This window comes from Cuculus canorus, chromosome W, assembly GCF_017976375.1.
Source record: "Cuculus canorus isolate bCucCan1 chromosome W, bCucCan1.pri, whole genome shotgun sequence".
Classification (NCBI taxonomy): domain Eukaryota; kingdom Metazoa; phylum Chordata; class Aves; order Cuculiformes; family Cuculidae; genus Cuculus; species Cuculus canorus.
The window spans coordinates 19,727,414-19,793,152 of record NC_071440.1 but is presented as its reverse complement, the minus strand read 5'-3'; the positions used below and the strand labels follow the sequence as shown (position 1 = coordinate 19,793,152).

The following is a 65,739-nucleotide window of genomic DNA, read 5'->3' as shown; positions in this document are numbered from 1 at the left end:
AAATTGGTACCCATAACACAGCATTCAGTGGTAGGGCCCATAAGAGGAGATCCTGACAGGGAATTGGATCAGTGCTTGAGCAAGTTACAGGAGTTAAAACTGCAGCGGCTAGGAACAGTAAGAGTTAAAAGGAATAAGAAGAGAAGGAAGCAGGAAGAAAAATGAGGCTTAACTGTATTGTATTGCTTAGTGCTGTAATAGCCAGTGTAGCAGGAGTTACACACTTTAATCAGCCAAGAGATAACATCTGGGTAACATTAGCAAACCAAACTAATCAATCCTCGCTTTGCCTTAGCTTAGGAGGGGTTACTAATCCTTTTCGAACTTGCCTGATAGGTTTGCCTGTTTGGTCCCCAGGGGAATTTTGTGGTTTTGTGAACAAAAGCAGCCTGTGCAAAAACTTATCGAGCACTGAGGGCTGTAGCCAGCTGCGCCAGTGGGGAGGTAACCCTCAGATTGAGGATGGCTGCCAACAATGTAAGATCATACTGTCCTTGAACATCACCCTGCACTCTCCCCCAGAGGAATTAGATCTCTTTGGAAGTGCAAATGCCAGTTTATCCAATGTCAAACAAGGGGGTTGGTTCGGTTTTGAGCCACTGAACCTAAATGACTTTAACAAGAATCGCAAATATTGGGACAGCCTAGACTCATCCCTGGAATCAGGAACAGTGAATAGCCAGCTTTACTCCCGATGTAACGGTGCCAACATTATGGCCCCGAAGAAATTGCCCCCCGGGATATTTTTAATTTGTGGAGACAGAGCTTGGAATGGTATACCGGCAAAGCCACAGGGAGGACCTTGCTACTTGGGGAAATTATCATTGTTCCACCCTAATGTATCCTTATTAATGCAATGGAGTCAGAGAAAAACGCAGTGTGCACGAGCTAGACAGCGGTCAGATAGGGGAACCCACGTTTTGGAGTCAGACGAACCTTCTTGCTCAGAAAGAAAGCGGGGGAAATGTGGAGAGTTTTGTAGAGATGTGGCTTGAGGAGAAGGGACATGAGAAAATACAGCTGGTGAAGCAATAGCAGCCTCGTACAAGGACACAGTCTCCTTGAGCAAGAAGTTAGGCGATAACAGGATGTAAAAACAAGATCTAGAAAAACCACAAACATCCTAGGAATGTAGCAGTAGAGGCAGGGCTGACATTCTGTATCGGACCAATGATGAGCCTTACTTTTGCAATATGTATGAGCCTTATTACTGCTATTATAAAAGCATGCCTATCGTATCAATAAATTGAGACTTGTTGATCATCATCGGATGTGCTTGTCTTCCGTCGACTCCGTCACTTATGTATGTTCAGGTTCCTCAGGTGGTCACAAACGTGATCCTCCCCTACAGTAGGAGAGGCTTTACCCATCTGGTCACCATCTTGTTCTCCCTTGACCCAGGAGGGGTGAGGAGAGGGGCTGTCAGTGAAGACTGAGGCAAAAAAGTTGTTGAGTACCTCAGCCTTCTCCTCATCTCTTGATACAAGGTCACCATTTCCATTCATCAGTTGGGGTACGCTTTCTTTGACCTCCCTTTTCTGGTTGACGTAACTGTAGAAGTCCTTGCTATTCTTCACTTCCCTTGCCAAGTTCAGCTCCAAATGCGCCTTGGCCTTCCTGACCCCATCCCTACACAACTGGGCAGCATCCCTATACTCTTCCCAGGTTCCCTGTCCCTGCTTGCACTGCCTGTGCAGTTCCCTCTTCCTCTTCAGTCTGACCAACAGGTCTTGACTCAGCCACGCTGGTCTCTTCCCTTCCCTGCCCGATTCCCTGCATCTGGGGACTGAGCACTCTTGTGCTTCATGAAAGCATCCTTAAATATCTGCATCCTCTCAGTAGGGATGTCTATTATCTGGGTTAAGAAATTATCTCCAATGCACTCTAGGAGTCCCCTGGATTGCCTACAGCTCATCGTGTGCTTTTCCAGCATATGTCAGGATGGTTGAAGTACCCCAGTGGGATGAGAGGTTGCAAGCTTGAAGCCTTCTGTAGCTGGAGGAAGAATGTTTCATCAGTAGGCTGTCCTTGATCATGTGGCCTGTACTAGACACCACCCACAAGGTTCCTTTTGTTGCCTCGGTCTTTTATTCTGACCCACAAGCTTTCAACCTGTTTGTGGCTATTCTTCAAAGACAGCTCCTCACACTCTATCCCTTTCCTGACATAGAGGGCAATGCCTCCACTTCTCCTTCCTGGTCTGTCCCTTCTGAACAGCCTGTAACCATCAATAGCCACACTCCAGTCATGGGATTCATCCCACCAAGTTTCAGTAATGACAACCAGATCATAGTTTTCTAGTAGCATGGTAGCTTCCAGCTCCTCCTGTTTGTTGCCCAGGCTGTGTGCATTTGTGTAGAGGCACTTCATCTGGGCTGTTGGCCGTGTCACCTTCTTAGTGGGAGACCCTTTATTTCCCTTAAGGTGTTCTGCAGAAGTTCCCTTCCTCACACCTACTACCTCAGGAGACTCCTGCTCATCTCCAGAAGACTTCAACTGTGCCACAGCATCCCCAGCATACCCCAGGGCAGCAGGTGGAGGGCCCATACCAGCACCCCATCCCTCCAACCATCATGTGTCCTCCCGCAGCTTGTCACAAGCAAGCCTGATGTTATCCCCCTCCCCCTTCACATCTAGTTTAAAGCTCTGTCAATGAGCCCTGCAAGCTTCTGAGCGAAGACTCTCCTCCCCCTTTGAGAAAGTTGGCTCCCATTTGATGCCTGTAAGTCAGATGTCATGTAGGCCATCCCGTTGTCAAAAAAACTAAAATTATTATGGTGACACCAGCCACGAAGCTGTGTATTAATAGACTGGACCCATCTGATCCTTCCTGTGTCACTGCCCATAAATGGAAGGAGGGAGGAAAAAATCACCTGGGCCCCAGATGCCTTCACTAGCTGTCACAAGGGCCTAAAATCTCTTTCGATCACCCTTGGGCTCCGTACTGCAGCTTCATCACCTCACATGTGGAAGAACAGTAACATGTAGTAGTCTGATGGCCATACCATACTGGGGAGTTTCCTAGCGATATCCCTAACTCGGGCTCCTGGGAGGCAGCAGACTTCCCTATGAGTAGGGTCTGCTCAACATGTTGGACCCTCTGTTCCCCTCAGCAGGGAGTCTCCTACAACTATGACTCACAGCGTTGGGTCCAGTTATGTTCAATATCTTTATCAATGATCTGCATGAAGGGATTGAAAGTACCCTTAGTAAGTTCATGGATGACACTAAACTGGGAGGAAGTGTTGATCTGCTTGAGAGTTGGAATGTTCTAGAAAGGGATCTGAACAGGCTGAATGGATGGGCTGAGACCAAATGGATGAGGTTTAAGAAGGCCAAGTGCCAAGTCCTGCACTTGGGCCACAAAAACCTTTTGCAGCGCTACAGGCTTGGGGGATAGTGGCTGGAAAGCTGCCTGGCAGAGAAGGACCTGGGAGTGTCGGTCGACAGCCAACTGAATGTGAGTCACCAGTGTGCCCCAGGTGGCCAAGACGGCCAATGGCATCTTGGCCTGTATTGGAAACAGCGTGGCCAGCAGGACCAGGGAAGTGATTGTGCCCCTGTACTCAGCACTGGAGAGGCCACACCTCTAATACTGTGTTCAGTTTTGGCCCCTCACTACAAGAAAGACATTGAGGTCCTGGAGCACGTCCAGAGAAGAGTGATGAAGCTGGTGAAGGAGCTGGAGAACAAGTCTTATGAGGAGCAGCTGAGGGAACTGGGGTTGTTCAGCCTAGAGTAGAGGAGGCTGAGGGGAGACCTTATCAGTGTCTACAACTACATGAAAGGAGGTTGTAGAGAGGTGGATGTTGGTCTCTTCTCCCAAGTGATAGGTGATAGGACAAGAGGGAATGGCCTAAAGTTGCATCAGGGGAGGTTCAGATTGGACATCAGGAAAAATTTCTTCCCAGAAGGGGTTATCAAGCACTGGAATGGGCTGCGCAGGGAGGTAGTTGAGTCACCATCCCTGGAGGTATTTAAAAGACGGGTAGATTAAGTGCTTAGAGATGTGATTTAGTAGTGGACAGGTACAGTTGGGCTTCATAATCTCAAAGGTCTTTTCCAGCCTAGTGATTCTATGATTCTATATTTTTATGATATGACCGAGATCTGCTGTTCCCTGTGGTTTCCCGCTCTTCATGTCAACCATGTCCACTTCCAGGCCCGTTTTAGACATTCTTTGAATTCTGCCTTATCATGATCCTGTGCCCCTTATTGCTTCAGCTGAAGTTGTTTTACTGGGCTATCCACCTGCATTGGAAGGAGGTGAATGTATTTGAAGTTTCTGAGCTCTGAACACCAAAATCGCCCTGTCTTCATCTTCCTGGAGTTTCCCAAGGCACAAGCGGGTCTGTATCTGGAGACTGTTTTCCTGTAACAAAGCAGGTCCCTATCTGGAGGTCTGTTTTCCTGCGACAAAAATATGCCCCAGGTGAGAAATTTGCCTCCTGAACTCAGCACAACCTCCAAGAGCTAAAAGGCTTTGGATTAGGATCTCTCAGGCCAGAGGTCTCCAAGGGATGATCCCAATTCAACTCACATTGAAGCCCCACTGTCCCTCTCTCCACTGGCAGCAGACAGAGCCGGCAGCGCCTCCAGAGGTTGGCTCTAAACCAAACTAATGAGCTTCAGTAGGTGTGGTACTGGGGGTCAGTTACATACCTTCACTGGTTGAATGATGGGACCCTGAGCTGTCCTACTCTTTTCTTTGCAGGATGCCTTGTGCAAAACAGATACCTTTAGGGTTAGAATGTGATTTTTCCTAATTTTTAGCATATTCAGATTGACATTCTCATCTGGGCAGCTGTAAGGAATAACAGGGACCCCTCCCTAAACTCTCATACAGCAACTCCCCAGAGGTCTCTGTTGGCCCAGCTCCAGGTATGCACATGCCTCAAAATAACTTACATATTTTCTACAGGGCAGAGGTTATAAATACATCCATGGTAATGCCAGTCCTAAGTATTGCCACTACTGAAAAATTAATAATTAGTTTCTTGCAATATATGAGATTTTTTTTCCTTTTTCCCATGCGTGTTTTAACCTTGATAACTGACAGCGCCCATATCATCTCTTACTTCTGCTGCTTTGTTCCCATCTGATATGAAGACTGCAAACATTTCACTGTTGCTGAAAGCTAATTAAACCAGCCAGATTTTACTCTCAGAGCTTCTCTAACACCCAGTGGGCCTCAATCTCCTTTCCTTTAGCACTAACTCTGCACAGACACAAAACTGTAAGTGATGGGGCCAAGAGCTTTGAGCATCTGCCCACAACATTGGGCTCAACACCTCTTGGCTGAAGGAGCTCAGAGCCTCCACTTCCCGATGGTGCCTACAGACTGAGCTATGGGTGGTTGAGTGGATGGAGGGTGTAAGGACACCCCCTCTTGTTTCAGTTCAAATGGCTTCCTATCCTCTGCAGTAAATATCTCACTATTGCATATGGCACCAGACACATGCCAGAGCTGCGATGGGGACATCAACATCCCTTTGCACAGAGTGTCTTAAACGTTGAGGTAGAGTCCTGCTCCTGCTCAGTCCTGCTTTTCCTTGCTCACTGACCCAATGAGCATCTCAAAGGCCTGGCCACCAAAAGACCACTACCCCAACCTGGACGGCAAAGCACACCCTTGTTCTCACCACAGAGTCCTTCAGGAAGTACAAGTCATGGCACAGCTCAACCTGCCTCTGCTCCAGGACAGCTGCTAATTCATGTCTTCGCCCCCACACAACCTTTTGCATGTCTGAAAGCAGGAACTGAATTCACCCTCAGATTTCCATCACACTTTCAGACTTGATTGACATTGTCACAAGGTTCAGGAGTTATTTAGTGGGCAGCTGACAGCCAGATGGATGTATGAGTATTGGAACCTCTTGGCTTTCAGATTCATCATCAGGAGCAATTTGGCAGTTTATGATGCTGGTCCAGTCAGCATGCTGAAGAGAAAATTTCCCAGGCTTTTTCACCAAGCTGATGATAGAGACCTTTGGCTGGTAAATGTGACACAGCAGTGACTTCCCTGTTAACCACAAGACCTACCTGACCCTCTCAAGTGTTTCAGATTTTGGTTTGTTTCATCTTTAAACCATCCAAAAATTTGTACAATGACTCACTGGAATGCCCAGCGATGACCCTCTGGCTCCACTGTGCAAATGTGCAAAGACTGGGCAAGTACATCCTCCTTGTCAAAGCCTGGTGACACAATGGGGTCAGAGGGGATAGACCTCTCCCACCATGGGCTGGAATTTCAGGTCCAGTCCAGGCCTTGCTGTCATACCCAGCACAACACCTCTCATTGTTGCTTGTGCATAGGCTGCTTGGGCCAAGGTCTTTATAATGTCTGTCCCGAAAAGGCTCCATATGAGTCCATACTACTGTACAAATAAACGGCACAGGAGAAGCTCTATCCATCACCTCTTGCTGTGAACATTTCTTCTAATCAGTTGTCCCAGAACCACCAAAGCTGTATCCCCACCTTGACATCTTGTCTCCAACCATGTGCCCAGTAAACCAGGTTGTATTTTTAAACACATGTAGACAATATAAAGCAAATACTGTTTCCATGTACGGATGTTTTTTTATTAATTCATCTTAAGCTAGTACTTCACCACTTTGCCTCCAGAAGCTCTTGCAGACCAGGATGTGCATATACACACATAGATCTAACTGAGCTACCATTTGCAGACTGAATTAAGCTCTGCTGGGGCAACTTTATACGAGTAAACGGTGAAAGCGAAGTACAACCAGCATAAAGCAAATGCTTTTCCAAGGACTCACTCTTTGAACTGTCTGGAGCTGCCAACCCATAACCACCACATAGTCCTGAGGGCTGCATGGATAAAAGGGTCCATTCACCTAATGGGCTTGCAAACAACCTGCAAGACAAGACCCCACAGATGCCTTGGGGAGGATGAGGAACAAGTCAGAATCTGAGCATCACCTAAGTGAGGACTGGGATCATGGCTCTGCACCATGAGCCCAGTGGAAATCTGTTTGCAAATGGTTTCCCATGTGGAAACCATGATTTCAAGATGGTGGAGTTTTACCACCTTCCCTTGCATCAGCCATTACAGACACTATCTTTCATCAATAGTTGACACTTGGAGCATATTTCGTATATGATTTAGCAGTAAAAAGTTACATTGTTTGACTCTTCTTTATTGCAGTCTTCTGTAGAAAATATATTGGAACAAACTGGACATGCTGCAATCTGAGAAGCCTGCTTGCACAACCCTGCCTATGACGATCAGTAGAAAGGAATGTGCTAAAGTATCAATGTTTAGACACAAAGGCCTATAGCCAGTTCTTAGATACAAAGCCTTAGTATAAGGCTTCAAGGTTGTGATGTTTTCTGAGAGCTTCGCTATCTCATGAGAATGAGGAGGCTGGCTTGATAAAGTCAGAACCAGGCATGGGAACCAGGTGCATAGTTCAACAGTGTGACTTTACGATTAGAATATGTTGTAAATATTCTGATTCCATGGAAACATGCACTCTGATTATCTGTATAAATAGACCCTCAGATGTTACAATAAACAAGCAATGATTCACACCTCTGGGAGGACTCGTTCATTGACTCTGGGTCCGCCTCCCACTCCGACATCTGGTAGCAGAGGATGGTTACAGGACGCCTTTGACTTCTCCGAGACTGCGGTAAGCAGCTAGAGGAGGGGAGTGGGAAACCGCGGCTAAGGGAAGCGCTGCCTGTGCATAGTCAAGGTAGACAGCTGGTTGTGAGGTCGCTCCTCGCCCCTTAGGGATAATTATGGAAACAGAAGCTGCGGCAACGCTACTTGCGGGGATCCTCTCTAAGAGAGGGCATGAACTGCCCGCAAAACTGCTGATAAAACTTCTACAGTTAGGTAGAAAATGGGGACACTTTACTGATCCGCACACGATGTTTTCCGTTACGGAGTGGCAAGATTATGGAGAAACGTTGTGGCAAAAGACTATATCAGGAACCGACAAGGATGAAAAGGAAGTTAAAGCTGTTCGGGGGGACTGGAATTTGGTGTTGGACACTTTGAAGGAGATAAAAGCGGAAAGGGTTAAAAGCAGAGACCCTTTGCTTGCAGACATGGAATCTGCATATGCTGCAGCACAAAAACTGCTATTAGGTATTCTCACTAAGCGAGGTGAAGCAGTTGCCGAAAAGGTGTTAGTGAAGCTCATTCAATGGGCTAGGGAGAAAGGATTTCTTGCAAATCCTTCTCATCTTTTTGACTGGCTGCGTGGCGCGCCGTGGGGGATGAATTATGGAACTGCACGATCACGAAAAAGGGCAAAGAGCCTCTTGGGGGCTGTGGGGAAACTTGGCGGACTGTTGTTAATGCTTTACAAGCGCTGAAGGCGGAGTCAAAAGTTGCCGCTGCCGCTGTGCGCTCCATAGCCTCCCCCAATCCCCCGTCTGAAACTCATCGCACCACGACGAGTCGTATGAGTGCTTTCTTTGGGGTGAGCCAGAATTGCCCAATGAAAGGAATGGCTGGGAAAGTTTGTACCAGTGTCCGCGAGGTCTTAAATCCGGCTGTGAAGGGGGGAAATGCGTCTGAGGACACAGACGGCCCCAGTGCGCCGGAGGCGCCCGATGTTCACCCATCAGAGGGCGGAAGTGCAATGACACAGAAACCGGAAGTGCCCACAGTAGCCGGCTGCACTGATAAAGTGCGGGGTGGACAAAGCTGTCGGGCTAGCGAGGAATCAGAGGAGGAAGAAGATGGCGTGGCAGAGGAAACACCAGATCTTCGCTGGGAATCAGTTAGTTATGAAGCGATAAAAGAAATTCGAAAAGCTGTAAAAAGAGAAAGTACTGACTGTTTCATCGCCAAGCTGCCCCCACCCCGGTGCTCGAAGCAGCCACCGGCTCCATCATGTGCATGAGTAATTCACAGCTGCCATAGGATAGTCCTTTGCCACGAAAATGCTGTAACGACCAAAGACTATTACCTGTTAAACAATTGATAAAAACCTTATTTTACAATATATGTGCATATTTTAAGTGTTGTATGTGTTCGGTACCGTGTATAGTTTAAATATCCATACCATCGTGTTATTCTTATTGACTGGTCGTAAACAATATTGTATAGGTATATTAAGCCAGCTCTCAAAAGAGTGGTTCTGTGTGTGTATGCGTGTGTGTGTTTAAAGCACTTTAAACGTTTGTAAGATTTGCAAATTGGGCTTTGGTTATAGGAGTTTGAGCCTCTGTTTGTTTTGATTAATCTTAAAAATGCAACTCTGAGACCTTTAAATCTCAAACGTCCACTAAGCCGGCAAACAGGTAGATTTACCTGGGACCTTTGAAGTGAAAGGCTGCAGAGGACACAATTTTAAAATACCTTAAAAAAATTGAAAAAATTGAAAAAAGAAAGAAAAAATAGGAAAATACAAAAAGAACGTAGAAAACAGAAAAAGAAAATGGAAAAAACCCCAGCCCTGTGGCTGTGTGTGAGTTCCCCCCCCCCAATTCCTCCCCCACTCACTCCTGATTTTGTTTGAAGGTGAAGGTTTTTTGTTTTCATAGAATCATAGAATCACCAGGTTGGAAAGGACCCACTGGATCATCAAGTCCAACCATTCCAACACTCCCTTAAACCATGTCCCTAAGCACTTCATCAACCCATTCCTTAAACACCTCCAGGGAAGGTGACTCGACCACCTCCCTGGGCAGCCTGTTCCAGTACCCAATGACTCTTTCTGTGAAGAATTTTTTTCTGATATCCAGCCTAAACCTCCCCTGGCGGAGCTTCAGGCCATTCCCCCTTGTCCTGTCCTCAGTCACTTGGGAGAAGAGGCCAGCTCCCTCCTCTCCACAACCTCCTTTCAGGTAGTTGTAGAGAGCAATAAGGTCTCCCCTCAGCCTCCTCTTCTCTAGGCTAATCAACCCCAGCTGTCTCAGCTGCTCCTCATAAGACTTGTTCTCCAGCCCCCTCACCAGCTTTGTTGCTCTTCTCTGGACACATTCCAGAGCCTCAACATCCTTCTTGTGGTGAGGGGTCCAGAACTGAACACAGTACTCAAGGTGCAGTCTCACCAGTGCCGAGTACAGAGACAGAATCACCTCCCTGGACCTGCTGGTCACACCATTTCTGATACAAGCCAAGATGCCATTGGCCTTCTTGGCCACCTGGGCACACTGCTGGCTCATGTTCAGTCAGCTGTCAACCAGCACCCCCAGGTCCTTCTCCTCTAGGCACTTTCTAGACAGACTTCTCCTAGTCAGTAGCACTGCATAGGGTTGTTGTGCCCCAAGTGCAGGACCCGGCATTTGGCCTTATTAATGCCAATTAATGCCATTGGTCTCAGCCCAGCGGTCCAGCCTGTTCAGATCCCTTTGCAGAGCCTCCCTACCCTCCAGCAGATCCACACTTCCTCCCAGCTTAGTGTCATCTGCAAACTTGCTGAGGGTGCACTCAATGCCTTCATCCAGGTCATTGATAAAGACATTGAACAGAGCTGGACCCAGTACTGAGCCCTGAGGAACCCCACTTGTGACTGGCCTCCAGCTGGAGTTAACTCCATTTACCACCACTCTCTGGGCCCGGCCATCCAACCAGTTTTCAACCCAGGAGAGTGTGCGCCTGTCCAGGCCAGAGGCTGACAGTTTCTGAAGCAGAATGCTGTGAGAAACTGTGTCAAAGGCTTTACTGAAGTCCAAGAAGACTACATCCACAGCCTTTCTCTCATCCAGTAGTCTAATCATTTTGTCATGCAAGGTGATCAGGTTAGTTTGTCAAGATCTGCCTTTTGTAAACCCATGTTGACTGGCCCTGATCACCCGGTTCTCTTGCATGTGCTTCATGATAGCACTCAAGATGACCTGTTCCATGACTTTCCCCAGCACTGAGGTCAGACTGACAGGCCTGTAGTTCCCCGGATCCTCCTTGCAACCCTTCTTGTAGATGGGCACAACATCAGCCAGCCTCCAGTCCAGTGGAACTTCCCCAGTCAGCCAGGACTGCTGGAAGATGATGGAAAGGGGTTTGGAAAGGACATCCACCAGCTCCGTCAATACTCTTGGGTGGATCCCATCCGGTCCCATAGACTTGTGGGTGTCTAGCTGGGCAAGCAAACCTCTCACCTCCTCCTCTTGGATCATGGAAGCCTCATTCTGCTCCTCTAACTCCTGGGTTTGTATACGGAGGGAAGAACTTTCCTTGCTATTAAAGACTGAGGCAAAGAAGGTATTAAGTACCTCAGCCTTGTCCTTATCCCCTGTCACTGTTGTTCCTTCTGCATCCAATAGGGGCTGAATATTCTCCCCAGTCCTCCTTTTCTTGTTGATTTATTTGTAGAAAGATTTTTTATTATCTTTCACAGACTCAGCCAATTTGATGTCTAGTTGGGCCTTAGCCCTCCTGATTTTTTCCCTGCACGATCTCACTTCCTCCCTGTAGTCCACCCAAGATGCCTGCCCTTTCCTCCAAAGCTCATAGACCTTCTTCTTCTTTTTGATGCATCCCAAAATCTCCCTGCTCCACCAAGCTGGCTTTTTCCCCCGCTGGCTCCTTTTTTGGAACATGGGATGGCTTGCTCCTGAGCTGCTAGGATTTCATTTTTGAAGAGCGCCCAGCCCTCGTGGGCTCCCTTGCCCTGAAGGACCGTCTCCCATGGGACTTTGCCAACCAACCTTCTGAACAGTCCAAAGTCTTCCCTCTGGAAGTTTAATGTGACTGTTTTGCTACTCCCCTTCTTTATCCCACCAAGAACTGAAAACCCTATTATCTCATGATCGCTTAGTCCCAGGCATCCCCCAACCATCACATCCACCACAAGACCTTCCCTATTCTCAAACAGCAGGTCCAGGAGGGCACCCTCCCTTGTTGGTTCACTAACCAGTTGTGTGAGGAAGTTGTCTTCCACGCACTGCAGGAACCTCCTAGACTGCTTCCTTTCTGCTGTATTGTACTCCCAGCAGATATCCAGAAGATTGAAGTCACCCACGAGGACAAGAGGTAGAGATCTAGAGACCATCCCCAGCTGTTTATAGAAGAGCTCATCAGCTGCCTCCTCTTGGCTGGGTGGTCTGTAGCAGACTCCCATCATAATGTCTGCCTTCTTGTGGGCTCCTCTGATTTTAACCCATAAGCTCTCAGTCCCTTCCTTACCATAATCCAGATCAAGGGTATCGAAGCACTCTTTAACATAGAGGGCTACCCCACCTCCTTTTCTACCCTTCCTGTCCCGTCTGAAGAGTTTATACCCCCCTATAGCTGTACTCCAGTTATATGAGTCATCCCACCACGTTTCGGTGATAGCAACAACATCGCAGTCACCTTGCCCTACAACAGCTTCCAACTCCTCCTTCTTATTGCCCATGCTGTGTGCATTGGTGTAAATGCACTTCAGCTGAGCTGATGAACCTTCAGCCCTCATAAAGGGCATAGAGTTCATTCCCAATTGATTGGTCCTTGGAATAACTAACTCCACAGCTCCAGTTTCATTCTTGCGGTCCCCAGCTGTACTCGCCCCCTCTTGCTCTGTGGTGGTGTGCTGGTGGTCCACCCCAGCACACCATATCTCAGTCGCTGGACTCCCACTACCGGGCTCATTCCCAACTAGCCTGGTCTCCTCTCCCTCTCTCTTCACATCTAGTTTAAAGCTTTATTTAAGAGCCTAACTAGATTTTTAGAAAGTACTTTAGTTCCTCTTGGAGACAAGCGTGTCCCATCCCTAGTTAGAAAGCCTGGGGGTGCGTGGGTCACTCCATGATCAAAGAATCCAAAGCCTCTCTCCTCACACCACGCTCGGAGCCAGGCATTAATCAGCTGTTTGTCTTTGACCTCCTGTTCTTTATTCCTTAGTGTTGGGATGGAACTAAACACCACTCCAGAGCCCTCCATCATTCTCCCTAGAGCCCTGAAGTCTCTTTTGATGGCTTTCAGCTTTCTGCGCTCTAAGTCATCATGGCCTATTTGAAATACTAGCAGGGGGTAATAATCCGTTTCCTTCACCAAGGAAGGAAGTTTTCTAGTGACATCCTTTACTGATGCCCAGTTTTGTTTCAGCTTGGGAGTCCTTATCTCTCTCTAGGGGAGTAACAGTTTATGAAGAACACTCTGCATTCCAGTGTCCCTTATCAGATCAGCAACTGCTGGGTCCTAGTGCAGACAACTGTAATGGGGATTTTAGCCAGACACTAATGAAAGCATGATTTAAGAGTCCAAAGGGAGTATCCTCTGAGAGTAAAAAACTGCAAAGGAATAGAAAAGTTAATGTATTTGCAGCCTTGAGAATTCCCATAGAGGTAAAAACAGACAAAAGAAGCCAGAGGGTAAACCATTAACATTAAAGAACCAAGGAAACCAGCAACCCAGCATGTAGGGGAGACGTGACAACAGTAAAAGCTCCTGCTTGGATCTTCTCCACATTCACCAACAGGTCCAGCAATTGTAGAACATTCTCATTCAACCTTAAAGTCACTTTTGCAAAAACAAAAGGGGGGAGAAATGTTACCTCCTAGTGAAGGAATTGCAAAGGCGACTTATGTGTTGAACTTTTTACGTTTAACTGGAAATAGAACTAGTCCTCCTATTGTAATCCATCACCGATCGCTAGAGTCAGGACTGAATAACCAGCACCAGCAAGGTTCCAGCGAAATAGGTCAGTAATAATGGATGCTTGTGTAATGTATAATTGTACCTATAACGTCACTCAAAAAGGTCAGAATGTAAATGCTACTTTACCTGTGTATAGAAACACTACAGCCTTGTATTATTATATGTCTCTTAAAGTATCATGTTCTTTTTCTTTTCCAGTTGCTTTGCCTGTAGAATTTTTTTCTCTGATTAGTGGAGGTAAAGTGTGAGGAGGAATATTATCAAAATTTAATGGCAGGCTATGTAGCCTTGGATGGCTTACGTTACTAACTCCCAATCTCACTATGATTTATAACAAGAAACAAAGTAAACAAAATAAACGATCTATCCATCAATTTGGGGCTGTGAGAGTACAGTCACCTTTCTGGGAACCTGGAGAAATTGTAGCTGCCTCAGCATTAGCTCCTGGGGTAGCAACTGCAGCAGCCTTGACAAAGCTGACAAATTTGGGATGTTGGTTGAGTAAGCAGACTAATGCTACTTCAATGGCTTTGAGTGGCTTGTTAGCTGATGTTAATAGTGTTCGGCATGTTACATTACAAAATAGAGCTGCAATAGATTTTTAGTATTAGCATGAGGACATGGCTGTGAAGAGTTTGAAGGAATGTGTTGTTTTAATCTTAGTGATCACTCTGAGAGCATTCATAGAAAACTCTGAGAGCTGAATGAAGTCATTAATGATGTCGTTTTTACCGTTGATTTTAATGTTGCTCTTTGGTTGTTGTTTGCATGTTTAAGAAGAATAGCAACTCATCTAGTCAGTCAGGCTTGGGTTGTGCAGAAAGAAAAAGGGGGAATTGTAGAAAATATATTGGAACAAACTGGACATGCTGCAATCCGAGAAGCCTGCTTGCACAACCCTGCCTATGACGATCAGTAGAAAGGAATGTGCTAAAGTATCAATGTTTAGACACAAAGGCCTATAGTCAGTTCTTAGATACAAAGCCTTAGTATAAGGCTTCAAGGTTGTGATGTTTTCTGAGAGCTTTGCTATCTCATGAGAATGAGGAGGCTGGCTTGATAAAGTCAGAACCAGGCATGGGAACTGGGTGTGTAGTTTAACAGTGTGACTTTACGATTAGAATATGTTGTAAATATTCTGATTCCATGGAAACATGCTCTTTGATTATCTGTATAAATAGACCCTCAGATGTTACAATAAACAAGCAATGATTCACACCTCTGGGAGGACTTGTTCATTGACTCCAGGTCCACCTCCCACTCCGACAGTCTTCAATTACCGCTCAGCAACATTGGGGAAAAAAAGGCCTGACTGTACTGTAATTTACTGTGTTGCAGTATATCATTAGAAAATTTAGCATTGATTATGCTGGAGCTGTGGTCCAAAGCAAAAGTATAGTTAACTGGAACAGATTGATTTCAGTAATCTTTAATTTCCAGATAAATCCTTTTGTAAGGAAGAAAGGAGGGAGGCATGTCCCATGGGCCACTGGGAAATCAGGACTTCAGACTGTCTCAGCCAGCTAATGTCTGAGCCTCTTAAATTAATGAGATTTCTGTAAGGTGATTTCCAAGGAGGGAAGAGTGGAAACCATAGCTAAACCATACAGAGCACGATGATATGTGAGGTCCCAGGGCCACCACTGCTCTGTTGGAAGATGTCCATGGATGTCCATGGAGCTGGAGGTGCTCATACCTGAGGAGGTGCCTTAATTTAGGTGCTATGGGCATGGAGCAAGAAGGACATCATGTTGCTGGCCAAGAGCGACCTTGATGCTGGACATCAGTGTTTTCATTTGGGAAGGAGCTGGCTCTACCCTCACCCACAGATCCTCCATCCAAGGGCAAGTTGATTCTGCTCCTTAATCTGGGCATTACTGATCATCCAAATGTGAACAGATCAAGAGTGGCCACATAACTGCATTTCTGACACATTACCTCCAGCACTTGGAGTTCATGCAAGCACATGTGTTTAAGTCTGGCTTTGTGCCAGCTGCACAGGGACTCATGTAAAGTGAGAGTGGTACAACCAGATGAACAACGCCAGCAGGACCACATTGAAACAGGTTTATACTAGGTCAGCACTTTGCTTTATGTGGCTGCAGCTTTTCTGAGCCCAAAAGATGGATTTACAGCATCAGCAAACCCCAGTCAAGGGGGAAATTCTTTGTCACTTTAACCTCTAATCTCTATTTTAACTTTTAGACTACTCCCCACTCTGCATCTACCACCCTAGAGCTCTGGGCGAATGGGGACATATATGACAGCATCCTTCTGTTGTGTTTTTTCTTGTTTTGTTTTTTTTGTGGGTTTTTTTTTTTTTGCATTGAATGAGGGCTAAAGTTACCTCAGCAGGAGGTGAAGACTAAAACATTTAAGCTAAAGCTGCTGTAGTATTGAAAAGTCATAGTTCTGCTGATTATTTCCCAGCTTTCTTGTTGTGAGCATCATTGCTTGGTCTTTTATTTTGACAGATGAATGCAAGTCAAGATCTCATAAAATAAAGTGCTCCATGAGGTGTTTCAGTTCGTTCTCCAGACAATCACTGTAACATTTGACCTGGAAAGGCATGTCTAGCTGAAGGTCCAGCAAGTTCAACATGTCTTCAGCCATGGCCAGGGCTAGTCACATAAGACAAGGTGTAAAATGGGGTGTGTGGAGGATAGTCCAGGCCCAGCAGACACTTGCTGCACCTAGCAAGTGATAGAACAGTCCACCAGCACTGCCACCTATCATGGGGACATCTCCACAGTCAGCCTCTGGGCTTTGCTGTATCATTTTTCCTCTTTGCATTATCATAGAATTATAGAATTATTTGGATTGGAAGGGACCTTAAAGGCCATCTAGTCCAACCCCCCTGCAATAAGCAGGGACATCTTCAACGACATCAGGTTGCTCAGAGCCCTGTCCAACCTGACCTCAAATGTTTCCAGGGAAGGTGCTTCTACCACCTCTCTGGGCAGCCTGTGCCAGTGTTATATGTGGCACGATATTGTGCCACATCATAAAACATTTCTTCCTGCTATCTACCCTGTTTTAGTGTAAAACCATGACCCTTTGCCCTATTGCAATAGGCCCTGCTAAAAAGTCTGTCCCCATCTTTCTTATAAGCCCCCTTTAAGTATTGAAGGGCTGCTATAAGGTCTTCCTGGAGCCTTCTCTTCTCCAGGCTGAACAACCCCAAATCTCTTATCCTATCCACACAGGAGAGATGTTCCAGCCCTCTGATAATTTTTGTGACCCTTATGTATTTCGGAAAGTTGCTGTGAAGAGTGCTCATTTAGGGGTACAGTATTTCCATCTTCTGCTTTCAGCTCTCAGGAGGAGCAACGATTTGTAACCTCTGTATCTCGCAAGTGGAAATTCTGAGAAACAGCAAGGTTAAATGATTTGGTCATATCTCATGGACCAATGAGCAGGGACAAGAACCCATATCTCAATTCAAGGGACAACATAATTTATGCTACAATTTGGCTTCAGAGCTTTAACCACTAGGATATGATATGTACCTCACAGAACAAGGTGAAAACATCTCTTAAATGCAGAGTGCTCTGGTGTGCTGTCACGGTCCACTCATAAGCGGACGCGTGGTGGTTCTTTTCAGCTATGATCTTGGAGTACAAAAAGAAAGCAAAGCAATAATTCAACAAGTCAAGGGAGTTAAATTTCAATCCAAACAGGAACTTTATTAATTGTGCCCATAAAGCGGCTTGCGATAGAGAGAGACAATAAGGAAAAGGATGGGGAGAAAAGGGAAGGAAAAAGAGGTTTATAGCTACCACCACGGGTCCACAGATGTCCGGCGTCTCTGGGAGTCCCAATCCAGAAAACATTCCTCTGCCTCTGTCTTCAATCGATGTGACCTCATGGTGGGGAAGATCTTCAAAGTTCAGCTGCTCCAGAGCTGTCTTTTATGCTAGTCAATACACCTGGTTCCTCCTTGTGACCCGCCTTTGGTCCACCTCAACCCTGTGGAGATATGCCAAACTCCACCTGGCAGGCCACACATGCCAAGAGAGGAGTGTCTGAGGCATGGTCGGCTTTGGAGACAGGTTTTCTTCCCTTGAGCATGCGCTCCTTCTGGCGGCGGTGGTCAACTTGGGGTCCCTGATGAAGGCTAGCAGTCATCATCACCTTGAACCCTGGATGAACTTGTCCCTGCGCATGCTCTGGTGGGGTATGGGTCTGTGGTAAGTCCCATCATTAATTTTCCTGTTTCGCTTCATGGTTCTTTCACAATAGTGGTTAGCAGGGAGTCTATGGGTCTGTGGTCCTGTCTTGCTTCATGGATCTTTCACAATAGTAAGGACTTGGAGACAGGTACAAAGCATTCGTTCTGTACTAACTTTGGCAGGTGCAAAGCATACCAGCTTTGACTGTTATCGTAAGGCCTGCATCTGTGATTTCTGAGGCTTAGCACCTGATGAGAAATGTTGAGACTGAAATCGATCCTTTGACGGACCCTTACATGTGCCTATGTTGCTCATTGCTACTTTGGTGTCATATATCAGGGACAAAACTATGATCTCATCTCTTCTGGGTAAAGACCCATGTCTAGTTGCCAGTACAACAGCGGAGGTGGGAGAAGTATGAGTGAACCCAATATTCCCTATATTTTGGTTAATCCAGAGTAAAAGTCAACTTCTCAGCCAGCTGACCGTAACCCTAGTGTGGCCATTGACCTGATGGCTCCTAGACTTGGAGGGATCTTTCTAACTGCAAGTCTCTACTGCTTGCACAGCCCTGCTCCTGCAGGTGAATGCTACGAAGGCTTGGAAGACTTGACAGTTGGTTTTGCAATGAAGTTGTCTGCTTCATCCTTCATCTGCAGGGCCTTTGATGGAGTGTTGCCTGAGTGGGTGTCGAAGACATGAGCAGGTGCACTCTTCCTTGAGCTTCTGATGCAAGCCATCAATGCTAGCTTGGCTGCTGGACCATAAAGGTATGATGTGATTATTGGATATTTCAAGGCTGCTGGCACAGAATGGAATGGAAAGGTAATGAGCCAAATTGTAGCATAGATGACATTGTCCCAACATCTGGTCCACGGGTGTCTCTTAGTGCATGTCAAACAAGACAGGGTGGGTGGGTGCATCCATCATGCCCTCAGCCTTCGATGCGACTTCCACCTGAAGGATGAGGTGAGAGCCTGGAAATTAAAACTCCCATGCAAATCTCACACATGATCAAAAGCCATTTGGAATCCAACCGAAGGCAAAGTCCATTCAGAGCATATCAAATACTGTATCTCAATCTGGATTGGGCACATTGTTGAACAAAAAGGCACAGCGTTAAGTGAACCTGGTCCAGAGGCTCACAGAGCCTGATCTGCTATGGTCATCAACCACATAAAGGTCAGCAGAAGCTAGAAGTCACATTCCTGAGGTCCAGGCGCTTTGACAGGAAGGGAACTTACAAGTCCATCTGGACATCATACTTCTGCAAATCCTTCAGTCTCCACGACTCTGATAGTTTCCACTCAAGGTCCCTCTCAATAAAAGGCAGGAACCAGCTGTAGTAACCTCCCTGGTAGAGGACACGTGCAAACAGGATGTGGCACAGTGGAGCAGTGAACACCTGAAGGCAGGGTGAGAGGGGCAAAAGGAAAAATAACCTTTATTTCTAGAGGCATGGGGAGATGAAGGAAGTAGGTAAATGTTGAGGAAAACCCACTGAGGACTGTTTTTCCTTCGCCTGGTAGCATGGGCCACCCGTATGTCCCAGGCATAAAGCAGAAGCTTGACTTCCCCTGGTATTTCAGGGCCTGGGAGAGTGTCAAATGGGAGTTTGGTCCCTAGCATGGGGGCTGTTTCAAGTTGAAAATATGAGAAATAGGAATAACAAAAATAACACAGAAGATTTTGGGCTAGTGAGCCAGGGACACCTGTGCAACCCACCCAGATCTGGCCACCTCCTTCAGACTTGGGCTGATTGGATGCATCCAAGCGAGGGAGCCCAGAGCCACTTAGAATCATGGAATCATAGAATCACTAGGTTGGAAGGGACCCACTGGGTCATCGAGTCCAACCATTCCTAACAATCCCTAAACCATGCCCCTCAGCACCTCGTCCATCTGTCCCTTAAACACCTCCAGGGAATGTGACTCAACCACCTCCCTGGGCAGCCTGTTCCAGTGCCCAATGACCCTTTCCATGAAAATTTTTTTCCTGATGTCCAGCCTGAACATCCCCTGGCAGAGCTTCAGGCCATTCCCTCTTTTCCTGTCCCCTGTCACTTGGGAGAAGAGGCCAGCTCCCTCCTCTCCACAACCTCCTTTCAGGTAGTTGTAGAGAGCAATAAGGTCTCCCCTCAGCCTCCTCTTCTCCAGGCTAAACAACCCCAGCTCTCTCAGCTGCTCCTCAGAAGACTTGTTCTCCAGCCCCCTCACCAGCTTCATTGCTCTTCTCTGGACACATTCCAGAGCCTCAACATCCTTCTTGTGGTGAGGGGCCCAGAACTGAACAAAGTACTCAAGGTGCAGTCTCACCAGTGTGCTGAGTACAGAGAACAGAATCACCTCCCTGGACCTGCTGGTCACACCATTCTGATACAAGCCAATATGCCATTTTTGGCCTTCTTGGCCACCTGGGCACACTGCTGGCTCATGTTCAGTCGGCTGTCAACCAGCACCCCCAGGTCCTTCTCCTCCAGGCAGCTTTCTAGCCAGACTTCTCCTAGTCTGTAGCACTGCATAGGGTTGTTGTGCCCCAAGTGCAGGACCCGGCATTTGGTCTTGTTAAACCTCATGCGATTGGTCTCAGCCCAGCGGTCCAGCCTGTTCAGATCCCTTTGCAGAGCCTCCCTACCCTCCAGCAGATCCACACTTCCTCCCAGCTTAGTGTCATCTGCAAACTTGCTAAGGGTGCACTCAATGTCTTCATCCAGGTCATTAATAAAGACTTTGAACAGAGCTGGACCCAGTACTGAGCCCTGAGGAACCCCACTTGTGACTGGCCTCCAGCTGGAGTTAACTCCATTTACACCACACTCTCTGTGGGGCCCGGCCATCCAAACCAGTTTTTCAACCCAGGAGAGTGTGCGCCTGTCCAGGCCAGAGGCTGACAGTTTTCTGAAGCAGAATGCTGTGAGAAACTGTGTCAAAGGCTTTACCGAAGTCCAAGAAGACTACATCCACACCTTTCCCCCATCTAGTATTCTAATCATTTTGTCATTGCAAGGCAATCAGGTTAGTTTGGCAAGATCTGCCTTTTGTAAACCCATGTTGACTGGGCCTGATCACCCGGTTCTCTTGCATGTGCTTCATGATAGCACTCAAGATCACCTGTTCCATGACTCCACCCTGGAACCTGAGGGTCAGACGACAGGCCTGTAGTTCCCCGGATGCTCCTTGCAACCCTTCTTGTAGAGGGGCACAACATCAGCCAGCCTCCAGTCAAGTGGGACTTCCCCAGTCAGCCAGGACTGCTGGAAGATGATGGAAAGAGGTTAAACTTGCAACGATTCAGACCAACAGAGCCAATAGCTCACAAGTGCCCCTTATCTGGGTGCTACCCACTACCATGTGGTCCCACATGGGGATGGATGGGGTGGGTCTCCCCATTGCCTACCCCACACAGTACCTGCTTAGAGCAGCATCTCTCTTGCTGCCTCATCCCTGCCACTAAAAAAAGCCAGCACCAGCACAGCCTGGATCGTGTGTATTTTTTATGTTTTTAATAGAACATAATGCCTTTAGAAAAAAAGATATTCAACTTGGATGATAACATCCATAGAAAAAAACACCGATCTCGTTTTCTTTTTTTTTCTTTTTTTAACTTGGCATTTGTTATTTGCAGTTATATTAAAGCAAAGTGCATCTTTCTTATTTTTCTTGTTTATACACATTGCACAATACATAAATATGATGCTTATAAAACATCTTTATATTTACAAAGTAATAATATAGATATAACATAAAATACATTTTTTCTTTAATAAATCTCAAGGTTTTTTTAAGGAGTCTTTTATGTATGCTTTTTAATTTCCAAAGCACTAAAATGCTAAAGCTCTGATGAAATGCTCTCATTCATTTAGACTTTTATATTTAGAAAAAATAGCTTATGTTAAGGTCTAAACATGCTCATTGAGCTAAGAACAGTGTAAAAGTATCATACTCGTGTATAGAAATTGAAGAAAAAATGAAAACACAAGTCGCATTTTCCCAGATAAGGATGGTACCAAGGAATAACTGGTCTCTAAGCAGGTTACAACAGACCCCCTATCATAAAACACCCTTTTTCTTTTGTTTTTTGCCAATTTGTTTTTTCAATTTGTTTTTTTTAGGGTGGGTTTGTTTTGCTTTCGTTTTCGTTTTTAGGCCTTAGGCTTTCGTTGCTTCGCATCTCAAGCCTCAAATTATAAAAGCACAAGGGCCACACACAGCATGCTTTCACTATCTGCTGTTGCTATTTCTCCTATTGCATCCAATCCCATGACCATAAAAAAAGCAGTGGAAGCTAATTGAGTTAGTCGACAAGACGGTGAACCCCAACAAACACAACGAAAAATAAAATAGAAATTAACAAAGGGTGCATAAAAGACCTTAGTTCGGTGCAAAGGGTTTTAATGCACCATCCTTTGGACAGAAACATGGGGTTAGCACTGCTGGGGACAAGGGTCCTCCAGTGTTCCACCATCACACAGGATGGCTGACGGCAGAGAAGAAAAGGTGGTGTGTATAAAAACATACAGGTATCTTGTCCATTTATCCCAAGGGAAGGAGTTGTATACATATAGCAAGTGGAGTTCCAAATCCATTGATCACATAGGATAATCCTTTCAGGAGGGCATGAAATAATTATCATATGAGATTCCATCCCCTCTGCACTCTTTTCTCATCTGAGTTATTGGTCAATTCACACTTTTAAAAAAATCGATGCATTCATCAAATAGCCAAGGCAAAAAAAAATCTTTCCAATGAGCTATTTCTCAGACCTGGAGGGATGGGACAGACGACAAAACAAAAAACAACCACAAAACCATTTGCATGAAAAGCAAGCACTCAGAAGGAAATAATAGCAGCAAAGTAGTATAAATGTCGTGAGTCCACTCTGTCCTTGAGTCATCAGTTATTAAAAAATAACCTCCAACCAGCAAGGGCAACTGCTGATGAAACTGTCTCGTGGTAGCACTGGCCCAGCCTTTCACACAAGCTGATCTGATACAGTAAATCCGGTCCATGGTTGCTGCATGAACTCATGGTCGTTGGGTCTCTGCAAGCTGTATGCCTTCTCGTAGTCAAAAGCCTTGATGGAAAAATCCCTGGAAAACACTTTGTGAACATCAACGTCCTGGAGTCAGGGTTGTCCAGTGTGGCTGACTTGATGAGATGGGGTAAATGCTGCGGTGTACACCCACACGCCGTCCACTTTCCTTGGTAAGCTGGGATGCCATAGCCCGATTCTTGCTGCGGACCTTCTGCACCAGTTGGCTTTTGTTGTTCGAGTTGAGCTGTCCGAGGCAGAAACCAATTCCCCTGAGGTAGATCATAGAAGGATATCCAGGAGGGCTTCCTGGACAGAGTACAGCCGACCCACACGTGTTTTTCTCTTCCAGTATGCCACCGTATGCACCAGTGTAACCGACTCCCCTGGCTCCTGAAGAACTTGGGAATCTACAGAATAGGAGAAAAAAAGGGAAGAAAAGGAGAAATTGAGCACCACAGGGGTAATATGTATGCAACGCTACCAGGTCCTGCCTGCTCATATCTTCATGATGCCATCCACACACACACACCAATGCCCATCATTACCATCATTACCAAATCCATCATTACCAAAAGCCATGTGCTCAAGGCCACATTAATACCATTTAAGTTGACCCAGGTTTAGGTCAACTATGTTGCTTCACTGCCTAGCTCTAGTAGCGATGTAGCAATTGTGGGTCCTCCTAAATTGCCAGGTCCACCTTCGGAAGTGGCTTGAGGACCCACCAGCGGCAACCTGTGGCACAGTCACTTTTTCACCCAAACCATCACTAGGACCACCTTCAGTTGCCAACAGGAGAGATGAGGATTGTTCCAGCCAGCTGCATCCAGCGAGACCAAAGGCCCTAAAACCCCTTATTTGCACTCAGCAGACAATAGGAACCATTTCCATATAACTACTACTGTTACAGATGCCAAAAGAAAAGAGGTGCTGCTAATAAAAGCACATTGAAGGTCACCCCATGGACCAGAGGGACAAGGACTCATCTGCTCTAGTTCATAGGGCTTTTCCCTGCCTATAGGCAGAGCCTGGGTGATTGAGAGGATGGAGAAGATGGATGAAGCCCTGACCCACAGGAAGCACCATCAGACAGCAGCAGTGTGGGCACCAGAAATCCGTGCTCATTGACACAAACAGACTAAAAGAAAAAAACACACAAAACTAATTTGCATAGCCCTTCTTTTGACTCCCTCATCTGTAGCTACTCCCTACAAGCAGCAAGGATACTATGTGTGAGGAAAAAGCAAAGTGGGGACTGAGAAATGTGAAAAGCCCCTTTTCCTGACAGAGGACCCCTAGCAGCCTGGCACTGTTCAAGCAGGTAATTTCCTTCCAGCCTCAGTAGGCATGTTAAGACCTAGGAACCATTCATCTCTATAATCACATTAAATAATACATTAAAACAAAAATCAAGTTGGAAATGCAAGTTAGTGAATACTACCAAAATAATCAACCTGTACCATGGGAGCAGCTATGGGACCGGGGATGGTGGGTGACCCAGACCCCAAGACCCCCCTAGCATGAGCAATGGCAGCGACCACACTGGCTGCTCTGTTTTCTATAATTTTTGCTATTAATAAGCCTGTTACCTCAGCATAGGAGTTTTTCCTCCTTTCTCTGAGTTGTACTTCAAGCCCTTCACTGTGCTTTTGTAAGAAAAAGAAGCCCAGACACTCACTTTTAATTTCTTCGTTTCTATGCCAGCAATGAAAATATTTCTCCAGTTGCTGAAGGCAGCTACTAAAATTGGGCCTGACTGCATATGCCCCAAAATTAGAGATGCTCACTTCCTGGGTGAATTCGGGGATGGGAGTCCTGGCAGTGTGGAGTGGTCCCCAGGGAAAGCATCTGTTGAGGTGTGTCCACCTCCCCTTTTTGGTGCCTTCCAAGACTTTGTTGCAGGTAACTTTATATCCTGCTGAAACCTGGCACCGCGTGATGAGACCAAGGGGGAATGGTGGTGGGAAGCTTGGGTTACCTCACCCCAACCTAAATGGGGTGTCCCCCACCCAAGGGTGCATCCAGCAGGGCAAGAAACACCTCCGGGATGGTGTTTCCCCCACCTGCCCTGAGAGATAAAGGAATTTGGGGAGAGATGCTTGGGAGGACAGAGGGATTTGGGAGGGATGCTCCTGGATCGAGGGAGATGATGCTCCTGGATCCGTCCCCATCTGACCATTTCACCATCCCCTCCACCACACCCTCCTCATTGACTGTCTGCCAGCAAAGTTGGCAGGCAGTCAATATCAAAATAATGATAATGTTTAATGCTATAAATGTCCGCATTATATTTCACTATTAAGCATTCCTCCATTTGCTGCTATCATCTGGGGAAGGATGCTGCAGAAAATGCAACATCTATACAGAAATCCTGGAGGATGGGATGCCAGAGCAATAACCCCCCAAAATTAAAAACTGCTTCTGAACCAAGGAGGTTCAGGTGAAGGTGGGTATGGGATATTCACAGCATGGAAACACCCAAATTTATCAATAACAGCCTCATGCATGGTTCTCCCAAGCTGTGGCAGGAGGACTCAAATCTCACATTCACTTGGATAGTGGCAGAAAAATTCTGTTTGTGGCTTTCTCCTTGATGCACCAACATTTTTACATTTTTAAGATAATGAAACCACGTCATCTGTATGTTTATTTTCTGAGCTCCGGCAGTTTTATTAGGAGCATGGGAAGAAAAGTTCTTTCTTTTTTTCATTCAGGAAGAAACCAAAACACTTCAGCAAAAACTGAATTTGAAACAAAAAACCACCCCAAAAACCCAATGCAGCTCCTGGCCAGCTTTCAGTTGTCAGCTTTGTCCCAATGCCAAGTTCATGAACATAGGAGGGGAGGGTGGGCTGGGGATCTTCTGTTTTGTTTTGTTTTGTTTTGTTTTGACATAGATAAAGGCTTTCCTGTAATCAACCAATCTCTAAAAAAAAAAGCAAGTTTTAGCACACACTGAGTAATCTCACTCCAGTACTGGGACTACTCCCATCTGATCAAGTCAAGAGCTATCTAAATTGTCACTGATATCTGCAATAATAACTCATCACTGAAAATGGGAATTACAACTGCATCCCTGATTAGGTTTTAAATGCCCGTAATTTGAAACTTTCCTCAATGATATTAAGACTAGATGCAAATTAAATTATCCAACTGCAGAAGTGTTTCAAACTACATATCTATACTCTTTTTTATATAAATATATTTATAGTTTGGGTTTTTTTCAAGAGCAGATTTGACCCAAAGCATCTTCTCATGCTCTTCTCACCATCACACTCCCTCCTCTCCCTCATTCCTCTGTGATCCCTGGGGCTGGATTTCCCACCAAACATCAACCCAAAACAATACTCACCATGGCATCATCTACCTTGAACTGCTAACAAAAGTCTCCTTGTTTTCACAGAATCATAGAATGGTTTGGGTTGGAAGGACCTTTAAAGGTCATCTAGTCTAACCCTCTTGCAATGACTAGGGACATCTTCAACTAGATCAGATTGCTTGGTTTTGTGGTTCCCTCACCTGGGCCACTTGTGGAGGTGACACTGCACACATGATTGATAAGCCAACACGAATGGGTAAAGGCAATGGATAAATTAATGTATATGTCCACCAAGAAATCAGCACCAGAAGGAGACTGGTCTTACAGATCTTTCCTAAAAGGACCATGCCCCAGATGTGGGCTCCTGGGGCAGCAAAGAGACACAGAGAGTTGGTGAGATCCCTGCTTGGCTTCCCAGGAGGCAGCTTTCTGCTGGAAAACAAACAATGTGGACACTGCCAATGAGTAGATGAACCTATGGGTCCTTCCTACTTTATCCATCAACACACATGGAGGGCATCTGTGCTAAAAAAAAATTGGCCTGGACAATCTGTCAGCACATGTCATCTGGCTGAGGCCAAGGCTTAGATCAACCTCAGTGTGTTCTCGTGCCCAGTAATCTCTCTCGTCCTGACCTTAAAATGGCATTTGCAGCCCGGGGCAGAGGCCATGCCCCTCATCTTCTCCTCCTCATGGAGATGGAAGAGATGAAGACACAAACCCTGGAGTTTTTTTAAGGGTTTTTTGCACGCTCTTCTTGAGGGTCCTCAGGGCAGCTCAGGGTACTCCAGTTGCAGTTTTGCCCCTTGTGTTACTGGCAAGGATCTCAGGAAAAGTACACCCCCTGAACTCTTACTCAAGAGGTCAACAGGCATTACATGAAGGTTAAGAGAATACCAAGCACAACGTGCAACCACACAGCTCATCAAAGCAAAGAAAAAACAGGCATCAAAAAGGCAAAACTTTACTTCCTTTCTAGTCTCTCAGGTAATTTACAGGCTACTTGGGTGAGGGAATAAACAAACAAAAAAAAAAAAAAAAAAAAACCAAGAAAATCCTGCAAAGCCAGATTTTCCAGGTATGCTTTTCAGAAAAGGGTCTTTGTACCTTGAATAGAGTTGTGTGACAGTCCTGGAGACACCACCCACAGCAGTTTGCCCCAAAACCTTTTATATCTCCCTGCCCACAAGGGCTAGACAGCTTCAGATTCCTCAACACCCAACCCCCCACCCCCCACCCCCACTTTAAATGGCTGGGATAATTTCTGAAAGGCTAATTTAGAGGATGGTCATGTGTTAAGCTCCTGTTGTTTGCAGAGAAAATAAACCCTTACCTACTGCAGGGATGCCACCACCCAAGGTAGCCCATGAGGTCCTCCACTGCGCCAACACAAGAGCCCCTAAAGAGCTGTGACAGTCAGTTCTATGTCAACACATACTTAGGGAGACCTTAATCTGTGGATTATTAACACAATAGACCATAACATCTCTTTAGAAGCCATTACAGCCCATCATGCCAGTAGGTACTTACAGAGTCCTTAATCCATGGGTTGAACAGGCTAGACCATAAATTTGTGTCTATCTGATTAGGCAGATCTTATTACTCAACATATACAGTAGTCATGCAGGCTAAAGAGCCTTATGATTATTTCTTCAATTTATTAACAAGTTGTCCACCCAATCACTTAAATGGCTCCTTGCTCCTAGCAAAATAAAGCCAACCTTGCATGAAAATAAATGTCCACCTGAGATTTCCCTCCAAGACTTCAGTTTGCTGAAGGTTTTTTAAGGGCTAGTATCCAGAAGCTGAGATGTTGCCAACAGATGTGAAACCTTGCAAGTCTGCTGGGGACACAGAGGATAAAATTTGGCAGAAGTCATCAGGGGAAAGAGTCTGGAATTTCCCAGTACTTGTAACTAGGGCTTTGGTTCAGACTCTTGTTTAGCAGCGACCTATGAGCTTGGGAATGCTCTGCTTGGGACCCAACCAAGAAACTTCCATCACCTTCACCATGGCTAGGAAAGTCTCTGGTGAAATCAGGACAAAAATGAGGTCAGGTTAGATGGTGAGTAGAGATGATTGATCCCTGAGGACATCCCCTATGGTTCCCAGCCCAACTTGGTGGCGCCTTGAGTCAACCTTCTCCCAACCTGGAACCCACCCCTGACCTTTGAGGGTTAACTCAGAGATGGGACACAAAAGAAAAAAAAACAAACCAAGAAAGGGTCCCTACAAGCATGTTGTTGCAGACCTACAAAGCCTCAAGAGCAGGCACCAGTATGGCAGATGTCAAAGCTGCCCCAGGAAGGATATCCAAGCTTGAAAAATACAGGGCAATTGATATATACCGTGTGAAGGAAGTCCCAGCTCTCCAATGTCCCCTGCATCAAAGCATGGCAAAGAAAGAACCAAAGTGAAACTGCCAAGTTCATGAAGTCCACCAAAACAGAAATTTGATTTATAAACATCCTATTAGTCACTGCTGCTGTCTAATTACAGTGATTAATCAATTACCACAGCTAAAAAAGACTTGAGAAGATAAGAACCTTTTTTGTACCTATTTTCTTTAATAGTTAAGCAAGGCTGCAGCTACAAGAGGGAAGGAATATGCAGGCACACATCAAAAGTGCCTGTCTGCCTGTCTCAGCGGTTAGAGAGGAGCCAGCTGACCTCCAGTTTCCTCCATACCAGGCTTCGGGCTTCACCAGCCATGCAAATTATAGAGTACTGTGCTTGCCTGAAGGCTGAATTTCAACTCAACTCAGAGAAAAGCCTTAGAGAAGGGTGGGGGCTGAGAAGCCAGCCAAATCCATTCATAATATTTACAAATAAATTGGCCTCTTTGTGGTTGTTTACAGTCAATCTAATTGGTTTGAATTTTAATTTAGAGACTCTTCCTTATCTGCTCTCCTACTACACCCCCTCAAAGGTGTGGGAAACTTTTCCCTTGTTTCAAACAAAGCAGTAGGATGGGAATCTCTTCCCTAAGCTCCAATCTGCAGTTGGGTGGCGAAGAAGGGATGCTTCAAGAGGGGAGACTCTTCCAGAGGGGTGCTACCAACATCACGGGTTTTTAAAACCCCATGGATAGATGCAAGCGTCATGTGGGTCCAGGTGGAAAATGTCCAGAAATCCTTTTTTGCTGCATGTATCACCATTGCTGTTCTCCAGCAACTTGGTAGGATGTCCTGGGAAGACTTGCTGTTTTAGGAGGTGTTGCAGGATGCTCTGCCAGCCCCATTGCACTCTCCAGTCTCCTCTCCTGCCTATGATAGCAATCCAGAATAATCACATTTTAATGACAATCAGCCAGAAGCTCCTCTAGAAAATGCAGGAAGCCCAAGCCAGTATTCATGAGATGCTGCTGAGCCAGCGCAAGTGACTCAGGGCTAGTACCAGCCCCAGCTCCTAGAGATGAGCAAACACCTCCATGCTTCATCCTCAGCAGATACCAAGACACACCTCTTCTCCACTGATACCCAACCAACATCTCACCCAGAAACCTTATGAGAAGGAGAAACACGCACACAAGGCCTCCTGACTTACAATGACGCAAATCAGACCTGAGGATGAGCTTGCTAAAATATTTCTTTTAACTTGGGTTGTGCTGAGTACTACTGTGGACAGCCCCTCCTGCCCATCACTCTTCCAGCGCAGGGATAAATCACTGACACGGATGTTGAAGCCACAGAAGAGCACTGGGTTGTGTCAGCCCTGGGATTCACAAACCTCTGAATGGAGGCCACCGAGTAAGTTTTTGAGGATGAAGACCTTAAAAAATCTTTTGCAATTAAAATATAAAGCTCCAACTGTTGCATAGGGAGGAAGGTCACCGGGTACCCGGCATGCCCTAGGGGAGGGCAGGGGAATATGGCCCCAGGAAAGCCACAGCTCTCACTGACAACATGTAGCTATGTGGGTTACACATTAAAAACCTTGTAAAGACTTTAATAAAAACTGAAGCAGAGCAGTCCAGGATTTCTAAACAGATACCTAATACAGCATTGCTGTTCGCTCTCATTTCAGTAAGAAAAAAAAAAAAGGCCTCTCCTCACAGAACACTAACCTAGAATTCTCCCCAAAAAACTGAAAACAGACATAAATGTGTTAAACACACACACACACACCCCGGTCAAAAAGAAAAAAGACCACCCTCAGCTTCCTTTTCCAGAGCAGCATCTCTTGCAGAGATATAAACCATGGAAAAAGCAGGGTTTGAACAAAAGTCCTTTTCACACCCATTGTGCCCTGCTCCATAACAATTAATAAAACTGTTAGCAGGGCTGGCATTTGGAGCATTTACTGCATTCTACCAATAAATTCCAGTCCCGGATCTGATGGAAAAGGCTCTCCCCCCCTTTCCCCTTCCTCCCTTGCCTTCATTCTCCTTGGCTTTCTTTACAACCTAATACCTGTCAACATGAGGCCAGGGCCTACTTAGGGGGGAAAATAAAACACCCAGCGTCAGACTTTAGACAGCATGCAGACTGAAAAAGTTAATCATTACTTCTGGTCTGCCTTCATAATCTAATCACACCTATTCCTAACAGCAGGCGATGAAGCACACTCGTGTACAGGCAGGATTGCTGCCCAGGAATGGATGGGACCAACAGATGGATAGCATCAGCCCCTACCGGGTAAGGGGCAAGTGAGGGATGGACAGGACAGACGCATTTGAGGCAGAGTTCATAAGCCTGGTCACGCACACACCCCCTCCCTCTCACTTTGCTCTGGATTAATAACACTTAGCAACTATAGAGAATATTACATTCATTAAGTAATTAACCCTCTCTGGTGCTCTGGCAGAGTTGGCACCCCTTCGCGGGATGGAGGCTGGCAGAGGTTTGCCCCAGGCTATAAAATGGGGCAGTTTGGCAGCACCCAGATTTAAAAAACAAACCCCAAAAAAGCCCTTGTGCTCATCCCACCCTGCTTACGGTGGCAGCAGCAAAGCCATGTCCAGGCAGGGACTATGCCACAGCCAGGGAGGCATCACCAACAACCAGCCAGCGTTCCTCCCCATGGGGGACAAAGCCCAGGGGATTTGGGGCACCATCGAGCCCCAGCAGCATCACTCCACAGGGCAAAGCCCAGGAAATTTGGGGGCTCGGCACCACCACTCAGCAATACACAGTAGCATACCAGGTGCTCGCTATAAATAACCTCAGGTGTATCAAGGCTTCATGCTCCTGACACCGGGATACATTCTTCCATGCTCGGCTGTAAACAAGAACAGGAAAACTACAGGCTTACACGTATGAAGATTCCTTATAATGAGCTAGAAGTCTCAGCCCAGCTTCCAAAGAAAATGGAAATTAATCAGTTCAAATGCAGTGATGTACCTTCAAGCTCCTAAATCTTTTTTCAAATAAAACTGTTATTTGATTCCTGCCTCAAAGATGACTTTGTGGAGTTATTTACTCCGTCCTCTCTGCCTGGAAGGTGTTCCCAGGGGCTCACTTGGCAGCCATCCTGCATGGGCAAGCAGCACCCCATCTCACAGTTTAATTTCTCGACTATTTTGCTATATTCTTTGTTTTTCCACTCAACAAACCTCACCTTGCATACCAGTGTGGCAAACAGACACACAACCCCTCCAGCATTATTTTGCATTACCCTGCTGTGGAGGAAGCTCCCCCTTGCAGTGATGCCTGGCAATTTTTAGCATCTATAAATTCAACACATCAGTTTCCATCACTGAAAATCACCAGATGCCACAGCTGACTGTAGAAGCAAAGGTGTTTGAAACTTTCACCCACCTTTTCCGAAACACGAGTTTCTCCAATGCAAAGCCAGCTCTTACTGTTTCAGCATGGCGGCTCTACAAACAATAATCTATTCAACCTCTATATGTGTGTGTGTGGGGATGTTTCAACTTCTCTCTATATAGGGGTTGAATATATTCAACATATTAATTATATAATCACTATACTGAATATATTGAGTATGTTGAATATATTCAACCTACTATATAATTCATATATTGAATATATTCCAATGTACATACATATATATAATCTATAATTATATATTAACATATAACTACATATATATATATCTAACTGACCCATGGCCTCGCTTCTTATGTACACATATAGGAACATATTTGCAACAATGCCTTTGAAGGTTTAACAGCCTGAGCGTTCTAAATATTCATTTAATGGAGAAATCTGCCTTTCCATCTATCTGCTCAGGTATTCAGGGAAAAGCTGGGACCCCACAGGAGCCAGGACTTCACTCCAAAGATAGCTCGCCCAAAACCCAGCACCCCACCAGGCATCTTACTTCATCCCTGAGGAAGGATGAGGAAGGACCGCAGAGCTGGGTACCTGCACTATTGCACATGGAGGAGCATCCTCGAAAGCATCACCAGGACCCCCTGCACACACCCCGTGGTGCTTTTGGGTTGTTTTTTATACAGCGAGGGTTAAAAGGGTAGAGAAGGACTGAGCCAGCTCTTACAGGGTGAGGTATTTTTTTTCCCTCACAAGTTTAAAACCAAGTATAATGACACTGGGTGGCGGATCATTTGAAGGGCTGAGCAGCCAAACCATAATTAGTCTCCAGGCCAGGAGCTTCCTAGGCCTCACAGTTTGGGGAAGGAAGTTGAGAAAAATATGAAAAGTACGAAAAGCTATGAAAAAAAATAAATTCCTCAGGAAACTCGAGCGTCGTGCTCAAGCAAAGGTGACCTTGCTAGTCAAATATTTTTCAACATGATAAAGCCAAATAAAAAGTACTGGAGCAGCTTCCCTTGGAAAAGCAGGGCCATGGGATGAGGGTTTTTTTTCTCCTTTTTCCTCCTCCTCCAGTACTTTCTTCCTTTCACTAATAACTATGTGTTCTTGTATTTTTTTTTCTTTGGCTTCTTTCCTCATAAAAGGTACTGATTGGCAATTTCCTGCTCTTGCCCCAATGTTCCTGTTAAATTAACAGGGTGAATGTTATCCATCATGTATTTGGCTACCCAAAAGAGGGAAGGGTAAAAAAAAAGGGAAAAGTAAAAAATGAAAATTAAAAGGGGGAAAAAGGTGCTATCTGTTAGCAACGCCATGTCACATCCTAGTAGCACAAAAAAAACCCAGGAAAAGAGCTTTTTGGACCTGACAGCTCAAGCCCACTGGCAAGAAACCCTCCCCCTCAAGGGTGGTTACTCTGCAGGTCTGTGCATCCTTCACCCTTCCCTGGATGGGGATGGAAAATGATTGCCCAGAAAAGCTTTTTTGTTGTATTAAAAAAGGAAAAGGAAAGGGAAAAGGGAAAAGAGGAGAAGAGAAAAAAAATAAAATAAAAAATAAAATGCAGAGAAAGAGGCAGCCAGCAACACCAAGACACTTCTTTCTTAAAACAGTTAAAAAATAAAAAGAAACAAAATCCCAAGGCACTAATCCAAAGCCAGCAGGCAGAATCCTCCAAGACGTCGAGCTCCTTTCCCTTCCTCAACCTCAGACCCGTGCAGGATAAGGCTGCTCACTTCTCTGTGCCTTCCTGTTCTTCAACAGCAGCCGTGATGCAGGACAGTAACCTGGCAGCAATGGAGCTAAGCCAAAGCCTTGGCCACGCCATTGAGCGGTGAAAAAATAGCGATTCTAGGCAAAAAAAAGAGGGTGGTTAGAACAGAGACTTGTGATCTGAGCAGTTAATATCTCCGGCACTGAAAAATAAACTGGAAATGAAGTTCCTTTGTAACAGCCAGCAAGCAGGCAGGCAGTCTGCGGCATGGGTCAATTAAGCTGGCTGTGCACCCTAAAATGGACTGTACCCCATTTTTCCACCAGCCATTGAGTGTCTACGGTGCTGGCTGCTGCTATTAGAAATAGCATCCCCCCCATGCTGGCAGCAGGGAAATGCATGTGGTTAATTTTACTGGTTCTCCAGTGTAAGTGACTACCCGATGGCAGACAGCAGGGATGGAGACAATGCAGCCCGCATCCCTGCCAGCCTGGGGCTACTCCTCTATGAGTGTCTTTGTCCTGCTGAGTTTTAAATGTCTACTAAAGATCAAGTTGCTGGCACATATCTGGTACATCTTTTGCGAGCAGAGCATAGTTTGAATTGACACCTAACTTCCAAAATTCATCTTTTTTGTCCTGATTCCTCCCTAAAAAGTGACAGGTTGTGGGATAAAGCAGTACCCATCATTGTCCTCACCATGAAGGACTTGCTTGGTGGTGAGGCCTTTGCCTTTTATTGTCAGCAGCTCTCAAGGCACCATTTGGTTGGGAAAAGCTGTCGGACGCTGCTGGAAAAAATGGATTTAATGAAGCTGTACAGGGATGGATTGAAACTGGATGCTGAAGCGTGTCCAGAGTAGGGCAATGAGGCTGGTGAAGGGTCTGGAGAACAAGTCTTATGAGCAGCAGCAGAGGGAACTGTGATTGTTTAGGCCTGGAGGAGACTGAGGGGCAACCATATTGCTCTCTACAACTACCTGAGGAGGGTGTTAGCAAGGCTGAGGTTGGCTCTCTTCACCGGAGTAACAAGTGATAGGATGAGAGGAAAATGGCCTCAAGTTACATTAGGGGAGGTTTAGATTGGATATTAGGAAATATTTCTTTACTGAAAGAGTGGTGAAGCATTGGAACAGGCTGCCCAGAGAAGTGATGGAGTCACCATCCCTGTAGGTGTTCAAAAAAATGTGTAGATCTGGCACTTCATTACATGGTTAGTAGGCATGGTGGTGTTGGGCTGACAGTTGGACTGGATGATCTTAAGAGGTCTTTTCCAACTTTAACATTTCTATGATTATATGAAAACACCCAGCATATAATGACAGGAGCACCTCTGCCATCATTTTTTTTTAAAACCCACAGGGTGAGACCTCCCTTATAGAAAACAAACCACGGGGCCAAAGGAGCTAGAACAGGCAGCCAAGCCAGGAGCCCCAGGGCTAGTGCCAAGCATCAGATCACTCTTCCCTGCCGGCCATAGTTAGTGAGGCAAGCTGCCAGGAGGTGCTTAGTCTGGCAGGCAGCCTCCTTTGCTCCAGATGCTCCAGTGCTGTCATCTTGGTGTTAACCCCTAATAATCTTGCCTTTTTCCAGGATGGAATGGTGGTTTTTTAAGTAAGCAGGGGGTGGTTTGGGTCTCCAACAAGCTGGAAGGAAAGGGTTGCAATGCCTTGTGATGCTCAAAGCAAATTAAAAAACATTAAAGGATGTATGCTCAAAAATAACCAAGATAAGTGATTGAAAATAAAAATTCCCAAGCAATTGTTTATCCCTAGGACAAATATACAATCCTAATTCCACAGGAAGATGTCTCAATTTCAGATATAATAGGGACGCCAATTTGTAAATAAAGGCATTACACAGGAGGTTATAAACTCTACAAGAGGGAGGTGGAAAGGGGGGAATGGGAAAACACAAGTAGGACTCTGTTGGAAAAAAAACCACACAGGATCCTGTTTACATGGCGAGGCCTGTGATTTTTGGAATGAAATGTTTGTTCAGCCAAATGGTCCCTTAAACGAGATGAGATCCCACCCCCAGGAGAGCCAGAACAGGGAAGCGATGCTTACACTTCTCCAGCCTCCAGAGGTCTTTTCCCATCTTTTCAGTGCAGAGGAGTCAGGAGGGAGAAACTGAGGCTGTGCTTGCTCTGGAAGATTCTTGTGGGTCTCGGCCTCAAGCCTTGCAGATGCCTTGGTCCAGCACCCACCAAGCACTGTCACTCAGCATCCACTGGCTCCAGGAGACCCTGGGCTGGTTCCAGAGCCAGGGTAAGTCAACAGGATTGGGCTGAAATCTGGGTAAACCTCAGGTTTGATATTTTATGAATAAATCCTATAAATAAAAAAGCAGCAGAGGTGGTGAAGAAACAAGTCAGCTCACCTTACTTTCCCCTGTCATGGCCAGCTCTAGGCTTCCTGGACAGCTTCGCTTTGCCTGCAGATCCAGCACCATTCATCTGTCCTGCAGGAGAGCCACCTTCTCACCCACCACAGGCACCACAATCTTCCAACAGCCAAGAGCCACCAGCCTCACACAACACATCAGTCAAGAGGTAGATGTTCAGGGCTGGGTAGAGAGCATCCCATGGAGACCCAACACCAACACCATCAAGCACCATAAGCTCACTCCTACTCTTAAAGTAGAGGTCCTCCACGGGTTTTATGGGAATTCAGCTCACACTGATCAGATGCCACTGGACCGTGGGCCAGCCACCTCCAGGCTCTCTAAGCATGGTTTTGCTTGTTTGAAAGAAGAGTCATAACCCACCACATCTGCTGGGAACAAGTCAGCTCAAACTACAGGAAAAAACACCCTCTGCCTCTATTTACAGAAATTATTTTTATCTCCAATATAATATTTTGCTGTCTTCTTATCCACGTCAAGGATACAAAGGATCTGATAATACCTGAGCACAACCATCTCAGTGTGAGAGTGTGAGCAAGGAGTCCTGACCTACCCACAGAGTGACCATTGAAAAATAAAGATATAATAAAATAAATAAAGGCAAGAATATGGAAGCGAGAGCCAGCACCTCTGCGGGAGCAAGGGGTTCATCAATCAGAGAACAGGATGTCTAGGGAAGAAACAACAGAGTTAAGATGAGAAGAGGACACCAGCACAGTGTCAAGGACTGCACAATATTGCATTCCTGGGCCAGGAAGGGGAACAGAAAGAGGAAGAAGGAAAAAAAACAGCTCAGATCAGTTATCGCAAGGGGGAAACACTCCCCGTACATCATCCCAGCCATGTTGCTGCCCATCCCACATCTCCAGCGCCTTTGGTATCCATCAATGAAACTGCCTTCAGGCTCCAGGAGACTGCAACGCTGGTGTTGGCCAGACCAGAGACTTCTTCTCATCAAAGGATCTTCATGGAGAGCTGCAAGGGCACTCGCTTTCATGCCCCTTTTAATGGTCCTTTGCTATTATCCTCTCCACACGGTTTCCCTGCCAGAGTAGCTGTGAACCCTCAGGTTGGCCCCATGACCAAATTTTTAGTGCCAAGAGCAATCTGCCTCACTAAATCTTGCCCTTTCAGCTTCCAGACGTTAGGACAGGTCTACTAACTTTGAACACCACTACTACACCAGCATCCACTGCCCATAACTGGTGGCTATGGTGCTATGGGAACCCACCACCACCATCCACCCGTGATGTCTTCCTTCCTCAGCCTCCTGATCATTTACAAATATACCAAAATTAGGGCTTTTTTGCTTTTCTTAAGCCACCCTTTCAAGGAACTGCAAATTCAGCCCAGACAGCCCTGGTCTGGAGGGGATGAGGGATGCTGGATTCTCCACCCAGCATCACCGATCTCCATCTGCCCAAACTCGGGTCAGACCAAGCCAAAGTGCTCCTCATGTATCCTGCCAATAACTCATTAAAGCTCTCTTCAAATACACTCTTCTGCTAACTAAAATATGGGGGGTGGGGGGTATAGAAAAAAAGGAGAAAATGAGCTTTGGAGGATTGCTGCAAAGTACGTTATTTTCCTATCTCGACTGGGTCTCTCCAGTTGGGAATTTTGAGTGCTGCACTTCTACGTGCAGAAGGGAGATGCCAGTAAACCAGAGCAAATTCAAAACAAATGCTTTTTCATGTGGAGCCATTCAGCTTTGTTTCAGGTCTTGGGTAGCTAACTGTATTACTTCATAAGGTCAATTCTCCTATCAGCTCCTCATTAAACTAAATGGCTACAATTACATTTGGGGAGGAAAAAAGAGTGATTAAGGATCGTAAAAGGTTTTGTTTCCAGGCTTGGGGAAAGAACCCTTGATAAGGGAGACAAAAAATAAATCTAATCCAATGAAATAATAAAATATAATAAAAAACGTAAAAAAACCCTGCATTTTCAGGGGGGAACCATGCTTTCTTTGGGTAGAAGGCTCTATTAAGGACTTGGGGCTCCCCTTCCTGCAGCCCTTTGAGAGGCACCAGGAATGAGTTGTGTTATTTCCTGCAGCTCAAGCCCCCAACTCCCTGCCTTCCCTTTGGGAGCAGAGAAACCAGACAGGAGCAGAGTAGCCAGACAGAGATGTTATAAATAAGCTGAACCTTACAGAAAGCCCACTTTTAAAAGTGAGTACTTCCTCCGCTTATTTCATGTGGTATCCTGTGGAACTGAACTCTCTCCTCCCCTCTGCAATGGGTGTATTTCAGGAGAAAAAGGAAAAAATATATATCTAACAACATCCTTATTGTGTTGTTTTGTTTCTTATCTTTTTTCTTTTCACAGTCTCTTTTTTTTTCTTCCCTAAAGCTATAGACTCCAATATTAAAAAAAATAAAGAAAAACCCATAAGTCTTCTGCATAAAAAAAACCAAAAAAAAACAAAAAAACAAAACAAAAAAAAAACCCAGCAACAAGTTTCTCTGATCCCTCTCCCCCTCCGTTTGATTAATACTCATTAGGGACTTTGAGCAAATAATATAGAATCATAGAATAGTTAGGGTTGGAAGGGACCTTAAAGACCATCTAGTTCCAACTCCCCTGCCATGGGCAGGGACATTCCACTAAATCAGGCTGCCCAAGGCCCCATCCAACCTGGCCTTGAACGCCTCCAGGGATGGGGCATCCACAAGTTCCCTTGGCAACCTGTTCCAGTCCCTCACCGCTCTCATGGTGAAGAAATTCTTCCTAATGTCTAGTCTAAATCTGCCCCTCTCCAGTTTATACCCATTCCCCCTGGTCCTATCCCCACAAGCCTTTACAGATAGCCCCTCTCCAGCTTTCCTGTAGGCCCCCCTTCAGGTACTGGAAGGCGCTATAAGATCTCCTCTGAGCCTTCTCTTCTCCAGGCTGAACAGGCCCAACTGTCTCAGCCTGTCCTCGTAGGGAAGGTGCTCCAGCCCTCCGACCATCTTTGTAGCCCTCCTCTGGACTCGTTCCATCAAATCCTTCTGCACGGTACAACCACACCTGCTCCAATAATCCATGCATCTGAATGAACAGGTGGCCAACACCACATCACCTTCCCCCAACATGCCTCTTCCTTTCACACTCCAAAAACTAATGGAGCGCAAAGTTGGAATTCAAAGGAAATATGGGCTTTCAGGGATGGAGAACCTCACCTGGGATTTCAACACATCCTCTGCATGAGAGGTATGTAGCTGCTACTGAAACAAAACCCAATTCTTCCTTCAAGCATGCCTTTCTCAATGACTCACATCCCCAAAACTCCCAGCATCACTTAGTTGTTCATAAAGACCCTTGGTCAACGCAACCTGCGGCCAAAATCAAGAACAACAAGAGATATCTTACCTGAAAGCCCCCCAGGGGCTAGGACTATTAGTTCCCCTGTTTCAGTGGAGGAAGGCACAGAGTCTGGACAATCTGCTGGAGCAGAGGAAAGAAAGAAAAAAAATCAGTAGATAGGCAGTTCTTTGCAGGCTTCCAGCATCACCACAAGCAGAACACACATTCCAAAGAGTTTAACAGGAAGCAATTACTAATTGTCCGTGCAGAGACAGCAGTTCATCAAGAAGCATGCACCTTAACTCATTGTCTTAATCAAGGCTGCACTCTGCGCTTCATCACCAGCCAATGCTGATTATAGACTGAGAAAAATTACAGACTGACTGCCATGTCTCTGGCCAAGTCACTGAGCAATGAGGTCAAGGTGGTTGTTGTTGATGTAAGCGAGCTCCCAAAAATGCTTAAATCATGGCTTTACACACCCAATTTGGTCAACACCTGTAACTCACTGAAAAGGGAACCAAAAGGGAAATTTCTCATTGCTACCCTTTTGTGGCAAACAGTCTACATTTGCACTCCTCTGCTCATTTTTTTTCACTGCCAACTGCTAGCAGATCTTACACCCTGCTGTCACTTGGAACAGGTGGGCAACTGGATCTATTCCTCCACCTATCACCAAAGGGCAAGGACAGGGTAAGACTAGCTGCCCCATTAGAGGTTTCTCCTGATGCATGGAAGCATTCAAGCTCAAGGTTTGTACCTTTCCATCCCAAGCCTGTTCTTCCAGGTGACAACAACTAGGAACCAACACCGATCCCCTGGTCCTATAGGCAAACTCCAGCTTTTCAGTCACTACCATGGGGAGACAAGCTCAAGAACACTCTGTCTGTGAAGATCCACGAAGTTCACACAACCTTCTGGTCCTCAGCAGGCTGACAGGGATTTTGGGTTTCATTAAATTTGGGCTCCCTAATGACATCATTTTCCTCATGGCTGTATCTCAAAGCAAAGGCCACCACCAGGAGAGCTGAGATAATTTTCTCCCTACTGATAAAGTATTTTTTCCAGTTTTCATCTCTGAAATCCCAGTGAAGAAGAAATTCCTGTCTGCATAACATTATTTTATCAGAGTAAAGAGACAGGAAATGGACTTGTGAAATATTGTATACGATACACTCCCTAAATACTTTGTTGTACTTTCTATGCTTTTAAAGAACTATGCTTTTTCTTTTTATTAACCCTTTCTAGTCCAGACAGAAGATTCCCCCTGCCCTTGCCCTGAGATGGCTTCAACTGCTTGGGCTACAGATCCCTTCTGAATGCAGGCTGGACCACCTTGCCCCATGCTGGGCTCCATCTGCCCCCAGTTACAGCTCCCTGATGAGCCTCTGTGGGATAAAGGACATAATTTGCCATTTCCATGTTGTCTTACTCTAGGAATCATACGCGATCAGGTCCTCTGTTAGCACACTGGACAGGATGGCAGGAGAGAATCTTATCCCACTTAAAACACATAACCCTAGCAAAGGAGTGAGGCTGGTTCTTACAGCAATGCTGCTCCAGTTTGACTGCAAATCCACTTGACATTTGGCATTTCTGCACTGAGGTTGAAAACAAGGACAAATTCAGAGCTTCCCTAAACATGTACACCACTCCCTGATCTGCACTATCCATCAACGGAAAGCCCAAGTGTGCTTTCATGACTTCTTTACAACTGTCAACTCCCTTCCTGTGTCCCATCATCAACAAACAGTTAATTAACATCTATTAATTACCCTCTGAAGTGTCTTTAGAGGACACAGAGTTGATGTGCCTCGACTCTAGACCAAGCGTGATAGTCAGGTGTGGGATAAGCCCAAAAGCAGGACCCTTCTAGGCTCTCTGCCCTACACGTGGCTGGTTTCATCCTTGCACTCTTCCCCATCACCCACAGATCTGCCAAGCGCATTTGCTAGTAGGGGGTACTTGGGCTCATTTATTTTCAGCACTAAGAGGTCATAGTATCAGGGGTTTACCCAAGTTCACTGCATGTGAATCTCCTCCCAAAACTGCCTTCCCGCAATATAAAATCATCACAGAGACATACAACTATTCCTGGTGGCCATCAGTCCAAACTTGCAAGGTGCTGAATAGTTCCTGGAAGCTGCCAAACCTCCAATTCCTCTGAAAGTCAATGCCACATTCTGCTCTGCAGCAACATCGGTGGGTTTCCTGCACTCTCATACTCCAGCAATACCATGACCAGCCACCCAGGAGCATGATGGACACAGCCACTTGCAGCCCCTTGTCCCACTAATGATGGGTCAAATATCTGCTTGAATTATTTGGGGGCACCACTATCCATCTCACTTCCAACACAGCCGCAAGTGTCTATCCTGCAGGGATAGATATTAGGGATGCTGAGCGACACATACCTCCAGGATTGCATAGTGAGCTTGGCCCTGTGCAAGCCACCTTCACCCATCCCTTGCAACCACCTCACATAAGGAAGAGGGAAAGTCCTCTCCTTGATGAACAAGCAAGCCAGCCTAGACCTACAGCCTTCCCTCAGGTAACCTGGCTGTCAGGAGCAGATCTTTACACTCTACAGCAGGGGCACAAATACCAGATCTATCCTATCAACACACAGACTTATGTGTCATGTCACTGTCTGCAGCAGAACCCCTAGCTCCCTGTCCATCCCCGCTTTCCTCCAGCCAGCAACACAGTCTCAACTTCCATCACCTCCAAAAAAAAAAAAGCATTCCCCACCATAATGGTTTTACACTAAAAGAGGGTAGATTCAGATTAGATAGAAGGAAATAATATTTTTTTCCAATGAGGGTGGTGAAACACTGGCACAGGTTGCCCAGAGAGGTGGAAGATGCCTCATCTCTGGAAACATTGGTCAGGTTGGTCGGGGCTCTGAGCAACTTAATCAAGTGAAGATGTCCCTGCTCACCTCAGGGGGGTTGGACTAGATGTCCTTTAAAGGTCCTTTCCAACCCAAACCATCCTATTATTCTATGATCATGGGAACTGGTGACTGCTGCCAGAGCCCATGCTGGTACAGGTATTCCTGTCTGTCTGTCCATATGAAGCACTTACAAGACATAGCACTAAGTACTTAAATATTTTTATTACCACTATCATGCTTGATAGAAAAGCAGAAGTTTCCTGCTGGATGCATGTTTCCCAGCTCCATTAGGAGATGCAGTTCCCCAAGTCTAAATGGAGGGATCACTCCCACCCCAAGTTCCTAGTGAAGATTGTTTATGTGTATCAGCCAGGTAAAAGGCTTCACACCTTCCCATCATCATCTACTGTCCCTCTCCCATCTAGACAGCCCATGGAGAGCAATCTTCCAACATACAGCTGAAAAAAACTGCCACGGGAGATGGCACTGATGCTGGGAGGTGAAACCCTCAGTCCCTCCACAGAGGAAACACTGAGAAACCCTGAGCTTGCAAAACCCACCTGCAACAACAGACTTCCAGGTTTTGCTTGTGCCTGTCACAGCCCCATTAGTCAGAGTTCAGCTGGCAAATGTATTATTCTTTTAAAAAGGAAAAAAAAAAAAGGAGGATTTTTTGGTGAGTAACCCAGTTGTTTCTGCATTTCCGATGGGCAGTGTTAATCACTTCCTATTGGCCGATAAGAATAACTTTTCCTTTTGAAATGTCACATTCATGTTCTGCAGCTTTTCTGTTTACACACATTTTGCTACCTTATGTCAAGCCTTGCTAATGAATAAATATCTCACTAACTGCAAATGAGGTCCTGCAGAGGCAGATTGGATGTTTAAACCCTGCTAATAGATTTATCCTAACATCTTCACAGGAAATCAAGGTAAGCTTTAACCCCTCTCTCCTGCATCTCCGAACTCCTTTGCAATCCATGCCAGGACCATCACTGGGTAGAAAGAAAGGCAATAAAAGCAGAAATACAAACTTTTGGGGGAGGACTGCAGGGACACAGTCAAAACAATGCCCATCTCACCCAAACCCACAAAACTTCTCCACACAGCAGACCCTCAGAGTATATTATGGAATAACTCTTCTACATCTCAAAACTTGCTGGGATGCTGGACCTACTCCCGATATCCCTCTTTCATTCATGAGCCTTTATCTTCTGTTTTTTCATGATGAGGCAAAATATTTCATGCTTTGCAAACCAATTGTTTGTTAAACAGATACGCTTGTTTCCACAAGTCATAAAAAGACTTATTAGTGTTTCTTAGAGGGGAAAAACAATAGTCCAGCCTTTGAGGGAGTAATGGGCAGGATAGGACTCCACAACGGTACCCCATGTGCCTGAGCAACCTCAAGTCTGAGGTTCCTTTTAGTCTCAAGAAACTAAAGAGCAGTAATTTTAAAGAAATTGCTCTTCAGGCCAAAAATAAAGAAATATCTATCTTTGCCTCCCTGCAGCGCCATGCCCCTCCTGTCTGCTCTGACCAAAGGACAGGATCACAGAGACCACCATGCTCCAGCCAACCCTCCCAATCCACTAATCCTGGGAGAGCCAGGAGCTGCTCCTCCAGAGCTCTCCCCACCTTTCTGATTCTCCCCACCTCTCCTCCTTCTTCCAGTCCCATTTATCTCACACCTGGTGAGCTCACTGCCAAATGTTTAAGAGCTGGTGCCAGCCTCAAAAGGGCTTCTCCCCTGGTACCTTGACATCCAATTACAAGCAACAGGCATGCAGAGCAGTGCTAAAAAAAGATAACAGGACGCACGCATCCCTTTTCAATCCCCTTCCCTAATTTTATCAACCCAACAAGGTGGAATTAGGCTCCTTTGAAACAGAAAGATTTCTACTAACTTCATTTGTCAAGGTTCATTGGGATTCCCAGCCATCAGAGAGACGCTAATCCAAGCTGTGCTGGATTCCAACCTACATCCCTACAAATTCATCTAGAGATGTGGGAGCAAGTTGCACCACTGCCATTTATAACTGGAGCCCACGGTTTTCCTGGCTTTCCAAGTGATTCAAGCAGCAAAGGCCTGTGCTGCATTGCAATCCCTCCTAAAGTTTCCTGCCAGAGTTTAAAAATCCTACTCTGTGTAGAGGGTGTCTTAGATAAATTATAGGTCAATTCTTCCGGGGCTATCAGAAAGCACAGAAGCAGGCAAGCAGCCCAAAAGTTAAATGCATCGCAGTGTGACAAAGGCAGGAGACAAAGTTTCCCCTTGGGAAAGGCGCCCATTTTCCCTTTTTTCATCTGCAGTCTGCATTGAAAAAGTCCACTTACCAATTGGTTTGAGAAAATCCATTGGATATCTGGAGTAGGGTGGAGGGGGAGACTCTGGAATTACAAAAGTACATTGAAAATAGAGGCAGAGACATGAGAAAGAAAAAAAAAGTAAAAGAGAAAAAGAGATAGGAACTTATGATAACAGCGGCATTTTTTAGCTAAACTGTTTGTCTTAGCTCTGGGGGTTGGAGGCAGGACAGCGAGGTGGTGATTGCCTTGATATTTAGCTGTCAAGTAAACAAAAGGGGCCGTCTGGCGCCAGTCTCCCTGCTATCTGCCGCTCGGGATGTCTGATCTGGGCCTCCTCGGCTCAGCGGAGCCGCGGCAGCGCCAGGGCCCAGACAACGCGCCAGGCGGGGCCCCCCGGCATGGCAGGGGGTCGGCGAAGAACCCGGGGACGCCGGGGGCGGGGGGAGAAGGCTTGCCCCCCCTCCCCAAAATAATAATTTAAAAAAAAATCACATAAAGAACTGCAATGTAAAGGAATTTTTTATTGGTGGGGGGTGGGGGTGGGGTGAACCCTCTGGAAAAAAAAAAAAAACAATTCAGTGGGCAAGGAGCCAAGTAGGGCTGCATATTCCCTCTCCCCCCGCCGGGCCCCCCTCCCCCATCCACCCCACACCCCTCCTCGCCCTCCCAGCCGCCCACCTAGCTCGCAGAGCCGGCTGAGGTGGTGCGGGTTGCAGCAGACGAGCTCGGGTTGAGCCTTGCCGTAGGATTCACAGCAACATAACCGCTTTACTTCGGAGCAGTGGTGGAGGTCGGGCCAGCGGAACACCTTGCAGAGTAGCACGGGCAAGCGGATACCAGTGCTGGCCCAAGCGTGAGTCGGCCTTGGCGGGCAACAGGAGGCAGGGGGTCTGCGCTCCGTCGCGGGACTCCACGGCGTGTAACAGCCTCTCCAACTGCCGCTCCTTCAACCGCTTCAGCACGGCATGGGTCAGCGCCTTCAGTTCCGCCTCCGCGCCCGCGAACGCCCGGCTGCCGCGGCCCCGCCTTGCCCGGGCAGCACCCGCGCCCCCCGCCGCAAACATGCGCCCGGGCCTCGGCTGCTGCGCCGGGTTCGCCTGCCGCCGCCTCCTCCTCGCCGCCAGGCGCACGGCTCCGCCAAAGCCGCCGAACGAGCACCGAGCGTTTCGTCCTGAACATGCGGGACGAGAGGAAGGCCCCCCGGCTACAAAACGGGCATGTTGTCTGCCGCGCATGAAGGGGCCGGGAGCAGAGACGTGGCGGCGGCGGGCAGCGGCAGGCAGCGGGCGGCAGGGAGAAGGCGGCGGCAGGGCCGAGGCGGGCTGTGGCATGCGCCAGTCTTCGCGCTGGGGCCGCGAGTCCCGCCGCCTCCCGCGGGGGACTGCACCTTCCCGCGCCTCTGCCCGCTGCGAAAAACAACAATAACAAAAAAAAATAAATAAAAATCTAAAAAAATACTAAAGGAGTAGGGAAAAAACCGGGGGGGGGGGCGCTGCTCGCTGTGACTTTGCCTCAAAAAAAAGAAAAATAAAAAGCCCGTCTATAGTCTGCGGCTCATCGCGCTAGGGAAGGCAGGCTGAGCTCGCCAGCGCCGCGCCGCCCTGCGCGGCTGCGGAGCGCGGCGGGGGATCCTCGGCCTTCTCGGGGCCACAGCTGCCATCAACTCGCCAGTGATGGGGGGAGGGAGACGAGACGGGATTGATGCGACGCAGGGCAGAATCAAAAGATAAAAATTAAAAAAGCAAGTCAAAATAATGTTTACTAAAAAGAATTTTAAAAAACAAAACACCAACCCTAAGATTTGAATGTCGGAATCGGTTTAAACATCTGTCACAAACAAGAAGTTCATCCAGAGTGTTGTATCCGTTTTTAAAGCCCAAGTCGTCCTGATGCAGGGTTTGGGTGTTTTTTTTCTCCTTCTTCCCAAAGGTTTTAATACACACACACGGAGTCTTGATCCGTCTGTTATGAAAAGAAAGAAAAAAAGAAAGTGGGACCGCGTCCCTTCCTTCCACAGCAGCGCGGTGCCGGCATGGGAGAGTCGGGCTGCCCGCTCTGCGCCCTTCCGCGCCGGCCCGCGCTCAGCCGCCACTTCTCCCGGCACCGCTCCACGACGATGCTTACACGGGTACAGGGGCAGCACGCCGGCGACTCTCTCTGTGCTGCCGGTGCGTCTGCCTCGGTGGTGTTTTGTTTGGGGTTTTTTTTTCCGCCTCTCTCCCCCTTCCTGCCTTCCTTCCCCGCCTCTGCCCACCCCTCCTCCTCCTCCGTTTTTTTTTTACCTTCCCTCCGCCTGTTGCAATGAGGCTTCCTCCCTGCACCGATGCCTCCGTCTTTCCCTTCCTGCGGCGGAGCCCGGCGCGACGGGAGCATAGCAGGCAGCAGCGCGCTGCCTGCACCTTCGGCTGCGTCCGCCTCCCCACCTCTCCCTGCGACGGCGGCAACCATACGCAGCACGCAGCAGTGTAACCCCGGCCCGGCTTGGCCCGGGCTCGGCCCCGTCACGTGGACCTCTAGACACCATGTCGCTCCGGGAAAAAAAAAAAAAAAAAATATTTATCTCCAACCGCCTTGCGCAAGTGGCGGCTCGGGTTGCTGGAAGGTTGCGTGTCTTCCCCGCCCCGCACCGTGAGGATGCGCCGGTAGCGCCCGAGGATGCCAGCCCTGCCCCAGGAGAGCTGTGCGGGTGCAGAGCGGTTGGTCCCCTCCGCACCGCTCCTCCGCACTCAGCGAAGCCTGGCTATGGCCGAGGGGCTGTAGCCCGCTGTAAATATTGAAATGTTAAACCCCATCCAGCCATAAAAAGAAAAAAATATATACATATATGTGATTCTGGGCATCAAAAGAGAGCATGGCACAAAACGCAATAATGCTAATAATACTTTGCACTTTTACAGCACCTGTCACCAAAGGAAGGGAAAGTATTTCATAGAGGGTAAGTTTACTCCGGTTCTCACAAAATGAGAAGCAAGAATGATTAGCACGCAGCACTAGGACTATTCTTGTTATGGGTACTACTAGCGGTAATAATTTCTGGCACCGGAGGTGCTCCACAGATCCTCCATTTCAATTCTGCCAGCGAGAACCCTTGGAGGATGGGGAAACCAAGCCACCAAGAGGCTGTGTGGCTCGTACAGGTCTGCTGGGGAGCTGGGGACATCCCAGCACCAGGCTTTGCAGGGCAGGAGACGTCCCCAAGGGTCCCTGTCCTGCACGCTCACCCACGTATCAGTAGCTCCATTTTCATATAACTGTGGGCAGATAAGTTGCTTAAGGTCACTTGGTAAGTCAGTTATCGCATTGCAAGTAGAAGCCAAGATTCTTAAATCATGGCTCTTCAAAGCAAATCCAGTTCTAAAACAATTGCACCCAACTAAACACAACACCAGCCGTAAAACACAGAAGAGACAAAACTAACGTGCTGTGCAGGCAGGGTATTCCCGGGGTTGGCTGTCCTGAATGCCTGCCTTCAGTGCAGGCAGGAATGCAGGGATAATTTTAGAGCCCAGTCTTGCAAATATTCATGTGAGCAGGGCAGGGAGACTCTTAACGGGCCCAGAATCGCTCAAGGTATTTGCAGAATCTGGATCTAAATTAGTTAGAAAGGGGCTAGATTTTGGAGTAGCCTTATTAAATATTCATGAAACTATACCCGCACAAGTCCAAAATCTGCTCAAAATCTGCTTTCTGATGAAACAGCATGAAAAAATTGAGGAGGGGAAGAACATTATTTACTGGCATCTAAATAAAAAAATTAAGTTTTGTTAAGAAATTGGAGTCTGAGGAAAGAGATGGACTACTCACTTCACCTCCAAAAAATTAATGGGCACAAATATAAGCTGCCCATTAAATGACCCATCAAATTCGGCAGCTACTGATGCAGCAGCCAAGGCCTTTTCAGGGGTGGGGTGAGCTGCATGGTGCCCAGGACACAGCCACCTGGCTTTGGGGTGACAGAGGATGGTGCCAAAGCAGAACAGCACCAGCATCTGGATCTGCTGTGCTTGTAAGAAAATCCCATTGCTTTTAAAATGGTCACTTCTACATTCTGAAAAATGGAAATTTGATAATATTTTTAGCTTAACATCTTGTTCATCAGCCTCCGGAGTGACCTCATGTACTCTGAGGCTGGTTTTCTCAGAGAACCTCAATCTCTTTTCCACTGTGATGCATATGGTAAATTGATTGGGGGGGGGGGGGTGTTAGAGTTCCTTCTCCTCCCTGTATCTGCTGGTGAAAGACACACTGGACATGTCCATTAATACATGTGTTATACTTTTAAAATTTTTAACTTTCCAAGCTGTTACAAATGAGATTGATGTCTTTAGGAGATTTTTTTTTTCCCCCAGTTATGACTGCAATTACTTCACTGTCATGAACAGAGTGACAAAGAGCATAATGTGGTATATGCTGTGAAGGGATGGAGAACAGGAATGGGGTCCAGGAGTCAATAATATATATTTTTTGTCCGTGTCACAGGTTCTCTGGGTGACTTTGGGCACATCTCTTTCCCTATCCTGTGAGTAGGGATCTGGGCTTTGGCACCTCTGGTTACCCGTTGGTATAGCTGGGCCACCAGCACTTGCTTAGATAAGATGTGTGATCTCCACAAGTGAAAATTACTCCAGAAGTGCTAAATATTAAATAACTGATAAAGAACTGATTTCTAATTAACCCTGCAAACTTGTTTAAACAAACCATATGTATGTCCCCATATGGAAAATTCAGAAATAAGCATAATGAAGCTGACAAAAATGAGCACAGTACCTGGGTTGGAGAGATGCTCTGAAAGGGCTGATACCCACAGCCTGTGCTGCTGTGGATGCCATTGCTCATGGGCAGGTAAATGTCAGCCTGGACCAGAAACCTGTCCCAAAAAAATGTACCAGGGTTGCTGCTAATCCAAGAGAAAGAATAAAATCTGTTTGAATCATAGAACGGTTCGGGTTGGAAGAGACCTTAAAGGTCATGTAGTCCAACCCCCCTGCCATGAGCAGGGATATATTAAACTCGATCAGGTTGCTCAGAGCCCCATCCAACCTGACCTTGAATGTTTCCAGGGATGGGGCATCTGCCACCTCTCTGGGCAACCTATTACAGTGTTTCACCACCCTCAGCATAAAAAATTTCTTTTAGTCTGAATCTACCCTGTTTTAGTTTAAAATCATTACCCCTTGTCCTGTCTTTACAGGCCCCAATAAAAAGTCTGTCCTCATCTTTCTTATAAACCCCTTTTAATTACTGAAAATATTTGTATGATGTATTTGTATAATACATTGCATCCCTCGTGTGATACACATTAGGTCCTGTACCTAAAAATCCCACCTAGCCGAGCCCTCACTCCCCATCCCTAGACCTCAATTCTGTGGAAGTTTCTGGGGATCTTTCCTGAACGCAGCTATCTTTGAAGAGCTAAAGCCGAGTTCATTTGCATTGCAATTCAGCCTTTGACAGACAGTTGGAGCCAAGGCACGGTTAACCTAAATTGTTTTGCTAACAGCACCAGGGTGTGAGTCTCACCAAAGGCGCTTCCAACAAAGGGGATAAAACCAGACTTGGGGAAAAAAAACTTTTCCTAACATCATTACCAGGTACTAACAAACAGAGCTGATCCCTCTTCATACACTTTCGAGAGGAGGGTCAATAACAAACACTCTTTGGTGGTTATGTCTCTCTTTTCTAACAGCAGTGAAAAGCCATTCAGGTGAGGTAGGAGAGAACAAGCCAGGCTGAAGGCAGGGCAGAGGCAGCGGCAGGCAGGCTCGTGGCACTCTCCCATGCTTTTGTGCACGTGAGGAAGAGCTAAGTTTGTGGCCCTGCTTCTGTTTTTACACATTATTTTCAGAGCAGAGCTCTCAAGCAATGTTCAAAGTCTAGGTTATGATGCTATTTTGTCTGAATCTGAGGTCTCCTTCCACTCCATCAACAGCAAATTCAACACAGCTCACATCAACACAGCAAATTCAAGCTTTGAGACCTCAGGTCTGCAAAGAAACCTCTTCTCCAAGCAACTTTGCTATGTGCTGAGAGGTAGGTCACAGAGAGACACGGACTTCACATGCTCTCACTCTCCTCACCCATCACAGCAAGCTAAAATCATCATTTCAATGCTGGTGCTCTTGGGTGCCATCCGCCACTCCAAGGCTGCACCTGTTGGAAAGGGATTCACTGCAAGTGAGTAGAAAAAATGAGAAAAAAGAAAAATGTGTAGTGAGATGGACCCTTGCCTGTGCTTATCAGGCATGGGGAAAACCACTCCTTTCTCAAGCCCTGGGAATTGATCCATCCAAATCAAGTGGTCCATCAGTAGCTATGGCAGGCACTGGTACTGGCTGGGGGGATGGGGGGAGGGAGATGACGACCACCATACACTCATTCAGTCATGGGAATACTTTTATTCATCAAAACACTCACACATGACTTTAAGTACGTGCTTTGCTAGGTAAAATTTCGTTAGCTTTATGGTTCAGCTGCACAACTGTTGTATTGCTTAAGTTTTCTATATAGAGAGGGGTTAAACACAAGGCAGCTTCCTTACCTGGAGTCCCTTATGCCAACATAAAGGAAATTTTATATATGTATATATATGTTAAATTGGTATAATCTCTCCCTAATTTGCTGGTTTGAACATAAGGTGCTGGTATAATGATGTCCATCAAAGTGGAATATACACAGTGCAGGGATCAGGCCGGACCCAGTGTGCTGTGGGGCAGGGAAGAACAAACATGGGCCAGTGTCAGAGGGCAAGTGCTGCTGCAAAAGTGTATCTGGTGCCCCACAGCCGTGATGCAAGATGAGGTGGGCAGGAACGGTGACTGCCCTTCATGACATCTCCAGCATTCAGCCATACAGTGTCCATTAATTTGTGTCACACCTGCATCTTTGCCCAAATCACACTGCCATCCCCCAAATAACCCATGACGGTAGTGCCATGTCACTAGTGGGGCCGAGGTTCAGCCCAGCTAGGCTGGTGGTATTTATGACCGGGAGGTGAGAAGAAAGGGATTTAGGTCAGGCAGTCTGGGAGGGGATGACCCAGGAGCTGGGAATTGCAGTGCAGGGGAATGTGACACCATTTGGGAGCCACTAGCCAGGCAGAGAAGACGTGGGTCTGTTGAAAGGGAGGTGTAAAGGGGAGCATCAGAGGCAGGTGGAATATTTGACTTTATAGGTAAAGGAAAGTCTGCAAATCCCTTTTGCTACATATTATGCTAAGGAAGAGATCAGCTTCTTTCTCCAGTGGTCCAACACAGAGATCCCAATGCCTTTGGGATCTGTGTGTATTCTGTGAAGTTTCCTAGGATCTTACAGAGTGGGAGGCTCAATATTAATATAAACTATACAACCTTAATGCACCACCTGATGTGTAACCCTTCCTTTGTATCATACCTGTACTTTTGTGTTTCAGATGTCTGAAGTAGTGAATGTATGTTTTCAGACTTGTTTTGGTGTGTAAGCTCTCAAGAAGGGATATTGCTATATGGAAACAGAGACCATAGCAGCTTTACTAGAACATTTTAAATGTAAACAAGTGGACAAAAGAGCTGGTATCCCTCTTTCAGCATTTTAGTTTCAGTGGTGTAAATCAAAATCCTCTTTATTTCATGTAAGGACATTTCCCAAATGCATGAACTGCAATGCTTTATTTGTAGTTACCTATAGTATTTGTCAAGCTCTGGACCAGATAATGCGTATATGTAAAGAGCTGAGGCTGAGCATTTGTTACCCTACAAAAGAGTGGTGGTGAATGGAGTTAAATCCAGCTGGAGGCTGGTCACAAGTGCTGTTCCCCAGAGTTCAGTGCTGGGTCTAGTCCTGTTCACTATCTTTGTCATTGCCCTGGATGAGGGGATCAAGTGCACCCTTAGCAAGTTTGCAGACGACACTAAACTGAGAGGAAGTGTTGATGTGCTTGAGGGTAGGGAGGCTCTACAGAGGGATCTGAACAGGCTGGATCGATAGACTGAGGCCAGTGGGATGAGGTTTAACAAGACACAAAAACCCTGCAGCCTACAGCCTTGGGGAAGAGTGGCTGGAAAGCTGCCTGGCAGAGAAGGCCCTTGTGGTGTTGGTTGACATATGAGGCCACGACTCTTTGGGCCTGGCCATCAAGCCAGCAGAGGGTACACCTGTCCAGGACAATGGCAGCCAGTTTCTCAAGCAGAATACTGTGAGAAACAGTGTCAAAGGCTTTACCGAAGTCCAGGTTATCAACATCCATAGGCTTTTTCCCCTGTCCATTAAGCAGGTCACCTTGTCATAGAAGGTGATCAGGTTAGTTTGGCGGGACCTGCCTTTCATAAACCTGTGTTGACTGGGCTTGATCCCCTGGTTGTCCTGTGTGTCCTGTGTGATAGTACTCAAGATGACCTGTTCCATGACTTTCCCCAGCACTGAGGTCAGACTGACAGGCCTATAGTTTCCTGGATCCTCCCTCCAACCCTTCTTGTAAATAGGCATAACATTTGCCAACCTCCAGTCAAGTGGGACTTCCCCAGTCAGCCAGGACTACTGGTAGATGATGGAAAGGGGTTTGGCAAGCATGTCCGCCAGCTCCCTCAATACCTTCAGGTGGACCCGATCCGGCCCCATAGACTTGTGAATGTCTAATTGGCCGAGCAGGTCTCTAACCATTTCCTCTTAGATCTTTGTTCTGCTCTCACTGCTGGGCTGTGCACGGCACACAGCGTGCCAGTCTCGGCCATTCAGGCTCATCCCATGCTCAAACTTGTCAATGGAGTTGTTCAGCATGATGACATAATTACAGTTTCAATTGCAGATAAATAAAAAGTAGGTATATTTTTAGAAAACTCTTAGATATGCCTGAACTTGGAGGACAGTTCACCTCCCCACTGTCTGGGAGCTGAAGATGCCATACCCTCTTTGATGTTTTCTGCCTTTGAGGTTTTACAAACGCTGGTGGCAGCACTAATGTGCTTGCTGCAACTACCCTTCCCATGGCACAGTCTCCTTCGGGAAGCCACACAGCTTTCATCTCCAGCCCTCAGTTGGGCAATCAATGTATAAAAAGACTGGGGAGAAGCCATCATCAGCCTATAAACACCATTTGCTGGTGGAGGTGCAGGGGCTGATAACTGGGATGAAGGGGAAACTGAGGCAGAAGCAGCTTGTCTGAGGACATTCAGAGCATTTCTGTGATGTGACGAGCTTAGGGATACATCCAAAAGGCTGCAGCAGTGGGAGAAACTGGCAGAGAAAGGCTACCATGGACCACTGTGCAACCATGAGATACAAGGGAGAGATCACATCCATGGGCTAGATACCAGAAGCCAAGCTTAAAGTCTAGCCTTTAGCATTTTGGGGTAGGCCCTGGGATACAACTGCTTAGAGCAAAACCACAGAGGGACAGACATTTCTTGCTTCAGGAGATGATGTATATGGAAGGATATATCCATATCCAGTATGACTTCTTGTCTCTGTGTAAGGTCTGCCATTTTTCCTCCCCCCCATCAGTCGGTGAGAACCAGTGGCAGGGACGGCAAGTTCTGCAGCCGGGCGCTAGATCGAGGCAGAAGGGTGGTCCCTGGAGTGAGAGAAGGCCAGGAGGGAGCTAGGGGCGGGTGGCTCCTGACTCCTGGTATCAGCAGCTCCCACGTGGCATCTAACGTGGCAGGGGCGTTCCTGGGAGCATCCGTGGGAGATTTAAATGGCCCCTAAGGGATGCCAGCGACCAGAGCGTGGCGAACAGGAGTGGGCAAACAGGTGCGTGGCGTGTCAGAAAAGCATGGTGTGTCAGTTTGAGCAGGGAGGGCGAGCAGGGAGAGTGCTGGACCTTGGCCAGAAGGACCAGAGAACCATGGTGTCCACTCAGAAGAAAATTAAGGCCTCTCCAAACTCTGTACCAGCCATGACTGAAGCAGACTCCCAGACAGAGCCCCAGTGGGTGCATGTTGCCACCCAGATGCTGGGCTGCAGAGTGTGCCCCACTTTTGCACTGGTATCGTATACCAGTGGGGAATTCACCTGTGGGAGTTGTGCTCGGGTGGAGGAACTCCTCTGCTTGGTGACGGAACTCAGGGAGGAGGTGAGCAGGCTGAGGACCATCAGGGAGTGACAGAGGGAGCTCAACCACTGGAATAACACCTTATGCTCCCTGTTTCAGACCCAATAGGCAGGCATGCCTTGTGTGACAGAGGACTCCCCATCCTCTCTCCATTCAGCTGAGGAGAGAAATTTAGGATGTGGAGGGGAATGGCAGTAGGTTCGTCCCCGGCACAGCATGTGTGGCTCCCCTGTGTCAACCTCAGCCTCCCAGGTTCCCTTGCACAACAGATACGAAGCTCTGCAAGTGGAACCAAACCTCAATGAGGATGATGGGTCTCACAGCCTAGAATGTTCCCTAGGTTAAGACACCCTAAGCCATCCATCAAAATGGCTTCTGTTAAGAGGAAAAGACAGGTCATTGTCATAGGGGACTCCCTTCTGAAGGAAACAGAAGGCCCGATCTGCAGACCAGACCCATTACATAGGGAATTCTGCTGCCTACCTGGGGCCTTGGTTAAAGATGTAGAAAGAAAACTTCCAGCTCTGGTCAGGCCCACGGATTATTATCCTCTATTGATTTTCCAAGTAGGCAGTAATGAAATTCCAACAAGAAATTTGAGGGCAATTAAAAAGGGACTCCAGGGCCTTGGGACGAATGGTGAAGGCATCGCGTGCACAGGTAGTGTTCTCCTCTGTCATTCCAACTACAGGGAATGATGAGGGAAGGAGTAGAAAGAGCCAGGAAATAAATACCTGTCTCTGAGCCTGGTGTGAGGAGCAAAACTTTGAGTTTTTTTACCATGGGTTGGCCTGCACAACACCAGTCTTGCTGTCCAAGGATGGGGTACGCTTGTCCCAAGTGGCAAAAGGATGCTTACCAAGAAGATAGCAGGGCTCATCAATAGAGCTTTAAACTAGATGTGAAGGAGGATGGGGACAAAACCAGGCTTGATAGAAAAAGGCTTGGGAATGGCACTCCACTGTCTGAGGGATGGTGTGCTGGTGAGGCCCTTTGGTCTGCCACCTCACAGGAAGTAGGGGATAACAATCCAAGTGCGTGCAGCAAAGATGCAAAGGTTATTGATGGGTTAGAAACTACAGCAAGTCCCCTGAGGAGCGTAATGGGATCAATAGCCCAACTGAAGTGCATCTACACCAGCACATGAAGCATGGGCAACAAACAGGAGAAACTATAAGTCATTGTAAGGCAAAAAAACTTCAATATAACTGCCATCACGGAAACGTGGTGGGACAACTCATGTAACTGGAGTGCTGCTATGGTTGGCTATAAACCCTTCAGGTGGGATAGGTGAGGAAGGAGAGGTGGTGGGGTAGCCCTCCGTGTTCAAAAGTGTTTTGATTGCCTTGAGCTCAATGATGGTGATGATAGGGTTGAGTTTCTATGGGTAAAAACCAGCAGAGCACCTAATAAGGCAGATGTCATGGTGGAAATCTGCTATAGACCACCCAGCCAGGAAGAAGAGGCTGACGAGATATTCTACAAAGTGGGAGAAGTCTCGTGATCGCTAGCCCTTGTCCTTGTGGGAGACTTCAGTTTACCAGATGTCTGCTGGAAGTATAATACAGCAGAGAGGAAACCTGGGATAAGATCGGAGTTCGACTATGGGATCAAACGACTCGGTCGGATAAAACGGCTACTAAGTTGCTCGGTCCCTGGCGGACTGTTTTTGAAGCGCTAAAGGCACGTGCCGGCTCCAAAGAGCACAGCGATGATTCGGAACCGAGTGCAGGACCGTCAACAGCTGCACTAACCCCCCCCCCCACCCCCCCCCCCCCCCCCCTAAACTGGCTGCGCTTGCCTCTGCACCCTCCGACGGGGATGCCGACAACCCCTTTGATCCGGGTCCGATAGACCCCGGGAAGGAGCCTGATCTATTTCCACCCTGTCCCTCAGACAGATGGGCACAAGTCAGGAGGGAGGCGCAGCGGCATGGGTAGGTTGAAGTGTTGCAAGCTTTTCCTGTGATCTATGCATGGGACACCGGTCCTTGCTGTGAACCCATTAGTTATGAAACGATAAAAGAGATTCGAAAAGCTGTAAAAGAGAAGGTACTACCTGCTCCGGTGCCGCGCCGCCCGGCCGAGGGGGGTCCGCCCCCGCCCCGCAGCTCCCGCGGCAGCCGCCGGGCCCTCTCGCAGCGCGGCTGGAGCAGCCCTGGAGCATTGGCAGCGCCCACAGGAGAGACCCTTGCGGCGCGTGGGGATCGGCGCTTTCATGGGCGAGGGCAATTCTATCGATTCTGTAGCCCGAGCTAGAATAGCAATGGAAGGGCTGCAACAATCAGGAAGTTTTACTGCCTTTAAAGAACAAAAACCTGTCACACTACAGTTCGGCTCATCCCTACGGCTGTTAAGGGCCCCTTAGGAAACGGACTTAGTGCACTGTTAATTGAACGATCATCTGTCACAAAGCAAGGATTGTTTGTTTTACCAGGACTGATTGATGCCTATTTTACAGGAACAATACAAGTAATGGCTTGGACGCCTATGCCTCCTTGCTTTATACCAAAGGGCACTAGAATTGCTCAGCTGATTTGTTTTCAAGCGATTGTACCCCACGCAGCAAATCGCATACGGGGAGAAGGCGGCTTTGGCTCGACTGACCAGCCCGGGATTCTATGGACGCAGAAACTACAAAAATCACGACTGACGTTAACCTGCAAAGTACGACACTCACAGAGCAATAGAGAGCAATATTTTACCCGTATTATAGACAGCAGCGCCGATGTAACAGTTTTTTCTTTAACAGAACAGCCGACAGATTGGCCATTGATTAAACCACTTACTGCTCTGACGGGGAGTGACTAGCCCACGATAAAGTTTACACTCCGTAATCATATATGGGCCCGAAGGTCGTGTGGCAACTGTTAAACCATATGTTCTGTCACTTCCCACCGCCTCATGGGGTAGAGACTGCGCAGCACAATGGGGACTGACTTTGAGTTTAACGGGGGCTGCCGTGGTGCAGACCACCCTTCCTCTTACCTGGACTACAGATGAGCCAATTTGGGTGGAACAGTGGCCCCTCAGCAACGAGAAACTGCACCACCTTAAAGCTTTACTGAAAGAAGAATTACAAGCTGGACACCTTGTACCAACTACCAGCCCGTGGAACTCGCCTGTGTTTGTAATACTGAAGAAAAGCGGAAAATGGTGTTTATTATAGGATTTGCAAAATATAACTGTGATTATTGAGCCTATGGGAGCATTGCAACCAGGAATGCCCTCATCGACAATGTTACCTCAAAACTGGGACTTAACTATTACAGATTTGAAAGACTGTTTTTTTACCATTTCATTACATCCAAAGGATGCGATCCGTTTTGCTTTTTCTATTCCTTCTAATAGTGCAGAACCAAGCCAACGGTATCACTGGACTGTATTGCTGCAAGGCATATGTAACAGTCCAACAATTTGTCAGTGGTTTGTAGCAAAAGCTTTATCACTGGTTCGTGAAATATATCCTCAAGCTCTGATTTATCATTATATAGATGATATTTTAGTTGCAGCCTCAACACCAGAACAGACAGCTAAAACTGTAGCAGCTGTAACAGTAGCTGTTACCCGAGTAGGTCTTTGTGTCACACCAGAAAAAATAAAAAAAAAAATCCTCCATGGAATTACTTGGGGTGGAAAATTCAAGAACAAGCTATTCAACCACAGCAAGTTAAACTTTTATATTCTGTAAAGACATTGAGCGATGTGCAAAAATTGTTAGGGGCCATAAATTGGGTACACCCCTTGTTATGCATCACTACAGAAGAATTACATCCTTTGTTTATGTTGTTAAAAGGAGATTCAGATTTAACCTCTCCCAGGGAATTAGACAAAGATTCTTTGGCTGCATTGGACCACGTCGCTAAAAAGCTCAGTCAGAAACAAACATTTTGCAAATGTTTAAACACCCCAATTGAATTACATATTGTTTCAGCCAAATTCCAACCGTTTGGAGTTTTAGCCCAATGGGTAGAAGGTGTGTCTCACAAATTTAGACATTTAGAATGGATATTTTTACCACATCAGTTTTCTTAAACAATAACAACTCAGCATGAAATGTTAGCTATGTTAATTCAAAAGGGTCGCAATAGTTTATTGGAATTGGATGGGATGGATCCCTTTACCATCTATGTTCCTGCTGTGATTGAGAGACTGGACACAGCCTGATGCAAGCAAGATGTCGATTTTATTGTATTCTTAACATATATTTATACTAGTTATAAGTGACTTACAAGCGATGCGTTTCACGCTGATTGGTTATAGTCCATTGCTGTATGAGCTAATATTTGGCATTGCTGCATAGCTACAGATATCTACTCTTTTTGCAGGTCATTAGCTTCTTTAGACAGTAACAAGGTTTCCTCCTATCTAGATGGTTGCTATGTCATTTGCACGTAGCCCGCATAGCTGTTACTCCTTGCTCTTCTTTTCTTGAGGGGAGTTCTTGTTTTAGCTTATCCAAGGTCTGTGGCCGAGCTTATCCAACACATCCCCCTTAAACAATCGTTCTGTACTTTGGGTTTTTCCACTGCCTGTCAGACATTGTCCTACATGTTCCAATGACTCAACAAGTAGACTGGCTTTTGCAACATTCCTTATCTATACAAATTGCATTAGCAGACTTTAAAGGATAAATCAGCATTCATTATCCTCCAAGTCCCCCTTTGAGTCTGTTTGAGTGTATGAGCCTAATTCCTACCACGAAATTGAGTCATATCCCTCTTATGGAGGCATTGACACTTTTTACAGATGGATCAGGGAAAACTGGGAAGTCAGTGATTGTTTGGAGGGTCAAACAAGGCATGTGGAAATTGGAAATTTGTAAAGCGTCAGGATCACCTCAAATTGTGGAATTAGTTGCAGTCATTAGATGTTTTAAGCTGTTTTCACAATCCATAAACATTGTTACTGATTCTGCCTATGTTGTTGGCATTGTTTCACACTTAGAGAATGCCTATTTAAAGTATGTAGACAATAGACAGTTATATGCTTTTTTGAAGGAATTGAAATGCCTGTTAGACAATTGACATGAACCTTATTTTATAATGCATGTACGTTCTCATATAAATTTATCAGGATATTTGGCTGAAGGCAATTGCCGAGCTGATGCTCTGGCAACCCCTGTAATCATTCCAGATACACTGCAACAAGCACATATGTCACATGATTTTTATCACCAAGGTAGTACAGCCCTTAGGAAAATCTTTCAGTTAACTCATGAGCAAGCTCAACAAATTATACAGATGTGCCCTGATTGTCAACTAATTCCGAACACTACTTTTGATGATGTAAATCCTCATGGATTAGGTCTACTTGCAATATGGCAAACTGATGTAACACACATCTCCGAGTTTGGAAGTCTAAAATATGTACATGTGTCAATTGACACCATTTCTACCTACATTGTTGCTTCCGCACATACAGGAGCATGAGCAAAAGATGTAAAAAACCATTTATTATATGCAATTGTTATTTTGGGGGTGCCAAAAACAGTAAAACCAATGGCCCCGGATATGTTTCTAATATAACAAAATCCTTTTTCAAGCAATGGGGAATCACTCATGTTACGGGCATCCCTCACTCACAGATAGGGCAAGCCATAGTTGAACAAGCTCATGGTACACTAAAAAACATGCTGTTAAACAAAAAAGGGAGAGCATGGGATACTCCCCTCAAGAGAGACTTTTAAAAGCTATGTATGTTCTAAATTTTTTAAATCATTGCCAAGACAACATTCCCCCGACAGAGCAACATTTTATCGTGAAATCAAGTTATAACATGAGTAACGCTAAAGTAATGATACGCAACTTGGAAACGAGACAATGGGAAGGTCCATGGCCATTAATAATGTGGGGGTGAGGGTAGGCTTGCATCTTTACAGATCGTGGACCACAATGGATGCCAGCAAGATGTGTATGACCTGCATTGCAATAATTGTGGGAATTTCGTGTTGTGCAACCACCATTCCATGGATCCCTGCATAATCCAAAGAAAACATCTGGGTAATCCTAGCCAATGTGGCAGGGCAAGATTCATTGTGTTTGTCGGTAGCAACACTAACCAATCCATTTAGCACCTGCTTAGTAGGTTTGCTGATAGATGATGTTCTTTATTAGGTGCAATAAAAGTAGATTTTAGTAAATATTTCAGTTATTTAGGCAAAAATGTAATGCTTATATAAAATGTTAATTCCTTAATTAGTGTGTGTAGAAATTATTTTATATGATGTAATCACACGTTTGCAAATATATCCAAAGCCAACAACATCTCCCTGCAATTACCAAGAGAATTGTATTTTATTTGAGGAGATAGAGCATGGGCAGATATTCCTTCCTATATTTCAGGAGGCCTATGTACATTAGGCAAATTTACATTATTAACTGCAAATGTTTCTATGATTTTAAACCACACTTTGGCTATCTGTCATCAAATAAATGCCACATTGGCAGTTTTACCTAGTCTTTTGATTAATTTATCAGATCATTCAGAATTTATACATAAAAGTATTAACACCTTAGGAGATTTGACAGAAAAATTGCAAATATAGAACAAATGGAATACATTTGAAGGACTTTTTGTTGGATTTGGAACTTGGATTATAAAATTAGAATCATAGAATCATAGAATAGTTAGGGTTGGAAGGGGCCTTAAAGACCATCTAGTTCCAACCCCCCTGCCATGGGCAGGGACATTCCACTAGATCAGGCTGCCCAAGGTCCCATCCAACCTGGCCTTGAACACTTCCAGGGATGGGGCAGCCACAACTTCCCTGGGCAACCTGTTCCAGGGTCTCACCACTCTCATGGTGAAGAAATTCTTCCTAATGTCTAGTCTAAATCTGCCCCTCTCCAATTTGTACCCGTTCCCCCTGGTCCTATCCCCACAAGCCTTTATGAATAGCCCCTCTCCAGCTTTCCTGTAGGCCCCCTTCAGGTACTGGAAGGTCGCTATAAGATCTCCTCTGAGCCTTCTCTTCTCCAGGCTGAACAAGCCCAACTCTCTCAGCCTGTCCTCGTAGGGAAGGTGCTTCGGCCCTCTGATCATCTTTGTAGCCCTCCTCTGGACCTGTTCCAACAGCTCCATATCCTTCTTACGTTGAAGATTCCAGAACTGGACACAGTATTCCAGATGAGGTCTCACAAGAGAGGAATAGAGGGGCAGAATCACTTCCCTCGACCTGCCGGCCACGCTTCTTTTGATGCAGTCCAGAATACGATTGGCCTTCTGGGCTGCGAGCACACATTGTTGGCTCATGTTGAGCTTCTCATCAACCAGCACCCCCAAGTCCTCTGCAGGGCTGCTCTCAATCACGTCATCCCCCATCGTGTACTGAAAATGGGGATTGCCCCGACCCAGGTGCAGGACCTTGCACTTGGCCTTGTTGAACCTCATGAGGTTCTCACAGGCCCACTTCTCCAGCCTGTCCAGGTCCCTCTGGATGACATCCCATCCTTCCAGTGTAGCAACTACACCACTCAGCTTGGTGTCATCTGCAAACTTGCTGAGGGTGCGCTCAGTCTCACTGTTGATATCATTGATAAAGATATTAAACAGCATTGGTCCCAGTACGGACCCCTGAGGGACACCACTCGTCATGGATCTCAATTAGTCATGATAGGTTTTATGATTTTACTTGGGGTTTTTTTGTGGCATATTGATTTGTGTGCCTTGCTTAATCAAATTAGTGCAAAGCTTGATTGATAGTGTGTTAAGACAAATATTAGTAGTTTACAAAAACAAAAAAGGGGGAGATGTCAGAAGAGATAGTGAGCAAGAAATAGCCATGAGCGGTGTTGGGCCTCTGGAGCAGGAGTGCAGAACATTTGATATCAAGCGAGCTGCCGGCCTGAGAATAATCAACATGAGTTGCAAAACCAAGAAGGCATGAAAACAGTAACAGTGGTCACGAGAAGATTGGAAGGAGAAGAACATGTGGAAATTTTTATGAAGGACTTGTGGGACCGGTGTTGACATTTTTGGTAAGGTATATATACGAGCTTGTAACAATAAACTTGGTCTTAGCTTGAAACGAAAGCCGAGTCTGTGCATGATAATAAGCCACAAGTCACAAGTGGTGTTCCCCAGGGCTCAGTGTTCATAGAATCGTAGAATAGTTTGGGCTGGAAGAGACCTTAAAGATCATCTAATTCCAGACACCTCTGCCATGGGCAGAGACACCTCCCATTATAACAGGCTGCTCAAGACCCCTTCCAACCTGGCCTTGAACACTTCCAGGAATGGGGCATCCACAACTTCCCTGGGCAACCTCTCCAGTTCCTCACTACCATCAATGTGAAGAAATTCCTCCTTATGTCTAGTCTAAATCTGCCCCTCTCCAATTTAAAGCCATCCTGTCACTACATGCCTTTGTAAAAACTCTCTCCCCAGCTTTCCTGTAGGCCCCCTTCAGGTCTCCCCAGAGCCTTCTCTTCTCCAGGCTGAACTAGCCCTACTCTCTCAGCCTGTCCTCATAGCAGAGGAGCTCCAGCCCTTTGATTATCATCGTGGCCCTCCTCTGGACTCGTTCCAACAGCCCCATACCCTTCTTATGTTGAGGATTCCAGAACTGGACACAATACTACAGGTGGGGTCTCACGAGCGTGGAGTAGAGGGGCAGAATCACCTCCCTCGACCTTCTGGCCACACTTCTTTTGATGTAGCCCAGGATACAGTTGGCCTGGGCTGCTAGTGCACATTGCCGCCTCATGTCAAGCTTCTCATTGACCAGCACCCCCAAGTCCTTCTCTGCAGGGCTGCTCTAATTCACATTGTCCCCCATCCTGCATTGAAACCGCAGATTGCCCTGAGTCAGGTGCAGGACCTTGCACTTGGCCTTGTTGAACCTCCTGAGGTTCTCACAGGCCCAATTCTCTAGCTTGTCCAGGTCACTCTGGATGATGTCCTGTCCTTCCGGTGTGACAACTGCACCACTCAGCTTGGTGTCATCTGCAGACTTGCTGAGGATGCATTCGATCTTGCTGTCGATATAATTCATGAAGATATTAAACAGCACTGGACCTGGTATTGGACCCCTGAGGGACACCAATTGTCGTGGATCTCCATCTGGACATCAAGCCATTGACTACTGCTCTCTGAATGTGACCATCGAACCAATTCCTTATCCACTGATCTTCTGGCTCAGGAGGCTGAGTACTCAGAGAACATCTTGCCTTACTATTAAAAACTGAGGCAAAGAAGGCATTAAGTACCTCAGCCTTATCCTCATCCTTTGTCACTAATGTCCCCCCTGCATCCAGTAAAGGATGGAGATTCTACTTGGCCCTCCTTTTGTTTTTCAAATATTTGTAGAAAGACTTTTTTATTATGGCCAAGCTGAGTTCTAGCTGGGCTTTAGTCCTTCTGATTTTCTCTCTACATGATCTCACTTCACCCTTGTAGACCTCCTGAGATCACAGAATCACAGAATCACCAGGTTGGTAAGGACCCACTGGATCATAGAGTCCAACCATTCCTAACACTCCCTAAACCATGTCCCTAAGCACTTCATCCACCCGTTCCTTAAACACCTCCAGGGAAGGTGACTCGACCACCTCCCTGGGCAGCCTGTTCCAGTGCCCAATGACTCTGTGAAGAATTTTTTTCTGATTAAAAAAAGTTTTCTCCCCTGGCAGAGCTTCAGGCCATTCCCTCTTGTCCTGTCCCCTGTCACTTGGGAGAAGAGGCCAGCTCCCTCCTCTCCACAACCTCCTTTTAGGTAGTTGTAGAGAGTAATAAGGCCTCCCCTCAGCCTCCTCTTCTCCAGGCTAAATGAGATGCCTGACCCTTCTTCCAAAGCTCATAGACTTTCCTCTTTTTTTCTGAGATCCACACAGATCTCTCTGCTCAGGCAAGCTGTTTTTCTTCCCCACCGGCTCATTTTCTGGCACATGGGGATGGCCTGCTCTTGCACTGCCAGGATTTCCTTCTTGAAGAGCATCGAGCCCTCTTGGGTTAAAGGACTGTCTCCCATGGAACTTTATCAACCAGCCTTCTGAACAGTCCCAAGTCTGCCTTCTGGAAGTCTAAGGCGGCCGTTCTGCTAACCCCTCTCCTTACTTCTTCTTGCAGAGAGAAAATCAGGAGGGCTAAAGTGAAAGATAATAAAAAAATCTTTCTACAAATGCTTCAACAGTAAAAGGAGAACCAGGGAGAATATCTAGGCTTTATCGGGTGCAAAGGGAACAACTGTGACAAAGGATGAGGACAAGGCTGAGGTACTTAATGCCTTCTTTGCTTCAGTCTTTAATACTAAGGAAATTGTTCCCTGTGCATACATCCTCATGAGGTAGAGGCGCAGAACAAAGCTCCCACGATCCAAGTGGAGGTGGTTAGAGATTGCTCGGCCAATTAGATATTCACAAGTTTGTGGGGCCAGGTGGGATCCACCCAAGGGTATTGAGGGAGCTGGTGGATGTGCTTGCCAAACCCCTTTCCATCATCTACCAATAGTCCTGGCTGACTGGGGAAGTCCCACTTGACTGGAGGTTGGCAAATGTTATGCCCATTCGCAAGAAGGGTTGGAGGGAGGATTCAGGAAACTCCAGGCCTGTCAGTGTGACCTCAGTGCTGGGGAAAGTCATGGAACAGGTCATCTTGAGTGCTATCACACAGCACAAACAGGACAGCCAGGGGATCAGGCCCAGTCAACACAGGTTCATGAAAGGCAGGTCCTACCAAACTAACCTGATTGCCTTCTATGACAAAGTGACTCAACTACTGGATGAGGGAAAGGATGTGGATGTAGTCTTCTTGGACTTCAGTAAAGCCTTTGACTCAGTTTCTCACAGCATTCTGCTTCAGAAACTGTCTGCCTCTGGCCTGGACAGGCGCACACTCTCCTGGGTTGAAAACTGGTTGGATGACCGGGCCCAAAGAGTGGTGGTAAATGGAGTTAATTCCAGCTGAAGAACGGTCACAAGTGGTGTCCCCCATGGCTCAGTGCTGGGTCCAGTCCTGTTCAATATCTTTATCAATGACCTGGATGAAGGCATTGAATGTACTCTTGCCAAGTTTGCAGATGACACTAAGCTGGGAGGAAGTGTCAATCTGCTTGAGGGTAGGGAGGCTCTCCAAGGGGATCTGAACAGGCTGAATCGATGGGCTGAGACCAATGGCGTGAGGTTTAACAAGGCCAAATGCCGGGTCCTGCACTTGGGGCACAACAACCCTGTGCAGTGCTACAGACTAGGGGAAGAGTGACTAGAAAGCTGCCTGGAGGAGAAGGACCTGGGGGTGTTGGTTGACAGCCGACTGAACATGAGCCAGCAGTGTGCCC

General features: G+C 46.5%; 1 pseudogene; it reads right to left on the bottom strand.

The window, feature by feature from the left end:
- Positions 1-22,633: 22,633 nt before the first annotated feature.
- On the bottom strand, positions 22,634-45,620 carry LOC128850259 (mothers against decapentaplegic homolog 7-like; annotated as a pseudogene).
- Positions 45,621-65,739: the final 20,119 nt, after the last annotated feature.